This window comes from Gossypium arboreum, chromosome 13, assembly GCF_025698485.1.
Source record: "Gossypium arboreum isolate Shixiya-1 chromosome 13, ASM2569848v2, whole genome shotgun sequence".
NCBI lineage: Eukaryota > Viridiplantae > Streptophyta > Magnoliopsida > Malvales > Malvaceae > Gossypium > Gossypium arboreum.
In genome coordinates, this window is record NC_069082.1 from 117866188 (window position 1) to 117927135 (window position 60948).

The 60948-nt window shown below is 33.4% G+C and overlaps 1 protein-coding gene, 3 long non-coding RNA genes and 1 other non-coding gene across 10 annotated transcripts; 4 read left to right on the plus strand and 1 right to left on the minus strand.

The window, feature by feature from the left end:
• Positions 1-16118: 16118 nt before the first annotated feature.
• LOC108464390 (uncharacterized) lies at positions 16119-22688 on the plus strand. 3 transcript variants are annotated; one of them, XM_017764669.2, is made up of 10 exons: positions 16119-16621; positions 17279-17666; positions 18213-18419; positions 18695-18916; positions 19742-19811; positions 19899-20123; positions 20787-20878; positions 21011-21193; positions 21264-21400; positions 22257-22688. In XM_017764669.2, the coding sequence occupies exons 1-10, from the start codon at positions 16488-16490 to the stop codon at positions 22480-22482; spliced, it is 1884 nt and encodes a 627-aa protein (XP_017620158.1). In that variant the 5' UTR covers positions 16119-16487; the 3' UTR covers positions 22483-22688. The 3 variants fall into 3 exon arrangements, 2 of the variants coding, with proteins under 2 accessions (XP_017620158.1, XP_017620159.1); XM_017764670.2 differs by having other exon boundaries at positions 19742-19808; XR_008277313.1 differs by having other exon boundaries at positions 16120-16621; positions 21287-21400; positions 22257-22392.
• Positions 22689-32374: 9686 nt separating this feature from the next.
• LOC128286749 (uncharacterized) lies at positions 32375-35136 on the plus strand. 2 transcript variants are annotated; one of them, XR_008277437.1, is made up of 4 exons: positions 32375-32798; positions 32924-32996; positions 33131-33190; positions 34553-35136. It is a non-coding gene; the product is annotated as an uncharacterized LOC128286749 (long non-coding RNA). The 2 variants fall into 2 exon arrangements; XR_008277436.1 differs by having other exon boundaries at positions 32924-33190.
• A 14998-nt stretch (positions 35137-50134) lies between these two features.
• LOC108461467 (uncharacterized) lies at positions 50135-53749 on the plus strand. 3 transcript variants are annotated; one of them, XR_008277180.1, is made up of 6 exons: positions 50135-50547; positions 51147-51224; positions 51395-52555; positions 52707-52735; positions 53323-53415; positions 53570-53749. It is a non-coding gene; the product is annotated as an uncharacterized LOC108461467 (long non-coding RNA). The 3 variants fall into 3 exon arrangements; XR_008277179.1 differs by lacking the exon at positions 52707-52735 and having other exon boundaries at positions 51395-52102; positions 52304-52555; XR_001867761.2 differs by lacking the exon at positions 52707-52735.
• Positions 53750-57731: 3982 nt separating this feature from the next.
• LOC128286489 (uncharacterized) lies at positions 57732-59214 on the plus strand. Its single transcript, XR_008277071.1, has 2 exons — positions 57732-57904; positions 58276-59214. It is a non-coding gene; the product is annotated as an uncharacterized LOC128286489 (long non-coding RNA).
• Positions 59215-60616: 1402 nt separating this feature from the next.
• On the minus strand, positions 60617-60723 carry LOC128287037 (small nucleolar RNA R71). The gene has a single exon (XR_008277737.1). It is a non-coding gene; the product is annotated as a small nucleolar RNA R71 (small nucleolar RNA).
• Between the last annotated feature and the right edge of the window lie 225 nt (positions 60724-60948).

Genomic DNA, 60948 nt, shown 5'->3' on the forward strand with positions numbered 1-60948 from the left:
ATGAGTATATATATTTATTGGCTAGGCATCTTGAATTCCTCTTTCGGTGCTCAAATGATAAAACCAATTTATTTGCTAAATTAAGCTCAAGAGCAAAGGGGAGCTAAATCCGATAAGGGGAAGGAAAAAGTCGTTGAATAGCTGTCGAAATCGTTCGACCACGTCCGAGGTAAGTTTTTGAGTATCGAAACTTAGATTTTGATTCGATTGAATGAAGTAATAAGCAATCGAAATTGTGCCCTTGTATGTGGCCATTGAGCCGAAATGATATTCTTGATTAAGTAAATTGTGCATAAACGTTTGTTATGAAATTGAAACAAAGATGTGTATGAATGTGCGAATTGTGATATCCGGGCTAAGCTCGAAGACAATTGTGCGAGTTGTGATATCCGGGCTAAGCCCGAAGGCAATTGTGCGAGTTATGATATCCGGGCTAAGCCCGAAGGCAATTGTGCGAGTTATGATATCCGGGCTAAGCCCGAAGGCAATTGTGCGAGTTGTGATATCCGGGTTAAGTCCCGAAGGCATTTGTGCGGGTTACCATAACCGGGCTATGTCCCGAAGGCGTTTGAACGAGTAGCTATATCCGGATAAACTCCGAAGGTATGTGATTCGAGAACTTTGAACTTGCTGTAAAAATTTTCAGTTAATACGCTTGTGAAATTCCCAACAACAAGGTACGTTTCGTGTGTGCTTTGCACACTATGAGTAAGTGTATGTGCGTATTCGCTCCGATGATAAATGAGTTATCGGCCTTGACTAAGCCGTTATTAGTGTATGAATATAAGAGTTGGGATTGTGAAGTAAGCATGTCTTTGAGAAATTATGCATATGAATTATTGTTTAGCTACTTGAATGCTATGCTTTGGTTGGGTGTATATTATGGCTCGAAACTTACTAAGCATAAATTGCTTACTCCGTTTCTTTGTTTCTCTGTTTATAAATTTTGCTCGTTAGCAATCGGATTCGGGATCATAGAAGTTGAAGTCAACCACACTATCAAAGCCCTTTTTGGTACTCCTTTAGTTGAGTTTTGGATATGGCATGTATAGGACTACCTCGGTTGTTTTAAGTACTTTGTGATGTATATGTGTGCGGCCATGCGAAAATGGTTCGTAAAAGTGGAGTATGGAATTTGACCATATGTGGTTTGTAATTATATTTGGTTTCATGATGTGATTATGGTTTGGAATGAGAGAGTTGGTCACATGATCAGCCATTGGAATGGCTAAATATGATCATATGTGGACCTAAGTATGACTAGACTATAGTTGGTCCATGGGAACTACAATATAGGTAAAGCCTACCTTAAAAACAGAGGCTTCCAGCTGCAGTGATGTGATGTGAAAAATCACCAAAATTTTTAGGAATGGTGTTAAATAGTGAATAAATTATGTGATTGAACCTTGACGAGTCTATTTTCATATGAAAGTAACGAAACGATCATATGAATAGTATACCGAGAGATATTAAAGTTCTCGTGAGATAGGGCCAGAACGGTTTCTGGGTCCCCTATCGCGACTTTGAAAATTTACTATAAATTATCCAGAAAGAATTAAAAGTCATGCCTTATATGTGCAGATTCCATTTTGAGTCTAGTTTCATTAGAAACAAACGGCACCAGTATTAAAGCCCTGTACAGAGAGATATTCAAGTTGTAACGCACGAAGTTCAGTGTAGTCGACCCCTGTAACATGGGTGACTTTAACTAATAAACTGTACTAATTGGCCCGACCAAAAATTCTAGAAATAAATCCATGGATGGATATATGAGTCTAAATTCAGGGAAAATTTACGGAATCAGTTTCCAAGTTTTGAAACTCGAGATATGATTTTTAAGACGACAGTGACGCAGTTTTCCAGCCTGTCTGGAAATGCCAAATTGGTCGGTACTTTAAGAGGAATTGTCTCGTTAACCCCTCGTGTCCGACACCGACGATGGTCTCGGGTTCGGGGTGTTACAGTCCTTTTCCTGGTAGGGCTCCTTTTCCAACAGTTAGTCGTAGTCCCATTCTTGTAGTCTCAGATAACCTGGGCATTGGAATCTTATTTCCTTCGGTGATGAACGTCGCGTTCACAAACTCCAAAGATCGAAAAGAGCACTCGATTGCTTCATCATTTGCCTCCAGATATGGGGCGTCACTGGTTATTGCCGCGATGATGTCCTCTTCAGCATTGATCATTACTAACCGACCTTCGGTCACTAATTTCAACTTTTGATCCAGCGATGAAGGGACTGCCCCTACTGAGTGTATCCATGGTCTTTCCAATAGGCAATTATACGAAGGCTTAATGTCCATGACCAAGAAATCTACCTCGTATGTGCTCAGCCCGATTAAGAGGGGTACTTTAATTCTCCCCATTACCTTCCTTTCTGTGCCATCAAATGCTCTCACTACACTTTGGCATGTCTTCATATGGGAACTATCCACTGGCAACCTACTCGGCAGAGATAGGGTAGGACATTCGATCTGCACTCCATTATCAATCAATACCCCCGGTAATGTGTACCCTTTACAGCGAGTCGTGATGTGCAAAGCTTTAGCTGATCCTCGGCCTCCTGGCGGTACCTCATCATCATTGAAGAATATGAAGTTGTCGGCACTTATATTGTTGACTAAGCGGTCCAGTTTGTTTACAGAGATATCGTTAGCAACATAAGTTTCATTCAGCACATTCATCAATGCGCTGCGATGGGTTTCGGAGCTTAAAAGTAAGGCCAGTACCGATATACGCATTGGCTATTTCTGCAATTGTTCTACGACACTATATTTGCTGTGCTTTAGAAATTTTAAGAATTCCTTGGCTTCTTTTTCAGTCACTGATTCATTAACAGTTGGTTCAGGCCCCGCCGATTTCTCTTTATTTTGCTCAATTGCTAACGATTTTTCTTTAACCTGCTCGAATTTTGTATTTGGGGTATAACGCCTTCCGCTGCGCGTATAAAAACCCTCGTCTTGAACTTCCTCTGATGCATTAATCGGGGTCTCCTCTTCCGGGAATGTCACATTGCAGCTATAGTTCCACGGTACCCTTTTGCTACCCTTGTAAGGGAAAGCAACGGGCTTCTAGATTACGACCTTTGGCGTAACTTGTGCCCCGGCTTCATTCATTCTCAGACGTGATATGATAACCACTAGGTGGTTGACTTTGTAAACATCCTTCATCGACCCCTCTTCAGAGGCACACACATCTGTTTCTTCCGAGCACTGACATATTCGAAGAATTCCAGCTCCTTATTATCCATCAATCCTTGTAACAAAGCCCTGAATTCACTACATTTCTGAATCTCGTGATTCTCTTTGCCAAGGAACTCGCAATAATTCTTTACTTCTCGAGGTCTGACCCTTGAATTCTGTGCTATCAACCCTCTTTCCACCATTTTCTTCCATACTTCTTTCAACGGGGTATTCACTTCTGCAATATTCATCTTAATTTCTTTCCCCGAACTCTCGATTATCGCATTTATTCCCTTATCCCCATGGTTAGGTAATAGATTCTCTGTATTTGATGTATTATCAAATTTCACAATCCCCATGTTGATGAGTCTTTCAACCAATTTCTTGAAAGTGGTGCAGTTTTCTATCGAGTGTCCTGTGGCTCCCGCATGGTATTCGCATTGGGCATTTGCGTCATACCATTTGGGGTACGGAGGCTGCATTAGCTTTAGATAGAAGGGAGACACGACATGTGCATCAAATAAACTTTGGTATAACTCCTTGTACGTCATTGGAATGGGCGTAAATTGGAGTTTCTCCCTATTCTATTTTATGTTGGGCTCTTGTCTGGGTGGGCCCTACTGTCCAGTAGTTGTCGACCTTGGTTGGCTTACGGTGATCGATTTCGAATATGAGCTCACATTATTCACCTCGTGCTCTTTCTTTCTCGGCACTGACCTCTTAGCATTTTCCCCAGCCTCTATTTTCCCACATCTTATGGCATTTTCTATCATTTTCCGCACATTACTATGTCCGAAAAACTCTTGGTTGCGCTTACCCAAAGATGTGGTTAATAAAAGGTGCCTTGTGGTATTGATGAAGAGCATAGTGGTTTCCTTTCCAACAGAGGGGTTGGACTTGTGTGGCCACTCTCTCCATCGCCGGGCATCGCCTAAAACTTTCATTATGTTTTTTCTCCATATTATGTAAAGTGATTCTATCAGGGGCTATGTCTGCCACATGACCGTACTACTTTATGAAGGCTTGTGCTAAATCTTCCATGAACTGATCTGGGCGCGACTCAGTTGGTTATACCATCTAAAAGCGGCCCCAACCAGACTTTCTTGGAAGCAGTGAATTAATAGTTGGTCATTATTGACATGGCCTGCCATTCGTCTGCAGAACATAGTGATGTGAGCTTCGGGACAGCTAGTCCCGTTATATTTCTCAAATTCTGAAGTTTTGAACTTGGGAGGGAGTACCAGGTCTGGAACCAAACTTAATTCCTTAGCATCGATTCCGCCACGATAGTCGGTGCTTTCCATTTCTTTAAATTTTTCTTCCAACCATCTACACTTTTCTTCAAGCTCTCTAGGGAGTTCTACCCTTATCTTTTCAGCTTCTGTTACTTCATCGAGATTGAGGACCACAGGGTTGGTTAAGTCGTCCCTCGAATTAGATCCCGAGCTGGCTTGATAATTCATCGGTGCCGAAACACCGGCCTGAAATGGTTGGGGCCTAATTGTGACCGATGGCCTTCTTGGGTACATGTCAGGTTGTGTCTGAACGTCCGCTGGGGCAAAACCTGAAGGGTAGGTAGGATCTTCATTATCATCTTCTGCATTGATCAAAGGGCTTTTCCCTTTTTCTAATCCGCCAGCCAATAGACGAGTTAATTGGTCCATCATACTTTTCTAGGACTCCAGCATCTGGTCCCTCATATCTTGCTGGATTTTGGCAAGCTGTTCTTGCATACGTGTTTGTAATTGATCCTGCATCTCTTTTTGCATTTGTTGCAATATCTCTAACCTTTGATCCATTGCTCTTGTTTTTCCCTTGTACCGTAACAATGTTCCAGGGTAATTGCCATGATTTTTTAGGGTTTCTTGTGAGTTTTAGTGCGTATGATGCAATGCTGATTCATGAATGCAATGAATGCGATGAATGCAAAAAAGCGTCGATTCCAATTCGATTTCATTAGAGTAACTTTTCTAGAAAACAAGTTTCTTTACATAAAATAGATTACATATAAGGCTTGGCCCTGATACTTAAGGCTTTGACCTGCCTAAGAAGCCAAGCTAGCTCTCGGCCTCGGTCCGATTCTGACTCCTATTTTAAACTCAGCACATCGGCTTGTACTGCTGATGTTTGCAAGTGATCAGCTACTTCTCGCACTTGAGTCAAAGCTTCGCCCATGACGTAGTCCCTGCTCCTGACTTGGTCTTGAGATTGGTGAAGTTGCTCCTTCCATCGCTCGTTATTTACTTCAAGGAGTTCAATCTAAAGTTCACGATTTTGCAGTACTGTTTTGAGTTTTTCTATATTCTCTTTCAATTCTTCGATTCTACTCTGACTAGCTTGCAACTCGATTACAGAGTTACGCGAGCGATACTGATACAATGACCTCTCTAACTCTGATACCCAAATTCTTAACCCCTTTTTTTCATTCTGGCCTTCTACCAAACTTCTTTTCAGAGCACCTTCTCGAGCTTGAGCATCGCGGAATTTTTCTTCCCACTGGTTGGCTTTGCTTTGCTCTTCTTTAACTTCCTGTCGCCACTGTTCGAATGTTTTTCCTAACCAGCGGTTCTCATTGATCTACGCAGCTTCTTATAGTCCGTTTTCAAATTGTCCAAGTCCTCTTCAGCCTTTTTTTTTCCTTTTCTGAGTCTTTCAGCTTCTAGTTTCTGGACATCGACATCTAACTCTAGTTGCATCTTTTCTTCTTCCAACTGTTCGATCCTTTTTTCTAGCTCTAGACTCTTCCTCTCAAAATCTTGCCTGATGATTTCTAGCTCAGATGGGATTACTTTCAAGTGTTCTTCTATCGACTGAGGATTCCCTTGATCTGATGTAAGGATGTTGTCATTAATCCTCTGATTCCACCATCGGTTGTACTCAGGAGTAGTCATGGGATTGGCAGCAAAATTTTTCATTCTACGAGTCTGGTTCCAGGCATTTGATATCTTGCGAACCTTCTTTTTGTAATTATTCCCTATGAACACGAACTCGCACTGGGCTAACCCGTATGTTGGTGGTGTAAACTGTCTGGATCTCGGATCTGTCGAATGTAAGCAGAGGAGCATACCCGACGGCCCCCATACTCCTAACAAGGGAACCCAATCAAGTCTCCAGATCGGTATAATATTTCATCAGGAACCATCCACGGGGCTCTCCATTCAACATCTTCTTCTTGCAAATTTTGGAGAACCGTCATCCAATTTTCTTCTGTCACATCGTCTCGCCTCGGTGTAGCCATTAACTCTTTCAGTGGAGAGTAATTTTCAGAAAAGATACGATACGAAACCTTTTCCACTTTTCAAAAATGGCTGTGGAACCTAGATAGCAAGAGTTGTGCACATCCAATAAATCTCCCTTCACCTACTCTTCTACAAGCATTCAATGATCTGAAAGTTTCGGCCAAGATTGCGGGTACAGGTGTGGTTCCTTTACCAAGCCTGTCAAAAAGGTCGGCAACAGCCTCGTCTACATGCCCCAAAGCTTTAGGGAAGATGACCAGTCTATAAATGCTTAAGGCGAAGATATCTACCCTTTTCTTCACGTCGGGGTGCGCTAAGATTAGATCCCTCAGGTTTCTCCAAGGAATGCATTTACAATCTCCTTTTTGTTTGATCGGGGTTGTCACCCACTGTTCGCTCATCCCTGTGATGTTCATCAACTTTTTTGAAAACGTTGGGACGTTAGCAGGTCTGGAATAAATTCTGTCAACCTAAATCTTTGGGCAATGGAGCAAGGTCGTGTATTCTTCTATAGTAGGTACCAAATCTACTTTCCCGAAAGTGAAGCAACTGTAAGCAAAATTCCAATATTGGGCAAGGGCTCGAAATAGGTGTTCATCTACTTTAACATCGAGCAGATAAGGTAAATCACCGTAATGACAATAGAATAGCTGTTTGACCTCGTCATCCCACTGACCCTAAATTTCTTTCATCTCTTGGAGATTATTCTGAGTTACGCTGATCCGAGTAAAATTCCATAACTCTGACACATACCCCTCGGTAAGAATGTCACCTTTCTCTTGTTGTGTTGTCTCAGCCCATATCCGAACAGCCGCGTTGTCTATTACTTTATCAAAAAACCCCTTTTCCATGATAAGCTATCTATTTAGGAACCGAATACGAATCAATACCTTTTATGATGAAAATGCTATGCAGATACAGTCAAAGTAAAACAAAGCAAGTCAGTAATTTATACGCAGTTCAAAGCAAACAAATAATAATAAATATAGCACTTGCTCAGGTAACCACTAGGGTTCCGAAGTGGCTCTACCTAGGGTGGGTTCCTAAGGCTTGCTATATGGGGTTTGGTTCTAGAGTAAGGGTACCTGAACCAGCAGATTCCTCGATCTTCACCTATTATAGGCTCATACTGCATCGAAGTTCAAGCAGGGAATACATTTCCCTATGGCTGCACGGAGATGAAAATCTCACGAAGACATAGGTACGGATGTATCCCGAAAGCGATCCACTATCCTACACGGAGGCGAAAACCTCACGAAGGAGTAGTTTCTCACTCCCACTTAAAGGGGTGTGACCACAACTGTCATGCAATGCAATATGCAAAACCATTTAAAGACTCAAACCAACGCAGCAAGTATTGTATCATAAATCACAAAAAATAGCTGATGAAATGCAATGAAAGGATCGAATTTCAAAACCAAATTTTCAATTTTCGATAAAAAGACAAAAGTTAATCAACTTGTAGCTTGACTCTCTTATTCTTCCCCAGCGGAGTCGCCAAGCTGTTGTAACCATTTTTTTGAAAACGGGAATCGACTTGAATTTTAAAAAACGAAAATGAAAAATGGAGAGTCGCCACCAATCTTTTTTGATGAGGTGTGATCGGATCACCTTAAATTAATCATTTTAATAAAAGTTAAGATTTACTAAAATGATAATTTTTTGGTCTACGAAAATCAGAAAATAAGTTCGGGAATCGGTTACGCACGAGGAAGGATTAGCACCCTCGATACGCCCAAAATTGGTACCTAGTCGATTAATTAGTGTCTTAGTGTCGAAGATTGAAAACTTGGAAGACTTTTGAAATACGATCCCTCTTTGTAAAGAAAATGCTCAAATATTAAAAACCTTCTCGTCTCAAAATATGAAATGTCACATCTAGTGAGTTAGGACACAACATCTTGAATTTTCGAGAGCGAGCTTGCCTTTTATATAAAATTTGCGTATTTTAATTTGTTAGAAGGGTATTCGATTATTTAGAGTAAACGAGAAAAATCGAAACCCAGTAAGTTAGGGTACGTTTTCCCGAATTCTCAAACACCGAATATTGTCTTTATTTCAAAACAAATTCTTATTTCGAGATGACAAAATGTCACACCCGGTAAGTTAGGGCACAACACTTCGCATCTTCGAGAATAAGCATTTTTCAAAACTCGTATAGTGATTTAAAAGAGTATTCCGTTATTTAGGTTAAATGAGAAAAATCGAAACCCAGTAAGTTAGGGCACGATTATCTCGGATTACCGGATACGGAATATCGGGCACGATTATCTCGGATTACCGGATACGGAATATCACTTTTATGAAAGAATTATTTTTGAGGCATTGAGTAAAAACATAATGTAATTTATAGTAATACATAAAAGCAGATTATGATATTAATGATAACGTGTAATAATGAGTGATAATAACGAGTAATTATGAAAAGATGACATAGAAGCAAGGTTAATAATACGTAAATATAAACAAATGCGTGTGAGAAAAATGAAATAATCGAATACATAAGTAAATTAACGAATAAATAAATATAAAGATGGCGAAATAAAATGATAATGATAGCGGTAATAATAATATAAAAGCGCATACATATACGTATCAAGGTACCTACGTAATAATAGAAGTAATAAAAAATATATATATACATAGCAATAATAGTACGATATTAAAATACACATATGCATGGTATATATAAAATGTATAAGTAATATAATAAAATTACATGGTATGTATATGTTAATAATAATAAGGATGATACAAATAATGAATGATTTGAGGTTTGAAAGGATTTACAAAGATATAGATAAATAGATGATGAAACGATAATAATGTGAGTAATGAAATACATAAAAATAAGTATGCATAAAAATGTGTATATTTATATATATTATTAGTTAGTATAAAAGCAATGGCGTATAGATAATTATATATAAAATGTTAAAAAGTAATGATACAATAGTGATGATAATGGAAGGTGTAATAATAATAGTAACAATACAGAGATAATGATAAAAATAAAGAAACATTATATGAATATATATTGAAATTAAATATATGATAATATTGAATGTGTATACATAATGTGTACATGAAATGGGATAAATACATGTAACTAGTAATACTAACGATATATACATAATATATGTAAAGGAATATACGACACACATGTATAGAAATGATAATGATGCAAAGAGAAAAGAAAAATAATTAATAATATCATATAATATATATTAAAAAATGATAATAAAAAGTATATAATAATATTAAAAGAATATACATAATATATATATAATATACAAAACAAAATATACGATAATATATTAAAATATATACATAATGTACATAAAATATAATATATACGTATTTATATAATACTTACAAGGAACAAATATATGTAGTAATGCTAATATATGTAGTACAATGTATATACATCAAATGAATACATATATATATATATATATATAACATACAAATACATTAATAAAAACAATAATATTAAACTATTAATAATACTATGTAACGTATATATATTATATATAAGTATTAAGTAAGGATAATAAAATATAAAATAAATAAAGTAACAATGACAAATTAAATGACTAAATGAAAATAATGAACTAATAATAATAAGATAAACAAGTAAATAAAGATAAGAAAGGAGGATTAAAACCAAACTGATTAGGGGTTAAATTGGAGCAAAATTGAAATCAGAGGTGCAAAATTATAATTAAATAAAAAACGGGGGGTAAATACAAAAACACGCATGAGTTTTGAGGACCAAACGAAAATAAAACCAATTTCTAAACATGTGTCCATCACCGGCACATCCGCACATGAGGGACCAAATTGAACTCCAAGCGAATTTACGTGGCCAAATTTAAGAACAAAAGAAAAATAACAAAGGATTAAATTAAAAGGAGGAAAGATACGGAAGGACCACGGGCATAAATAGCCCAATTAGTGAAAACACGCGGATCCCAGGGTAAAACGGGTCGGGTCTTTGGGTCGTGCTTAAAACGACGCCGTTTTGGCGTTCAGGCCTAAGGCACAAAACGATGCCGTTTTATCATGCTATAAAAGTTAAATTTCCTTCAAAAAAATTCATTTTTTTACCCCTTCCAAAAAAAAAAAAAGCTGAGGCCTTCTCTCTTTTTCCTCTCTGCATGTGCCCTAGGTCCCACAAGACTCGCCCCCTCCCTCCGCCCGATCTTGTCATCGCCGGTCACCGTGCACGGTGGCCGAAATTTCGAAAAAAGGTAAAATTTTTTGTATTTTTTTATATATTCGTGTATGCTGTTTTTTAAAATATAAAATAGAGAAAGATATGTATGAATGGGTCCGAAATAAGGAAAAATAAAAAGAAGATGGATAAACCTTCGGCTCGAAATCTTTGGACTGCCTTTTCTATTTTTTCGCTGCGACTTTATGCTTATCTTTGGATCTGTTTTTGTGTTCTGTATTTAAAACCAAAATGTTGTTCTCATTTCACCAATGCCGAATGTTACAATGGTTTTTTGATTTGGCCTTTTATAGGCATTTTTTCTACAACTTGCTTCTTGCTTTCTGTCTTGTCTCGTTAATGCTTGCAGGTACAGCTTTGAGCGGTGGCACAGTGGCGAGGGCAGTGGCTGCAGCAGGCAGGAGGTGGCAGACGGCCAGAGGGTCCTAGGTGAGGCTAAGTGGGATTAGGGTTTTCTTTTTCTGATTTTCTTTGGGTTGGGTTAGTGTTTTGGGCTAAGTTTTGGGCTAAGAGTTTTGGGTTTGTATTGGGTTTTAATTGGATAGTTGGGTTATGTTTATTTGGGCCCAAAATTGGGCTTGTACAATGAGAAAGGATAAATAGTTCAAAAGTGAAATAAGTATTTAGAGAGAAAGCATGAATAATGAAATTTAGTAAGGTTAAATTGTAAATTTGTGAAAGTTAGAGGACTAAAAGTGTAAATTTATTATTTATAATTGTGACATGGATATGTATTGATATGTGGATTTGGAAAATTGAGATACTGGTTAAATTAAAAAAAAAAGAGAAAATATATAGGGATTAAATTGCAATTTCCCTATTTTATGGATGAGAGACTTAAATGCAATTTTTTTTAAAATGATATTTGGAGACACAATGATGTGGTAATTATGGATGAAATGTGGAGGAATTTGATTGGTTGGTGAAATAAGGATTAAATTGAAAGGAAAGAAAAATGTAGAGATTTCTAAAGGAGAGAGAAAGTGGAACAGGAGCAAGTTGGACAACAAAAATAAAAGGGAAAGAAGGAAAGAAAGAAAAAGGGAAAAAAATCCATGAATTTTCTTTGATATTCTACCCTAAAACTATAGCCTAATTTCATATCCTAGAGTGTTATGAGATCATTTTTTACCATGGAAATCAATTAGTTGAAGGAGAAAGTAAAGGTAAGCATAGGAAAGAGAATAGAAAGGTTGAATTCAAGTGAAAAAAATAGGTAAGTACTTAATTGAGTTCAAGCTTGTTTATGTTATTTTAAGTGTTTAAAATTTTAATATAAAAAAAAAGAAAAGATATGATTATGATGAATACTGAATTTAGTTGTGAATATGTAAATAAAGGTATGTTAGTAAAGTAAAAATGATAAAGTGATAATTTATTGATTAGTGAATTTAATGAAATTAAGGATTAAATTATAATAGTGAAAATTTATTTATTTGTCATAAAACTGATAAGTGAGTAGATGTATTATACTTGAAATTACTATAGAGAGGATTAAATTGTAAAGCGTATAAAAGGTGTTATATGAAACCAACAAAGTGTGATTAAAGACTTAAATGAAATGTTATGCGATAGTAATGAAGTTTAAGGTGATATAATAATTACTGAATTTTTATAAATTTAAAAACTAAATTGTAAAATGTTCAAAAGTTATTATGTGTACTAAAATAGTGAAATAATCATTTGAATGAAGTGTTTTATGAAAGCAAAGTATTATATGAAAGTGAATTAAAATGTAAAGTGTAAAGTATTGTAAATATGTGATACGTTAGTGTTCATTTGAATTAATATATGAAGTGAGGATGTAGTGCATGTGGTTATGTAATTCCAAGTGAATAAGTAATGTGATAGAGAGTGATATATGTGATATGCCAAGTATGTTATATAAAGTGAATATGAGAATGTGTAAAAATGAAAATATTATGCATATGTTTATATGATTTAAAATGAAAGTGTTATATGAATAAATGTCTTAATAAGCTTAGAAGATATATGATATGTGATAATGAAATGATTTTGGAGTTGAGAGGGGTTGGGGGTTCAGATGGGAACCAAGCTAGTGTTGCGGGGGTTTGAAGGGGATTGGGAAAGGAGAAATGAGTTATGTAATGTGTTTAATGGAGTTCTGTATATTTGCTGGAATTATATTATCAGAGTTTCGTTAAAGTCTGAGAGTTTTATTTTGGCCTAGAGTTATGGAATTTATTAAAATACTATATGTTCTAACTGATTGGAACTCCTTTAAGATTCACTAAGAACTGCAAAAGTGATATGAGAAAGTAAAAATATTATAGTGATATATGTGTGATAGTAAAATTATAAGTTATAAAGTTAATTTAAATGATTTTATGTTTTGAAAATAAATTAAAAGTTTAAGTATATTAGTGAAAGAAACTATGTGAATAAATGTCATTAAAAAAATATTTAAATTATATATATATATGGTAAGATTAAATTCAATTGAGTACTTAAGTTATTCAAATAGCTTAACGCGTTTGTTTAAACGTGTAGGTGGAAGAAAATACATTGAAGGTATGTGGATTACTTTATAATGATTGTTACTTCAACTTCGATCACATTACTAATCCAACTTACAATACCAATTTTTTTTTGGTATGTATATAAATTTAATTTGGACTTTAGAGATAGCATGTACCTGAGTTTAGTAGTGTATAAATGTATAATAAAAATGTTACAAAATAAGTGTATGACTATAATTTCAAAAGATGATTATGTGCTTAAATGTAACTGATGTTCAGACCTATTATCAGATCTAGTGAGGAGTGTTACGAGCCTAACCTAAAAATGCACAACACTGGAAGTTAGAAAATACCTTACTACCCAACCTATCTTGATCTTCTCCAACGTTGATCTGCCAGGCTTCCTCTTCCCCATCTTTAATACTAAGAGTCTAAGACCCGCCATGTCTTCCTCCATCGTATCCAAGAAACAAGACCTGCAAAAGAAAGAAAAAGCAAAGATCAATAGAAGAAACTAGCCACAAAGGCAGACGAGAAAAGAGAAGAAACGTGCCACGAATGGTTTGATCCCAAGTATTTACTTTAATAAATTGTTTTATTCTCTCATGTTCCTCTCAAAAAACTCAATTATAAAAAATACTTCCTTAACAATGTTTAACTTTCCTTCTTGTTCTTGCTTATGTTTTGATTTGGTCCATTTTCGTTTTGAATTTATAGTTCAAAACAGTAATATATATTCAACCATGACAAGCAGAAGAGCAAAAGATTTTTGTAAGAACCAAAACAACACTTGACCCATTTTTGTTTATGAAATTCCATTGCATTTTCAACTGCACAATATTGAAACCAAACTTGATCCCACTATTCTGATTTTCAGCCCAAAACATACATAAAATGTATTCTAAAAAAACAATGCTAAACATTTGTAACTATAAAATCCAGTCTGGGGCTGACCAAAACATAAGACCTGCAGTTTACCTGCCACCAAAGTTTAGAAGGTAGAAAAACAAGTAAGTTTACCTGCAGTTTCAATTAATCACATGAAAAATAGTTTTTATAATGAAAACTGGGCTTTGGAGAAATTGAACTAGCTGAGCTTAGCGGCTTCAACGAAATCTCCATCTTGTCGAGCTGGATTTGAGTCCTAAGTTTAATGATCATTTCAGTTTCTTGTTTCAATCCATCGCATTCTTTGCTCTTATTTTCGTTTGCTTATCTCTCAAGCATTCATCATTTACTTTAATGTTCCCCATCTGTGCTTTCACCCGTTTGAGTTGGACCCTCATGTAATAATAGCTAGGGTTATGAAAGAGAGAATTTAGTGAAAGAAAGAGAGAAGAAGAAGAGAAGAAAAAGAAAGAAAGAAAGAAAAAATCAAAAAGGAAAAGGAAAATAAAAGAAAATGAATAAAATTGATCGGAAAGAAAAAAAAAAACCATAAGGATTTACAATGCAACTTGGCCTAAAATTTTCGGATGATTGAGTAAGTCAGACTAATGCCATTACACCATTAAAGGATGAAAATGTAAAAAATTGATAGCTTTCGCGATTATAACATAACCTTTTTTTTAAGTTATTGATAACAAAAACATATTTTAAACCATACATAAATAATTAAATTTATATCATTGCATTGTTAATTACAATTAAAGGCTTAGTAATGTTGTTTGAATAAGTCCAGACTTAACTAGTTGGATTGGTTGAACTAAGAGTCGGTCTGGGTACCGGTTCGAAAAGTGACTTTAATGAATTGACAAAAAATTGATTGAATCGGCGGTGGAATCAATTCAACCAAAATTTTTAAAATTTTTGAATTTTTGAATGTTTTTTATCGACCGATTGGTCCGACAAACCAATTGGTCTGACGAACCAGTAGCTTGATCGGTTTGACCACCGATTTGGTTTTAAAAAATATCGGGCTTAGTGATCAAAATGTAAAAACTGATAAAATTAGTAATCATATCGTAACTTTATAAAATTTGATGACGAAGACATACTTTATACATACATAAATAACTAAATTTATAATTTAGCCAAAAAAAATTTCTTAGGTAAACTATACCCGTGGTCACTCTAAAATAGAGTTTGTCCTATTTTAGTCACTCCAAATTTTTGTTCACAATTTAGTCACTTTAAATAAGATAATTGTGCGAATTAGTTACTGTCGTTAAAATTTTCATTTTCTTTTATCGGATTGCTGACATGGCACATTAGCCCATTGAGTGACTGACATGTGATATTTTTTATTGACTTTTGACTAAAGTTTAGGAACCTCTCTATAAAATTTAGGGGGGATTTGGACTAATTATAGGGATGTCCCTAAACTTTAGTCAAAAGTCAACAAACAAAACAACGTGCCAATCACTCAATTTGCTAAATTTCCATAGATAATATAGGCCTGAAAAATGGGCTTAGGCAAAAAAATAATGTCCATTTTCTAAATGGGCCAGGCCTCGGGTAAACTTTTTTGTCCCGAACCCGACTTGATTAGAATTTGCCAAAAAAATTACTGTTGTTTTTTACTATTTTTTCATTGTTTTGCTATCATTTCACTATTATATTACTACTATTTTGTTATTATTATTTGGATATTGTATAACTCTTGTTTTATTATTAAATTTGCTTCTATTTTAGAGCTATTTTATTGTTAAGTTGCACTTTAAATATATTTTTAATTTTTATTTATTTATTGGGAAATATTTATTTTAATATTTTTAGTGTATTTGGTGTATTATATTTTTAAATTTATTTTATATAAAAATAATATAAAAATTTTAATATAGGTAAACCGAGCTCGATTTTTAGTATTTTTATTCAAGATAGATTTCGATAAAATTTTAGGCTCATTTTTCAGATTAAATCAAGCTCGAACCTAAAAAATAGGCCTAAATTTTTTACTTTACTCAGCCCTACCAATGAACAATTTTAATATTCAATATTAGAAATCCATAAAAAAAAATAAAGTGATTAAATTAAAATTTTTAAAGTGATGAAAATACGACGAATGTTATTTTGGAGTCTCCGTGAGCTTTACCAAAATTCTTTTTCTACTAAAAGAAAAAGTGAAATTGATAAATTCACAAAACCTCAGACAGACAGTTACTGCGATGTGCGATCACTAAATATTGAAGGGAAAACCAAAAACCAAAAACCAAAAAACCTCTCCTCTATTCTTTTGATCAAATTCTAGATTCGCCCCTCTTAATTTCACTCGAATTTCCAGGTAACCCTGTACGATTAGATCATCCGAGTAAATAAGACCTCCAATTCGGCCGGAGAGAGTTGGGGTAGCGGCCATGTGAGAAAGCCAACGGAGCACATTCGTAAGTCCAAAGAAAAATAAGAGAAGGAAATGTCGCAGCAGCAGATGAACAACAATACCAGTAGTAGCAATATTCCGGTGAGCGAGAGGTATTGGACTTTAGTTGATAAAGCTGATAAGAAATTTTCGAAGATCAGAGACTTGCCTTACTATGAGCGCAACAGGTATAATATATAATTTTTTTTTTGTGAAACTTTTCTTTACTTTTATCGTCGTTTGGGAATTAGGATTTTGTAGTTTTTAATTTCTTTGATTTTTCTGCAATTTTAAAGGTAAATAATTTTATTGGAGAGAAAAAAAATTATAAAATCTATTTTCGAGAATGGTTTATTTAGGATGTCAAACCAAATTATTGGATTATCCAAACTTATTTTCGTTTTCCTTTATTTTTGGAGGTTCGATTTGGTGGTTAATTTTGCCTTTTCGTTTCTCTTTCCTGAAACAGAAAGCAATAATGCATTTGGGTGCGAAACTGAATTATGATTCAAACAACTAAATTTGAAGTTCTAACTTTTTTCTGATAACAAAATATATATTTTTAATAAATATTGAATAATTATTTTGAATTGATATTGCATTTTGTCATTACTTTTTAATTAATTATGATTTTACTTTTACCACTTGCTTTTGCCTGTTAGGAATTATTTGGGAAGGAAACAGAGAATTGTAGACGATGAGTCTTCAAACAGATAATTGAAGAGAACTTTAGTTAATTGAAATAGTGTGGTTCTTTTATTGTGTAAATGGAACTATAATTTGTGGAACATTAATTGAAAGACAATTTATTAATGAACTTAGCATATTTGGTTTCTACTTCATAGGTACGATACATACTTTTACAAGGTATTCAAAGTCTACACTCAGTTGTGGAAGTTTCAGCAGGAAAATCGGCAGAAGCTAGTTGAAGCAGGGCTTAAGAGATGGGAGATTGGTGAGATTGCATCACGAATTGGTCAGCTTTATTATGGACAATATATGCGAACAAGTGAAGCGAGTTACTTGTCTGAGGCATATATCTTCTACGAGGCGATATTGACAAGGGAGTATTTCAAAGAGGGATCATTTCAGGATTTCAATCTTGCAAATAAACAATTGAGGTTTCTAGCTAGGTTTTTGATGGTGTGTTTGGTTCTAAACCGTAGAGAAATGGTGCATCAATTAGTTAATCAGCTGAAGATGTTGGTTGATGAATGCAAGAGGACTTTCCAGGTCTTTATGACGTAACCATGCATGCTTAATTTTGCAGGGCTACATTTCTACAGCTAATGAAATATAGATGTGCCTTAAATAAGACTGCATTTTGTGAAGATGAAGTTATTTATATGCTTCTTTTCACGTTTTTTTTGGGCTTTTTTTTTTTTTGGGGGGGGGGTGGGAAGGTTGACTTTTGAGTTATGGAAGAAAGAGGTAATCAACATCATTAGTAGCATATCATGGAATAAACAAGTCATAATAGATATTAAGCATGAGGTTTATGTGTGGGTTTGAGTGAAAGATATGTTACCTCTGTTTTTTTCCCTCTTAAAATTAATCCAAAGTTTCACAGAGAATATAGTAATCTTTGATTGTGGAAGTAACTATAATCCAATGTTTTAAAATTTCCATGGTTCCTGTCATTTGGTGATGGTTTCATTCAGATGTTAGATGGTCTTTTAGGAACCTCCAAATCTCCTTTTAATATTCAGATTTGGTTTTTTTTGAATGACAGTGATTACTTATGTCCAGATTAATGATTGTAACCCAGTTTCTCTCCAGGACACTGACTTTAAAGAATGGAAGCTGGTGGTTCAGGAGATAGTAAGATTTTTGAAAGCTGACACCGCTTTTATGAATATCAGGCCTTTAAGGTATAGTCTTGTACTGGACCCTCACCCAGATGTTCTACCTCATGTTGCTGCACCAGTTGCAAGAAAGAATTTGAGATTGCGGGATGCTGTGCTGAGCAGCTACCATCATAACGAGGTTAGGGAAGGTTTTGTTTTTCCTGTCTTCCTCATAAATGGTATGGCGTCTGCTATATGCATGTATGCAGATATATGTATATATAGCTTTAAATGTTGAATTCATTTTGCCACATCCGTATTTAATGAATTAAAAATAGCTTGTAATCTATCTCTTTCTACTGTTTACTCTCAATCAGGTCAAATTAAAAATGTTGAATTCATTTTTCTACTTTTGTCATAATGAATTAAAAATAGTTTGTAATCTATCTTTTTCTCCTGTTTATTCTTGATCAGGTCAAATTTTCAGAGCTCACTCTTGACACCTTTAGGATGCTTCAGTGCTTGGAATGGGAGCCCAGTGGTTCTTTCTACCTGTCAGCTGGTGGTAAAAATGGTCAGAATGGAGCCTTAGGATCTAGTCGCATTAACCACTCCCAAGATATTGCTGATCCTACTTTGCCACCAAACCCGAGAAAAGCTGTATTATATCGTCCATCTCTAACACATTTTATTGCGGTAAGTTTAAAACCTGTGAATAGATATTTTCTTCAGGTTTTAGTTTTGGGGCCATTTAGGTTGCTGTTGGCTTCCATAATGCTGCTTTTAGTAGCCAACGAATCCTAAAGGTTGTGTTTTGAGGAGGTGTAATTATTACAATAAGATGGCAATAGATTAAAATTTTTTTGGGGCCAGGAAAGAATAAAGTTTAATGAAATAAGTATTTTTTGGCGCTAGAAATATGGGAGAGGGAGAGAAGAGCTGGAGTGTTGCAGTCAAGCTTTCCAATGGGTGTACCTTTTAAATGAAAGAAGAGTAAAGGTATTGAGTGATTGATTGGATTAGGATATCATAAACTCATTTCAATTTTTAAGTGAAGCCAAGTTCATAATAAGACCAACTTAGGCTCTTGCATTCTGTATTAGTACAGGAGAAGTATAGGGATGCAAAAGAAAATGCAGTACTTCTAAGCTGCTGGTGAGCATCAATTGTGTTTTATCTCAATAACATATCTAAGTAAGTATTAATTGTAAATTTATGTGAAGATAAAGGAGATTATTACCTTGACAAATTACCATTTCTCTGTCCATTAATGAGATATTTTCCTACCCTTCAGGGAATTAAGAATTACTGGATACTTTGTACATGAGTACATGACTTTTCTTGCATGTCAAGGGATATAGTAAAACCATTTACTTTGACACAAATGACGTAGCTTGTTTATGTAACTCATCTGCCAACGTCAACAATGACTCTGGGGTTTACTAATAAAATTGTGGTTTTATACGTGCTACCTTTCTTGCTCTGTAGTATGTTTTATGTTGTTGTACCTTCTGTGAGCAGGTTCTGGCAACCATCTGTGAGGAGCTCCCTCCTGATGGTGTTCTCTTGGTATATTTGTCAGCTTCAGGTGGTCAGTTTTGGCTCATGCTTGCCATGTTTCTCCCTGTGCATTATCATAATTGCAGCTGCTCATGCCTTTTATAATAAATTGCTTCAGGAACAACTGGACATACTTTGTCTCCCTCAGGTTCTGGGACCTGTTTCAACGCAGCAGAAAATATTACAAGGGACTTTCAATCTCATACAATTCACTCAGATGGAACCTCCACTTCATCTATGAGTTCACCAAGCAATAGCCCAAACCCTTCGGCAAGTCAGAAGAAAGGAGATTGCATCAGTTACCATACTGGTTGCTTGCAGTTTGGTAATTGCGGGAGTGGAGGTATGCACAAAGTTCTGAGCAATTATCAATCTCGTACATATAATCTGCTATTGTGTTCATTGTTTAGCTTATTTGATGGCTTAATCTATACTTATGGGATGAATTGAAGAGATTTCATATATAACCTATCTCCTCGCAAAACTTCTCCATTATGAACTTAAGGTCTATTGGGCATGTCATTTTGTAAAGTCATAACTCATGCAAATGCCAGTCAGTTGATAGCCTTGTTGGGATCTTGTTCAATGATTCTCTACGTTGTTGTTTTTGTTGTAATGGTAGTAGGTTTTAGTACTAGTTAATTTTAGGATTCACTTTCTCACAGTTTTTTTTTATCAAACATGTCTCATCATGTGAAAAAGTAATATGCAACATCTCTGCTGTTTTTAATGCTTTGCAACCAAGAATCATGCCAAGCATATTGTTTGTATGTTTGAAACTTTCTTCCTGGCATAATCTAAATGCTTAAGGAGCTTCCTAAATGGCTGGTCTTTATTTTTCAGATTTTTAATATTTATGTTTGTACTGGGTCTTACTCATTTTCCATTTGAGAATTACGTCAGTCCTTTAATAATTTGATATTTCTTTATTCATAGTCTTAACATTATTACGCCTGTCTTCTAGAATTATGAATGTTTGTCCTAACATCTAATACCTCATTTCTAGGATTGAACTGTATTTACCCCAGCGACTTAATTCCATTCACAAGAAGACCACTTTTTATAATAATTGAAAGTGATGCCAGCGAGGTGTTTAAGGCAAGTGTGTCAAACCATGTCTCGTTTATTGTTGATATTTTTTATTGTGCATAATTTGTAATTGTATCTTCTATTACCTATTTTACTTATCAAACCCATGTCAGAGCTCGTCTTGTGTTAAAACATCTGCAGGCTATTAGTGGAGCTGAGAAAGGAGAGCGAGCTGCATTGCTTCTGTCCCCTAACTGTTCATTTCCAATTGGCAGTAGTGATGCTTCTCGTCACTCAGTTGGTAGCCTACTCACAATTTTTCTAACAGCTCCATTGCAGGCTTTTTGTCTGTTGCTTGGTATTTCAGGCTCTGATATTGAAATGGTAAGGAAGAAATCCTCTACTTCTTTTTCGTTTTATTTGTTTGGTATATTAAGCGCTAGAAAAATTCCAGGACACATATAAACATGCTGAAAGCCTGCTTTCTTCATCGTTAAATGACTGGGGCTGGACATTGGCAACATCGGATAACCTTGATCCTGTCTGGGCACAGATTCTTGGAGATCCGTTCCTACGACGGTTTCTTCTTAGGTAATTTTGTGTTCAATTGTGAGGGTTGAAATGTTTAGGGAAGCATGTGGTAAAAATGTTTCTTGATTTTTATGAAATTCTACCAAACATCTGCATTAAAGTTTTTCAGTCTCTCTTTAACGTGGTGGTTAACGAGTCTCACTTTTTAATGTTTTTGCAACACTTGAGCTTGGTTCTTTCTAGTGTTGAAACTGAACTAGATCAGCCAATTGAAAGTGGTTGGACTGGGAGTGGGCAATTTAATTGGTCTTGTACACTGGATGAGACCGTTCATTGACTAAGCCTGTAGAAAACCAATTTAATCGGGAAAACCAGTTTAATATTATGTTTATTATTATTATTATTTACATTGATGATATTTGAAATTTTAAACCTTTTAGTTTTATGGTAAGTCCAACATCATCAAGTCAAATGTACATTTCTATTAATCATTTAATGTTTATTTAACATTAAATTTTTTAAAATATCTAAAAACTCATTTAAATGAGTTGGACAATTCAACCGGTTGAACTAGAAATTCGGGTCTAACCATTTTGACATCTAGTCTAGTGCTTTTTTACACTGGTTTCTGCTGAACTTAAATGATGTCCCCAAATCTGGATTTATTCTTCCCTTTTTCTTCCAACCCCACCACAGTAGATTGGAGAAAGTGCCACAATGTGTCACCACTCAGTCAGTAGTATACAACTATGTTTGAAACTAGAATCCAAGTAACATAAATGTACATATTTGATGTGAGAATCATGACTGTTGCCCTCTATCTAGAATTTCTTTGCTCATGCGTTGGCAAGTAGGACTTGTAACCAAGACTATTTGACAATTTGCAGTTAAAACTTAGTTTGTATCAAATTTGCAGATTTATCTTTTGTCGGGCAGTATTGACATTGTTTGTGCAAACCTACAACAAGGAGGAGTTCCATCCCGAATGTATGCCAGCACTTCCGGATGCTGTTTCACCAAGGACAAGTGCCTTTCAAACCGCAGTTGTGCAGCTGGCTAAACTGTTCCATGCCACCAAACGGTTTGTTTTCACAGAAGCAATTCCACTTCCTGATGATATAAACAGTGGTACACGGTCTTGAATTTTCTTTCTCAGGAATTGGATACTCCATAACTATATGTGAGTTTTACGACTGTTAGATTTGAAAACCGAGTGTTTGATGATTGAAATGGGCAGTGCATGGTTCATTCTTATGGTCACTGTTTCATGTGTATGTCTGTAAAATTAGAATTGGATATGAAGTTTGTTTGTTTTTGTAATGCAATGATGAAAAGGTTAATTTCCAAAGTTGGCAGGTACTGTTATGATTATTCTTTTTGGAATAAAGGGAGGAATTATTTTGCTCATTAGGATTCAAGGTTAAGGAATTGAGGTTTAGAGTGGTGATCCTCGTATAATACAAACTCAGATTTTTTTCCTCATATCTAACCAAATTCTACTCACTTGAAGAAGAATTTAGGAATATTATTATTAACATTAAATTACCTTATTTAAAAAGAAAACCGAAATATTAAGAAGTAATCTATATTACCTCTATAACTATTGATTTAAAAGTTGATTTTTTGTCAAAACTAATGGCTCAAAAACAGAAAAACTAAGAAGTAATCGACTTAGTTATACATCAATATCCATTTGTACCAACATGTGATAATTTTATACCACGTTTAAAATTACAATATAATTTGATGAAATAGCATAGATTTAGCTTTTATGGTTTCAATTTTTCCAAACATTTATCCCATATTTTGCTACTTATTTATAATACAATTATAATTAATAAATTACCGACACTCCAAACCGTAAAACCAAACATAGTTTTGTCTCTCTCCCCCTCTCTCCCTCTCTCTCTCTCTCTCCCTCTCCTTCTCTCTCTCCCTCCCCCTCTCCCTCTCTCTCTCTCTCTCTCTCTCTCTCTCTCTCTCTCTCTCTCTCTCTCTCTCTCTCTCTCTCTCTCTCTGTGTGTGCAAATATTTTCTCCTTTTGCTGTGTTTTATAATCAATTAGGTAGTTTTAATGGAAAATCATATGATTATGATATTAAGATAAATAAAAAAAAAGAATAAATGTTATGGTAAAAGAGTGAACTAGGTACACACGATCGTACTCCAGCCTGTGTCCTTACCGGTGTAACTCTCTGAGTATTCACACAGCCATGTCATATGCTCGTGTGTCAGGCTGTGTAACTCTCTAAGTTTCCCTACACGCTCTTGTGTCAGGCCGTGTGTTAGGCTGTGTAACTCACTGACTTGCACCCTAAAAAACTCATCAGATAACATACGATCGTGTTGCCAGACCGTGTGTCTCACAGAGCTGAGTCACACGCCTGTGTCTCAAGCCATGTGGACCTAAAATAAACCTTAAATAACAAGTTTTCCAATTTAAGCTTACTTGGACTCTAAGTAACCCATTTACCAGTCAAAAGACCTATTCAAAGTGACATTAAACAAGCTAAAAATATGCTAAATCAACATCCTAAGTGCCTAACCAATGTATCCTCATTGATACCACAAGTATATATAATTATACATCAAAATGAATCATCAACCACAACTTATCAACTCACAAAATTTAACACCTAACCAATATGCCTATCATAGGCACTCCAAACACAACATTCTATTAACACATACCATATATATTTGCATTAAAACATCTTTACCTGATTCACATATATCATATATAAGTTGACTATTTGTACTTAGGATAATATTTAACATTTTACATATCCAAATCAATAGTAATGACATATAAGCCTATTACATGCCATATAATCCAAAATAAACATTCCAAAATCTACCGAAAATGAGTGGATAGTGTGACTTGAGTGCCGATCCGACCGTCCAACCTTCAAAGTATCTACAAGAACAAAAAATAATACAAGTAAGCTCATTGAAGCTTAACGCCCTGAGTAATTATTTCTGTTCTGTAAATACCTGACACAAATATCTATTTGCTTCAGTGGTTAAGTGTTCTGGGTGTGTTTGACAGGTTTTGGGTTCAAGTCTCACCCTTTGTGAATTTGGTTATTTTTGGGATCCAAGCCTTACCAGCTCAGTGGGCTTTTATAAAATTGTCTGTTAATTCATATCAAACTGAGCATGCAGGTTTGAGTGGTAAGGGTGTTGGCGTCTTGGAGGTTCTGTGTTCGAATCCCTGCGCGAGTGTGGGTGTTAATTTTTGCTCTACTGACTGATAGAATTTCAGTCGTATTAAAAGTCTGAGAGAGAGGGGGTTAGCAGGAGAAAAATATGGGATATAGGGGTTATCAGTATTGGTTTCTTTTATTTTTTCTAGAAATTTTCTCTCTTCTTCTAAGAAAAAATTGATGTTAGGCCTCTACTTCTCTTCCGTTTTCTTCTTCCTGTTCTCCTTTTCGGTTATGTTTCCTTTTTGTTGGTCGTCACACCTTTGTTCTTGTTATTTCGGTTTCATTGCACGTTCTGGTAAGTGGGGCTTTGCTATTCTGTAACTTGTGTTTTTTCAAACGTTGATTGGGGTTATACTATTGTTTTGGTAGCAACGAATCGGGAAGATCATGATTCTACTCTTGCAGAATCGTAGTCAATCGTTCGGAGTGTTGGGGTAAGTGATAAGCTTGATTTGCGCGATGGTTGGTTTCGAGTTTTCGGTTTAATTATGTTTTAAGACTAATTTTGAGCATTGTTATGTCGACTCTTAGGTTTTGGAGGGCTCGTGGTTGTTGTAGCGTCTTAAACGAACTGTGTTTTTGAAACACAGAAAAACGAGTTTTGGCGAAAGCCAAAATTGGCCAATGTCGACACTACACGGGCGTGTGCCTGGCCATGTACGAGACACGGCCGTGTGGTCGATGAAAGCATGGCCGTGCACAATACACGACTGTGTGGTGGCTCGAGTGTGGCCGTGTGGGCCACACAGGCTAGGTCAGGTTAGACGTGTGGGCCACACGGGCATGTGGATTTTGGGCCAGGCCGTATAGGCCAATCTGGGCATGTGGGCCACACAGGCATGTGGGCCTATTTTTCTGAAATTTTCCCTTGGGTCACATAGGTCACTTCGATCGACTGTGGGCCTACTGTAAGGTCGGTAAGGGCTAATTAAACTCTGATTTGTATGCTATGATATTCTAATAGACCGATTTGAGTAGGATACTAAATGTATGCCTGGCTATACTAATGTATGTGTATCTAGTATTTGTTTAAAGCATGTTGAGCATGTTTAATCTATTATATTTGTATCTGAATCTCTGTATTGGTTATTGGGGTGAGATTTGCATATGAGGAGGAAGTTCTTTGTTCGGCGTTAATCGCCATTATTCTGGCAGCTTGGCTACATATTATCTGATATGTGTCTTAATGGCATGACGTGGGGTGTCGGGATGGGTGGGTGTTTTTAACCCCACATGGTGTGATGGGATGATCGGAGTTGGTGTGTAGAGGACCGGGGTAGGATTCTGCATATCTGAAACGAAATCTATTATCTGAATTTGAATCTAAAACTGAATCTGTATCTGTATCTGTATCTGACTGTACGTACAATTTTGTATGATTGCATGCTTAATTCAGTTGGGTTACACACTGAGTTTTCGTAAACTCACATCTATTGTCTATTTTTTCAGGTAATCCATAGACTTAGGCGTATCAGTGCGGCAGAGACTCAACGGTGACCACTCGACTGTAAATGGTTTAAAATTAGCAATTTATGGTTCATTTATGTTTTTGGTAATCATTTTGAGAGTTTGTAATTTTTAGGACTCTCTAGACTTTTTTTGGGGGGGGTTTTAAACTATTGATTCTGGTTTGCTGATTTTTTGCATGCTTGGTAAATTATTTTTTGAAATTGGCAGTTTTTACGGAAAAAAAAGAGGTTTTCCTAAAAATAACAAATCGAGTTTCTAAAATATGGCGAATTTATTAAACTTCCGCTTTAATAAGTGTTTTGACAAAATTAATTAATTAAATAATGTTATTAGTTTATTTGTGAACGAACTCGTGGTATTAAACTTGAATGGTTTATCAAGTCAACGCCATTTTCAAAACCCATTCCTTGTGACATCACCAGATTCGATCATAACGTCTAAGCCGGGTTTGGGGTGTTACATAGTAAGTTCGACGTACTAAAACGAAAAATCTTACCAAAGTAAGTACAACAAATAAAATAATAATAATAATACAATCATATGTGTTCCATGTTATCCACAATCTCAACCGGTGAATTGTAAACTTCAATTCAAAACTCAAATACATGAAAAAACCATCAAAATCACTAAACAAGTTAGCTTACTAAGATTTACAATCTAATGAATGACTAACAGTTATGAGTACATCGATCTTCCAACTGAAACACACCTGATACTCATAAGAGCTAATCCATCCGAAACACACCAAAATAGAGAGTATAACATAAGAGTTCGCAACAAATGCTGAACCTTGGTATTCTCGGAAAACATATATATATCATTCCACAACAATCTCCACTCCAATCCCCCATAACACACCGTATCTCGATTTTACTCTATCCTGTATTCATATAGATCAAATAACATATTCCGATCCAAATATTGAAATTCAATAACATCTCTCAAATAACCTTACATCATCTATAATCAAATATATCTATTATATCACATTATATTATCAAACATTTTATATAGATGTTAAATTATAAACTGTACAAACTTACTTGGACTAAATTATAGTAGTTGCAGAAGTTTAGGGACTATTCTGTAATTTTTTATTTTCCACAAGTATCAATTGAGTCTTGATCTAAAATGTAAAATTTCTCAATTATTAGCTTACATTTCACACTCCAATTCATTTTACATTTTATAACCTTTTATTTTTTAAATTTATACAATTACCCCTAACTTTTACAACTTTTTCAATTTAGTCCCTTAACCCAAAAATCATCAAATTAACCATTTTTCTCTGGTCAACCTTACAGCCAAATATACTGGACCCTTAAACAGTCGCTACTAAACATCAAATTCACTATCAAATCCTAAAATTTTGACATTTTCACAATTTAATCCCTAAATCAAAATTTAACAAAAATCACTTTACAAAATCACCAAATAACACAATCAAAGCTTCAAATACATAGTTATTATAAAAAAAACATTCAAGATTCATCAATAACAACTTTTAAGATTTTTAACAGATTCAAAAACGAAGGTACGAGCTAGCTGGACCTAGTTGTAATGATATTAAAAATATAAAATTACAAGAAACGGGTAAAGAAATCACTCACATGCAAGGATTTATGTTTTTACGAATTTGAAGCTCCAAAAATGGTGAACTTCTCTTTGATTTTCAGTGGAAGAACATAAAAGATGATAGCCAATTTCTTTTTTTTTTTGTTTTATTATTCTTTAGTTAATTAACTAAATTATAAATTTACCTTTAACTATAACCTTATAAATAAAATTTAAAAGCCTATTATTTTCAATCAATAACATTATAGCCTATTATTTTCAATCAATAACATTATGGACTAACTATTGCTTAAGTCCCTTTTCATTTAATAGTTAGGTTATCAAATTAATAGAATTTAAGATTTACTAAATTTTACACATTTTTCAATATAGATCTTTTTCTTAATTAATTATTTAAACGATAAAATTTTTAACTAAATTTTAATATGATCCTAATGACTCTATAAATATTTTAAAAATAATATTTACGAATTGGCATGATGAAAATTTGTCATCTCGAAACCACTATTCCGTCACCACTAAAAATCGATGTTACAACATAAAAATAACTAAACCAGTGATTAACAAAACCGAAAGCTATATGGAGTTTATGACATCAGGAATAACAAAATTACAATATATATATATATATATATATATATATATATATATATATATACGAATTAGCAGTTGTAGTTTATGTTTACTTAATAGACTTGGCTTCGCTTCTCGACTTGCCCATTTATCTCCATGAAAAATTGTGAAAAACTTGGACTTACTAGTGATAATAAGAGAGAATTGAGTATACAATTTGTAGCAGGGTAAGCAGAGCAAGAAAACCGCAGCAACAAATGATAATTAGGACCAGGGAAAGTTAAAATTCTTTTTTATATTGATTTTGGACGGGTTGAGTTGGGTAATGGTTGAGTTTTTTCCAGGTTCGAGCTACATGAAAATAGTCCAAAAATCATAAAAATTGGTTCAATCAAATTTTTTTATCAATTTTTTGAATTTACAATTGACAGTTTAATAATAATTCAAAATTGTCATGATTCAAACAACTTAACCACTACCTCCAAATTGATGTGTTGATCAATTTCCAATCCGATCCAATTTTAAAAGCATTCAACCTCGATGATTTACATTACAGACCTCTATGGTTATATGAAGCACAGTTATGTCTCCTGGTTTTTCATGGAAAAACCGAAATACATATTCTATGCACTGAGACAGGATAAAAATCTAAAGAAAAAATTAGACACGACTAAAACACTCGTGAATACAAAATTTTGATGATGACCGAAAACATTAGGACAAGCATAAGTCTCAATCTGAAATCTAAATTTATGCTTTTTCGTCTTGGATGAGGAAGTTGGAAGTGCTAAAATGACTATTATATAAAAAGGTCTTTTAAGGTCTTATATTATATAAAAAGCTCTTTTAAGGTCTTATATTATACATATAAATTTTTTGTCATTATATTTTTGGGTAAGCTATATTGCAAGTCACTCAATTAGTAATTTTGTTTTTGTTTTGGTCATTTTAAAATTGTTTTTTCTTTTTCAATTTAGTCACTTTATTAATATAATTGTTCGAATTGGTCACTACTGTTAAAAATTCTGTTAATCGATTTTACAAATTTCTATTGTGGCTCATTAGCCAATTGAATGATGACACATGTCACATTTTTTTAACTTTTGACTAAAGCTTAGGGATCTTATCATTTAGGTCAAATGTATGCATTCTTTGCCTTAGCCAATTTGAATTCGTTTTCCCTAAATCTTGGAAAAAATGAAGAATGAAATTACATATAAAACTTTTTCCCAGGAAAAATAATATATACACCAATGAAATTCAGAACCTACGACCAAATCAATTGCTCGTATAACATTTTAAATAGCTATGTTACTTTTACTATTCATTTTTCTTGAAGTACCTATGTCCAATGCATAACCAGATATAGGTACAAGAATATGATTGTAACACCCCTAATCCCTCTCCGTCGTCAGATTTAGGGTCACAGACATTACTAACAAATCAGAACATTTAATTATTACATCATAAGCATTTGTGTAAGTTAACAATTAACATTATATTATAACCAACATCAACTAAAGGACCTCCTAGGTACATGCCATTACAAAATAAAATATCACAACACTTGAACTTAGGATTATTGTTGGATGCTGAGTCGACGATAAGCTGAAAGTACCTAACCTGCGCACGGAAAACAAAACCGTACGCGGGGTATAACTCAATGGTATTTTTATAATCTGAACAATTTAAACTTGATATGAATAGTTAAGATATAGAGATGCAATAAGTAATATTATAAAACATAGGTATCAAATCGATAATGCCAACTTACTCATTCTTTATTCACATTCAATAGAGTTCACAAATTTTAATACATGGCAATAGTATTTCATATGTCATTTGAGAAACCAATTCATTCAATGACATATTTCATCTCTACTTCCAATTCATGATTTCATTTCTCATAATTCAATCTATATTCATAACAATCTACCATTTCATATTTCATTTCACATCCCATTTCCATTTCTCAGCCATGTCATTTCAATATCGAACACATCGATTTTATCGTTTATTTTCCCTATTAATATGACTCGGACTCGGATGGATACACGAATCCAAAAAACACACTAGTTTAGCACCTAGTGCCTCATCAGATAAATCCGAAGTAATAACTGCGCCTATCGCTATATAAGTTGACATCTAGTGTTTCATCGGTTAGATCGAAGCAAATTGGCACCTAGTGCCTCATCGACTCGAGGTCGAAGAAATCCCTAAACTCTTCCTATCCTATGGCACGCCATCTATATCCGATTCAGCCCAGAATAGTTAATGGGTTTCATTTCACTTTTTAATACAACAAATGTCTCAATTTCATATATATACACATTATCACATATAGTCAATTCAATATTCACATAATCAATACATTTCATAATATACAAAATCAATCCATTTCAAATCAACTATGAATTCAATTCAATCTCAAAGTATAAAAGTACTCACCTCAAATGCTTACCATACATAACAATGCAATATGTAATAGTTTACAACTTAATTCAGATTATAGAAACACAAACTGTATATTCCAAGCTACATGACGTTGACTTTGCCTTTCCTTTTCTTACTCGAGGATTCTGGAACGATGTTTGTTACGGAATAAAATAATTACAATTAATTAATAACATACCACTCGATTCACAAGAATTTAAATTTTTCTACTATATTTTGCTTAATCCTCAATTTAGTCCTTAAATCGAGACTAAATTTAATATTCATATTTAACCTCAAATTTTATACTAATTTCAGTTTAAGCTAAATTTAACTTCCTATTTTCAATTCTACCCCTTAATTTAGAATTTTTCACAATTTAGTTCCTACTGCTCAAAATCAATAATTAACTTCACTATTTAGTCATTTTTCACTTCTAACTTTAAAATCTATCAAATTAAGCCCTAATACTTAAACTACTCAACAATGACAACATCTAAAATCTTAAACAATTCTAAAAATTATAGCATGAGTCGGGTAGTTTTAAGTACTGAGATTCTAAAAACGTAAAAATTACAAAAAGAAAAGAGAAACTAAATTAGACTAACCAAATTGGATTTGAACCCTTAGGTCACTTAGTCGTGCGTTGTTTCTCTTCTTTTCTTTCCTTTTTTTAATTTGCATGCATACTCACTTTCCACTTTCATTTTTATTTCATTAATTTGTTTTCATTTTATTTATTATTATATAATATACATACATACTTTTCATGTTACTTATTTATTATTACATGTTATCATATATATATAACACATATCACTATGCAGTCCACTTTAAAATAGAAAGGTCTAATTTCTACTTTAGGCCCTTCAATTTATTTCAATCTATAATTCAACTTTTAACACTTACGCAGTTTGATTCCTACACCTTAATAGTTCTTAATTCATGCAATTTACCTATCCAATAAAATTAATTTGCTACTAAATTAACTTCGTAAATGTTTATCGATTTATAGAAACGGTGTCCCAGAAATATACTTTTCAACACCTTTAACTATCGGGTCATTACAATATATGATACTTGAAGAAATTAACCATAACATATACCTAAGTCTGAGTAACATTGCTAAGCAGACTCACCATATTTTTAAACAAACACACACAATACTATTAGAGAGATTAAGCAACAACTTACTACTAGGATTCAAGCAACTTAATGAATTCCTTTATTCCCTCAAGTCACAACCAACCATTATAAAAGAATTAAACTCTTACCTTATTTTTAGGGTAAATGATGTAAAAGGCCATTCTTTAAAAATATTTGACTGTTAAGGTTGGTTTCTGTAATATTCATTGAAAAAACGCGTCCAATAAAGTGTGCTTTCAATTTTGGTCAGATGATTAAATGTTAGTGTTTTAATCCATGAGTCTCGGGTTCTATTCCTCTCCTACTCACATTTTTATTTCATGTTGCTCTAAGATTTTTTCATTTTAATTAATATTTCTAAACATATTAGCTCTTTTGTTAGATGGTTAGATAATTATGATTACATCCTTGAGTCTTGGGTTTGATTCTTCTCCTACTCACATTTGTATTTTTAATTTTGATGTTTGCCACATCCTGATTTTCTAATTGATAAGGTGGTAAAATTATAACAAGAATGAGTTGTTAGCCTAGTGGTAAAGAGTCAGCGAAATTATCTTTTAGACCTGAATTTTTTGTTTATTGAATTTTTTCCTAGAAAACCTAGATGTCGCCCCTACCTAGTAACCCTAGTTATAAATACTACTTTTTCTCCTCTATGTCAGTTTTTTTTTATTCTACTTCATCCTTTTGTCATCCCCCTCTAGTGCTCCCCTCTATTCTCTCTTTTTTTTTCCTTTCTCCTCCTCCATTGTGCCGCAGGCTTTACTGCCCACCATTATGCTGCCTATTGTTCATTTTATCCTCTCATTTGTTTACTTATTTTTCCTACTCATTTTTCTATTTTTATTTAAGTCAAACCTTGCTACCATTTTTGCTCTTCATTTCCGCACCTTGTCTATTTTTCTAGATTGTCAGTTTTCTTATTGCTCACTACTCGCTCTTTTTCTTCACTGGTTATTGTCGCCACTTTGGCCGAATCCTACTTGGCCTTCATTGATGTGCAATCGTTGACTGCTATCATCATTTCATCACAAATCTGAATCGAGTGATGAGTAAGTGGAGGTTTAATAAGATCTTGTCACATTTCCTATTTTCTTTATTTCCTACTTTGGCTGAATATTATTAGTTCATTACGCAAAGACTCTACGCTAACTTTAGTGTGTTATTTTGATTGAAGGACATTATTTTAATGCCTCAGATTAGTAGTAGAAAAAAAGGGTGTACCGCATCTCTTGTTTAACTGTAATAGAGTAAGTATCACTATTGGAAATCAAAACCTATCAGCTATTGTAAATCTCTATTATGGCCGAACCCTATAGGGTTGTTTTAAGTTGGTCCTAACTTGTGTTTATTCATGATATGTACAAATCTAATCGAGTTCTAGTTGGATCTGAGTTTTAAAAGCTGCGGTTTAAAGTTAGTGCTTCAGATTTACGTGTAACAGGTATGGGTCTTACTATTAGGTGTTTTATTGTCTATTGAATTAATATTTTGTGCATATTAAATCATTATACATGTTGATTTGTGTATGGCTGAATGGTCATGAGCGGGATTAAAAGTTGTTGATTAAGGTAAGTTCTAATGGTTAAGGTTAGTTGTCTAAAGACTCTATTGTGATTAAATGAATATGCGTGGAAACCACTAATTGTATGCTCTCTGAATGGTATGACATAATATTATTTATTGAATGCATGTTTAAAGCATTCCAATGTATATCACTGTGTTTATTGGATGCATCCAAAGCATGCTATTGAGATCGTAAAACAGAAAGCATGTTAAGCATGCCATTGACATTATTACTGTTATCGATTTGCATGATTGATATGCCATATTGCATCACATAGGTTTTATTGGATGATGGAGGAGTTCCCTAAAAGTACTGACAGTTAAATTCACAACATTGGATAGTCAGTATACTGCACCCTAGAGTATTATGGAGTACTGGCAAATATTTACACATAATCTTGACAGGAAGAATAGTTGACTTACCTCCTTTGATATCACACGTCTAAGTTCAATATGTTACAAAGCATACAAGCATTAAAGGTCTTCAAATATAGGAATCCATCAATAAATTCTACAAGTAATTTTATTATCCTAGCAGAATATAGAGAGTTGTATATGGGATTGTTTAGTTGTGATGTCAATTCATGGATAAGACTACCTAGATCACATAGGGCTTTTCGGCTTGTAACGTTCTGAGGCTTAAGACATGTATGGAATTCAAGAATAGTAAGCACCAAATGGTTTCAATCACGACAATAGTTTCGCACATCATATTGTCCCCTAGTTTCCCTCTTAATGACCCTTTCCTGCTCACCATCTTCTTTCTCCTTCTTTCACATTCTTTATTTCTCATTATAGGAATTATCAGCATCATATAATAACTACGCCAGTCTCACAAGTTTTCATGCACTAATGAACAATTTTTTCTATTGTTGTGACTTTGTGACTTTTCTTTCTTCTTCACGGCACCTCACTCACAAATGCTTTTATTTTTCACGTGTTTTTTCAACTCGATTATATTTTTTTTTCATTTTGCACTTTTAAGCTAACCTATAATCACCATACTACACTGATCTTTTCTATCACTCTATTTTTACAAAACCACCGTAATGTATCTACTTAACTCTCAACATTGATGGTTACTTGTCTATAATCATGCAATTGAGGACCAAATAAAAGGGCGATAAACCGTAATTTATACATATTTTTACCCCATGCTTAACACATTTTATGGATGATTTCTCCTTAGAATTGGTGAATTCGATGCTCCTAATGCCTTAATTTCATGTTTTATACTTAGGCGAGCATAGGAGAGCGAAAGGAACGAGAAACGGACCAAAAACAGAGAAAATGGGCCAACTTATGAAATCAATACGGCCTGGACTTCCTCACACGGGCAGACCACACGGCCGTGTCAATTTGGAAGAATCGAAGCACGACTCACACGGGTATAACACACGCCTGTGCCATTCTAATAGACTCGAGCACAGCCTGAAGTAATCACACATGGGTATGTCCCTACTGAGCTCAAGTTTAGTCCAACTAGGAAAAGGCTAATTTTGAGGGTTCTTAGGCATTCCAAAGCCTATAAATACACCCTAGAGGAGGAGGAAAAAGGGATACAGAGGAGAAGGCAGAGAAATGCTCAAGGAAAGCCGATTGATCCATCTCAGAAGCCGGTTTCATCATCAAGACTAAAGATCTCCCCTCAATTTCCCTTCAGGAGTTTTGGGTTTTCTTTATGTTTTGTATTGATTATTCTTTTGAGATGTTTTACTTTTTAGCTGTGAACTAAATCCCTTAAATATCTTAGGGGAATAAAACGTAAGACGAATCTTATTATTATTTTCTGAATTGTATTATAAATATTTGACTTGTTCTTAATTGTGTGTTCTTAATTCTTGTTTTGATATTCTAGGTTATTGAATCAAGTTAAGCTCTTATTCAGAGGAGCAATAGACCCAGTCTAAGAGTACAATTGTCATAATTAAGCGGAGTTGATTGCGCGCCTAGAGATAGGGTGACAAGATTTTGCCGAATTAGGGTGAAACCTAATAAGGGGACCCATAGATCGAGTAAATGCAACCCTAGGGAGTTAATTAGAAAGAGATTTCAATTATTCAACCTAGGGTTAGACGTTGTTAGTCACGAGAGAGATAATAATATAACTTAGGAATTTCTACGAATCAAGTCAAATGAATAAATCATAAAGCATCATTTCCCCATTTTCCTACAACTGTTTAAGGGTCTAAAGGTCTCGGCTAGGATAGTCGGAACAGGGTTGATTCCTTGTTTTAATTTTTCAAAGAAATCCACCACCGCAACTTATATGTGTCCGAAGACTTTCGGGAATATGATCAAATCGTAAATGGCCAAAGTAAATAGATTTACTCTTTTCAACATGTCGGGATGGTTCAGAACCAAATCTCGTAGGGAAAACCATGGGATGCAAATGGTTTCATTCTTCTTCTTTATCTGTTTTTCGGCCCATGCGTCAGTCATGTCTGTCAATCTCACTAACTTTTTCTTGAAGGTCATCGGCTTAGGCTCCTTCACATATACTTTATAGAATTGCGCATTTTCAACGCGAAACAAAGCAACGTACTCTTCTATAGTTAGAGTCATATCTTCTCAATTGAAGGTAAAACATTGGTAAGCCGGATCCCAAAATCTGACCATGGCTTGGATCAATCGTTTGTCTACGTTGACAGCAATCAAATTGGCTATGTCTCCATATCTCTCGGTGAAGATACCCCTAGTGTCCGAGTCCCACTGATTCCAAACCCGAACCAAATCTTCAAGGTTATTTTGGAGAACATTCACAGTTACGTGCTCGGGCAGATTGGCAATACATCCCTCCACTAGACTATCCCCTTTTTCTTTTTGAGTTTTTAGAAACCAGTCTCGAACCACGGCATTCTTCTCGATTGTTTGTATAATTAACTCTTCCATTAGAAACCCATTTTTTGGCAACCAAATCTCTAGTCAACACCTTCCTAATATGATGCCTATAATGCATGATGTAAAATAAGAATAAAAACAAACAAACTTGGTTAGTAACCACAACAATTATAAATTGAGAAACAAAGTAAGCTACCCGATTCTTTTTCTTTGCATAAACAATGTAAATGTAAAGAAAATGAAAGACAAGAGGCATTTCTCCCGTGTACTTATTTTGGTGACCATTAATGGACGGAGGTTCGGCATGGCTCTAGTTAGGTGGCTCGTATGGTTCACTATATGCAGTTTCGGTTCTAGATAGGTACTCGAATTGTCCATACTGTCATCTACTAAGATTAGTACGAAACCTCGGTCGTAGCCCATCATAGGCTCACGAGTTCAATTCGAGGGATTGCATTTACTTATGCCTATGCGGAGGGACAAGTTAACTCACGAAAGCATAAGTCATATGTAACCCGAAAGTAGTCACTAGCCTGTGCGGAGGGACGAGTTAACTCACGAAAGCATAGTGTTTACTTTCACTTAAACGGACGGAGCCCGGGTATAAAGCTCATGTTATGCAAGAATTCACGTGCACGGTGTGTGGGGAGAAACTCACAAATCTTTACGTTTTATTTAAAAACTAAACCAAAACTAAAACAATAAGAATTTAAAGCTTTAAAACAACCGGACAAAACAAGTTAGAAGAATATATACAATACGATGCAAATGCATGATTTTTCAAAAACACAATTTTAGGATCACGACTAAATATTAATTTGAACAAGGAATTTTGAAAATTTTGACAACACACGTTTAATTCGACTCGACTCTCAAAAATGCGGTTCCCTAGCGGAGTCGCCAGCTGTAGCGACGTAAAAATTTTTAGCTTGGTCGCTAGTTGTGGTGATCTATTGAAAACTTGAAAACTGAAATTTGATTTTAAAATAAACAGGGAGTCGCCACTGATCCTTTTTCTTAGGTGTGATCGGACACCTATTAGATTCCTTTTTTAAAACAAAAAGAAGGCCGAGTTTAGGTCTACGTTAAAAGTCAGAGAAGAATTAGGGTTCGGGAGTCGGTTACGCGCGAGAAAGGTATTAGCACCCTCGCAACGCCCAAAATTGGTATCTTATAAACACGTGTTGTCTTGATTTTCAAAAATACGAGTTCAATGTAAGATTTAATCGTGATCCGATTGAAACACGAGAATTTTCAATTTTTTGATTTTTGAGAAGGATATACCGTTTTAACACGAGTCAATTGATATTCACCCAACATAGCGATGAAATCGATGACTTAAATGTTAAATCGGTACGTTGCCTCGCTTATTGAAAATTAATTAGAAAAAGATTTTCGTTTAAACGTAAAGCAAATTGACATAAAATAAAGATAAATAAATGACAGATCTAGAAGTGCATTGAAACAAATATAAGTGTGACAATAATATTATAAACAATAAAGATATAATGTAATACTAAGATTAAATATGAGATGGAAACAATGAATGTATATACGTAATAATGACATTAAGAATATGTACATAAAATAGGAATAATATGGGTACATAATATATATATACATACATAACATATTTAAAATGAACATATACAATACACATATATGACAGACCTATGCTAATAATAATAGCAAAAATAGTAACAATAAAAGATATATGTACACCAAATAACATATAATAATATTGAAATAAAATAGTAAGTGGAGATAATAAGTATAATAATGAATATAATGATTTATGAAAATAAAACTATATATATAGAATATGTGTACAAGAATAAAATACATGTGCAAATATTAATGATAAATGTAGTAGGAATAAAACAAATGTAATAATAATATATATACAATATGATAAAAAATAAACATATACATATAATAGAATTTTTAAAAATATATATATACATGGGATAATATGGAAATATGTACATAGGGTAATATATACAAAATTTAACTAATAATATTGAAAATACATGTTCATAATATATATAAAACGTATATATAATATAATATTAAAATATTTACATAATATATACACATATAATTACAATGTTAAAAACATATTAATATTATTAATAATAATAATATTACATAAAGATATACTTATATATATATATATTAAAGATATATGCATATATGATATAATACATGAATAATACAATAATTAATATATATATATAATATGTATAATAAAATAATAATATACATAATATATAAAATATATACGTATATAACAAAACATATATAAATATTGGTAATAATAACGATAATAATAATATTGAAATATAAAAGTAAGTATAGCATTAAAAATATTAAAATAAAATAAATAAATAAACTAAATACAAATACATATATGTATACGCATATAACAAGAGTACATACTAACATATATAATAATAATAATAATAATAATAATAATAATAATAATAATATCAATAATATAAAAATAACAAGAATATTTAATAAAAATGAAAATAAACGAAAAAAGGATTAAAATTAAACTAAAACAAAGTTGTGGGGCCGATTTGAAAAGAAAATAAGAAGGAGAGGACCAGATTGCAATATGCGTGCAACATGGGAGGACCAAACAAAGAATATCCCAATCATTAAAACGCAGCGCTTGGTACGGGGCTAAATTGAAAACCTCAGAGAATTAGGTGGCCAAATTGCAAAATCGTAGGAACTTAATTGCGAACTCTCAGAAAAGCGGAAGGGCCAAATGCGCAAATTGCCCTTCTGCTAAAAAACACACGGATCCTGACCTGGAGCGGGTCGGGTCGACCGGACCCGGGGACCCAAACGGCGCCGTTTTTATTTAATGGGGGGGACCAAAACGCACCGTTTTGGTCCCTTATAAAAGTTAAAAAAAAATTTTAAAAATCATTTGTTACAGCAGAAGAGAAAAAAAAAGAAAAAAGAGAGGGGAGAAAGGAGAGAGGGGAGAAAGAAGGGAGGGAATCCGGCCAGGGGGCCGGTCACCGGTCCGTCACCGGACCTTCGCCGGCGCCGGCCACCGTACACAGTGGCGAAAAAGGTAAAATTTCAAATTTTTTCTTTTTTTTTCGCTTGTTTATCTTATTATTTTATTGTATTTTAATATGTATAGGTGATTAAAATAGGTTTTAAAACGAAATAGAAATATAAAAAAAAAATCACCTTTTGGTCTTTTTAGCTTCTGATTTGTTGATCACCTTTTGGTCTTTTTAGCTTCTGATTTGTTGATCTTTGATATTTCGTTTGCTTTGAACGTTGTTATTGAATCTAAATGCTCAATGGACTGCTATTTTGATTCTGGATTTTGATGATTTTTCTTATTTCTTTTGTGTTTTTGAAATTGTCGAATGCTTCTTTTTCTGATTTTAAAATCCGAACCCCTTACAATTTTTTCATTCGGGTATTTATAACCCTTCTACATTTATTTTTTAATATTACTACTTCTATTGTATTCTATTTGCAGGAGATGGGCACAAACAGTGGAGGTGACCGGTGGTGCAGGGAGTGGTGCTGTCAGAGGGTAAGTAGCCGGTTAATCAAGGGCAAGGGGGTGCAGAGGGTAGGTGGGTAAGTTCGTCGCAAGTGGGAAGGGGATAGGTGGCTAGGGTTTGGTGGGATTTGGGCTTCTGGGATTGGGTCTGCTGTGTTGGGTCTTGGGTAGTTGGGTTAAGGTTTGGGTAGGGTTAGTTGTATTTGGGTTTGGTTTAATGTAAATGGGGTTTGGGTTCTACTGTGTGGGTTTAGTGTAATGGGTCTGGTGGGTTTTTGTTGTAAACGGCCCCTTGTATAATGGTAGGCTAAAATTGGCCTGTAACATTAATAAATGACTATGTTTCTATTGCCTCAGATTTTCAATCTTTTATGTTATGTTGGATTCGTAGAAACATTAATAAAATTGTTTATGTCTTGATAAGGAAAACTTTGTTGAGAGCAAATTACACGGATTGTACTGTCTATTCTTTTATTATTGCTAATATTGTTAATGCTGAGAAATTGCCTGTTTTGGATGATAAAGTGGGGAGTTAGGATTATTGGGTAAGTCTAACGACTTTAGTTTACGTGCTCTCTTTTTTATTCTTATTTTTATTTTTCAATATGACTTTTTCTAAATAAAAAAAAATCTAGCAACCTAGCATAGAAAAGAAAACAATTGATTTTTCATATTAATTACTATTTTTACGAATATGTTTTCTATATGTTTAATAAAAAAGCAAAATTCCAAACATATACTAAACATATATCAGACTTGGATACACAGAATAACATAGAATGTTAGTTGGTCCCCATTTTCCACCAATATATAAGGCTTGCAAAGGCTATTTTAATTAAAATAAATGGCGTAGTCAACTTTTGAAACCATTTTTTTTGAAAAATCGGGTCGACTATTATTTTAAAAAAAACGAAAATGAAGTCGTCACCAATCCTTTTTATTTGGGTGTGATCAGATCACCTAGAAATTTGCTCGTTTTAAATAAAATATTTCGATTTATTAAAACAAATTATTTTGGTCTACGAAAATTGAGAAGACGAGTTTGGGAGTCGGTTATGTGCGAGGAAGGGTTAGCACCCTCGTCACGCCCAAAATTGGTACCTAATCGATTAATTAACGTCTTAATGTCGAAAGTTGAAAAGATTTTAAAATAAATTTTAAAATACGATCCCTCTTTATGAATGCTAATTGTAAAACGCTTGAATTACGTTGAAACGAGAATCAAAGGCTTACTGGTTCTGAGATAATACAGTGCCACATCCCGTAAGTTAGGATGCGACGTTTAAATCTTCGTGAACAAGCTTGCCTTTAATCTTTATCGAAAATTTGTGTATTTTGAAATCTAAAAGGATATTTGGCTTTTTAGGTTTAACAAGAAAATCGAAACCCCATAAGTTAGGGTACGATTTCTTAAATCCCCAAAACGCGAAATATTGCCTTGTCTTGAAATTTTATTTTTTGAATGATAATAAGTATAGCACTTGATGATGAATGTTCATTTTGTTTCGAGCAAGGCAAATACATTGCAACACAAATTAGTTGCAATGTTAATGAATGTCACAATATGAAACTGCCAATAAATAAGTTCAAGTACATGTAATAGCAGTATTCACAATGTATATTATTTTTCATACCAATCAATAATCAAAGACAAATGAAGTAAAATAATATAAAAGAGACTTGAAGCACATAGGATAAAAGTTCAAAATAGATATCAAATGAAATAATTAAGATTCAAAACATATAATACCAAAGAATGGTTCAAAATAAATGACATGTGAAAAAGATTTAACATAAACAAAATATAAACAATTTGAAATAAAATAATATATAAAGTAAATTTCAAATAAATAATATGTTAAATAAATTAAAATAAATAATATACAAAATAAAATAAAAGGACCCTTTAGCAGAATATATAAAAGCTTAAAATAAACTATGTGTAAAAGAGAAATTTAAAACAAATAATGTACAAAAACAAAAATCCAAAATAAATAATATACATATAAAAGTTTAAAATAAATGGCTTATGAAATTTTAAAATTAATAATAACAAAAGGTTCACAATAAATAATAAAAGAATTTTAAAAGTTTACATATAAAATAGTGTAACTAGATAACATATGAAAAGAAATTTAAAATGAATAATACATATATAATAGTTTAAAATGAATAACGTATAAAAATATTTTAAAATAAGTAATATGTATAATAGTTAAAATGAATAATATATGTAAAATATTTAAAATCAGTAATATCTTAAAGTACATAAGGCGTAAAAAGGATTAAAATAGCTAATAATAAAATGGTTCAATATAAATAATGTAAGATAAACAAACTTAAAATAAATAATAAGGAAACAGTTCCTAAAAAGTTGAGATAATAAATAAATAAATAAATTAAATGGGCTAGGACTAGGTTGAAATTGAATAAAAATTTGAAGACATGAATCGTAAATAAATAAAGAAACTACAAAGGTCAAAATAAAGCACGCTTAAACTAATGGGGACCAATTTGGAAAATAGCCCAACATTTGGACACGCTTCCTTTCCCTGTGGGCTCAGCGTGCCTAGGACTAAATTGAATTGTACATGTAACACCCCCTAACTCCAAACTGTCGCCGGAATGGGGTTACGAGGTATTACCGGACATATTAGACAACTTACGAATAATTTACAATTAATGTATCTTTCATAGTATAATTTAATAATTAAGTTCCTATATTGGACTCTCGAATCCCAAAACACGTATTAAAAGTAGAACGGGACTTGTTCAAGTATTCTGGAAAATTTTTTGAATTTTAATTTTAATTTTTTTTATAAAAATTTCGACAGTATTTCTGCTTATTTTTACCTAAAATTCCCTGCAATTTCAAACATAAGAAAAACAACCAATACCAATTTCTTTCAAATTCACTTAACTAATATTTATATCATTAACATAATTTGAACTTAAATAACTATCATAGCATCATTCAAAATTGATTAAAAACTTCATTCATTTAACAACTTAATGTTCATGTGTCAAAATATCATATACCTTTCTTACCATTTCATTTAAGCATCTAAACCTTATAATTCATCATTCACAACCAAAATAATATATATATTCTAATGATCACACAACACCTATGTACATGCCACCTTTTTCCAAAAGAAAAATACATTACCAAGTTTGTGTTGGAGTTAGGAATGTTCTGGATGCTGAGCCAAGACAATTAACTTCTACTAACCTACGCACGGAAACAACCGTATGCTGAGTATGGATATACTCAGTGGTATTACCATAATTCAAAATATATCATCAATAATAAAACATAAATATTAAAATACATAACAATTAATTTCTTAAATACTAATTCATACTTTATTTTTATTTTTATTTTCATCATTTCATAATAACAATTCAATTTAATTATTCGTCAATCAATGTATTTTTCACAAACTTGAATTTAAACCACTTATGAACATTTAGCTCATACTTTTCTCTTTCTATCACAATTCCAATTTCTATTCATAATTCAATTTCTTTTTCTCATTTCAATGCCTTTAATTCACATTTCAATTTTTCATTCTATTAACGTAACTCGGACTTTGGCGGATACAAGGATCCAGCCAAACACACCAATATGGCACCCAGTGCCTCATCAAATACTTCGAAGTAATAGTTGACACCCAGTGTCTCATCGGCCTAGCCGAAGTAAAGTTGGTACCCAGTACCTCATCGAATCTATCCGAAGAAATATAGTGACACCCAGTGTCTCATCGACTCGAGGTCGAAGCATCCCTGAACACTTCTAATCCTATGACATGCCAACTATATCCGACTCAGCCCGACTAGTTAATAGGGTATTCGATTCTCATATAAATCTCAATTCAATTTAATTTCATACAATTTAATACTAATATTAATTAAATTCAAATTATAGTAATACTAACACGTATTTCTCATTCAATTCAATTTTCTAAATTCAATTCAATAAAATTACTTACCTCAATATTTTCTTACTATAAAATAAATAAATTTAAAATTAATACTTAATAATAAATAACTTGAATTATAGTAATACAAACCTGAATTTCGCGATTACTCCTCGATAACTTTCTCCTTTCCTTTTTGTGCTAATGTCTCGGTTCTTTGTTAGCTACAAAATAATAATAATTACACTATTAATTACAACATTAATTAAAAATAATAACTGAATTTCTATCAAATTTATATCATAATTTCAATTAAATCCTAATTAACTCATTTACTTTTCTAACTCAATTCATATTTTATTTCTATTCAATTTCCTTCCATATTCTACTTAACTATCTAATGTTCATAACAAAACCCTAATTTAAAACTTCTTTCAATTTATTCCTACAACACAAAACTTATAGTCTTGTTTACAATTTAATCCTTTAATCAATTCTAGCTTAAAATTCATTCAATTAAAATACTAATTCCATAATTTGTCCAACATGAACCCTACTTGAAAACATATGAACTCTTAAACTATCAACTTAATTTCATCAAAATCTTGTTTTAAAGCTTCTAAAACATCAAAATTAAATAGAAAGGACTTAAATAACTTAGCAATCAAAGCTTTAAACCTTAAACTTTTAGTTTTTCCTTTTTCTTTTCTTTCCCCTTTTCTTCCTGCTCTGTTTCGAATGTCTCTGTTCTTTCTTTTCTTTGTTTCTTTTTATTTCATTCTTTTATTCTTTTATTTACTTTGTTTATTTAATTAACATATATTATAATATATTTATGTTAAATATCTATTAAGTATTTAATTATATACGCACAAGTGTACACCATCAATACCATACATTTGTCACCATTTATTTTATTTTATTATTTTTACACAAAAATTTAATAATTTAATTAACAAATATCTTTTACTTTAATATTAAGTAAATTAATTATTTTATTACAAGTGTACATATATCTATTTATTACAAATGTACCAATATTTTTATTACAATTGTCATTATTCAATTTGTTTGTCAAACAAAAATCTCATAAATTAATTATTTAATTAATAAATATCTTTAACTTAATTTAAAAATAATAATAATAATAATTTAATATAAAACCATACTAATAATTAATAATAATAATAAAATCTTAGATTTTTTTAACACCACCTCATGTTTTGTAAATGGTTTAATTACCATTTTAATCCTTTTATTTTCTATTACTTTAGAATTAAACTTTTACCCTTATTTAATTTAGTTCTTTTTACTAATTTCTATAAATTAAGCTAAATTCACTTAATTAAAACCTAATTAGACACGCTACTAAACTCATAGATATTTCTAATAATTATTTTCGAACTTATTTCGCTAACACGGAAGCCTTATAACTCACTTTTCCAGTACCCGTGAATTTTGGGTCATTACAGTACACAGATATGTGGCCGAAATTAAAAAAAAAACAAAAAAGGTAAGTAATGGGCTAAATTGCAGCGCGCTGTAAAGGTAAAGGGACCAAAGGGATAAATATCCCAAAAGGGAAAAACACGCAGATCCCCCTTGGAGCGGGTCGGGTCGCGCGCGGGTGTACCAGAAACGACGCCGTTTCAGCGTTAATGTCCTAGATGCAAAACGACACCGTTTTGCCTTATTATTTTAAGTTAAAAATTTTATTTTTTTCATCTGCTTCCTTTTCTTTTCTTTTAAAAAAATCAGAACACCCTCTTTTCCCCATTTCTCTTTTCGGCTAGGGTTTTGAAACCCATCATCGCCACTGTCATCATAGCGCCACCATGGGCGGTGGTTGGGGAGGTGCGAGACGGGCTTTCTAGCCATTGTTTAGGACACTCACAAAAGCCATGCCTTCTCAACCCAAAAAGCGCGAAAGAAAAGAGTCTCTCCCTTCCCCATTCGATCCGATCCCGACGACGGAGAGGAGACCTCCGGCGACGTAGCCATGGATGATTCCGGTGAGATCCTCTTCTCTTTTCTTTTGTTTAGTTATGCCCACTTTTAAAATAGATTTGTAAATAAAACATAATAATAAAAAGAAACTAAAAAAATAAAACGAAAAATGAAGAAAAGAAAATCGAAATCAACCTTTCTGCTTTTGATTGTTTCAAATCGTGTGGCTAATACATTTTTGGTTTTTTTCTGTTTTATAGCTGAGAATATTACAAATACATTATCTATTTTGCGTGTTTACAGGTCAGGGAGGAGGTCAACGAGGGCAAAAACATGACACTTTGGTGTAAGGTTGATAGAGGAAATGACCCTCGGGCGATGTATGCACCGATGGAGCACATGGAGGGGGTACGGTGCACTCGAGGCACACGAAAGGGGGAAATGGCTCCTAGGGTTTCTTTTGATTGAATGAGTTTAGGTTTTGAGCTATTCTTTGGGCTAAGCTTTTTTAGTTTTAGGCCTACAAAATATGGGCTTTATATTTGGGTTGTAAATTTGGGTCTGGTATGTTTTACATTCGGCCTCTTTTTGTAATTGGACTCAAACTCTTAACTTGTTATGGTTTTATTTTTATTTTTGGGTTATTGGTTTAGCCCCGGGAAAAATAGGCGCATTACAACTGCCTCTCTTTGCTCATTGTCGTGCAACGGGAATAGAGAGAAGTTCATAAAAGAGATAATTTTGCCTGAACCTGCTGAGTTTCGACTTCTTGGTGCTCATTTTTCTCCAAATAGCCTCATTCTAACCCATTGTAACTTCAGTGAGATAAGATTTGCAATATTTGATCTGACCTACTACAACTTCAGAGGTATAGGACTTGTAACTCATAGCTTTGACCTGTTCCACTGCAACTTCAGGGAAATAAGATCCACTATCTTCAGTCTATTTCACTACTACTTCAGGAAGATAAGGTTTGCTATGATCTGCTCTACTGTAACTTCATAGAGATAAGATCTGTAATTTATAGCTTCAATCTATTCCACTGCAACTTCAGGGAAATAAGATTTGTTATCTTCAGTCGGCCCCACTGCAACTTCAGGGAGATAAAGTTTGCTATGATCTACTCTACTGCAACTTCAGAGAGATAAGATATGTTATTATAGCTTCAATCTGTTCCCCCTACAACTTCAGTGAAATAAGATCTGCTATCTTCAGTCTGCTCCATTGCAACTTCAAGGAGATAAGACTTGTCATATTTGATCTACTCCACTACAACTTTAAGGAGACAAGATCTTCAACTTCAATATGCTCCACTACTACTTCAGAGAGATAAGGTTTAGTGGATTCAATCTGCTCCACTACAACTTCAAGGAGATAAGATTCATCATTACCACTTCAATCCATCCCACTGCAACTTTAGGAGTATGGGATTTATGGATTCATCGATCTTGTTACTGTCCTCTGGGGAACATGACCTTTAAAATTGATTTCATGGGCTGATGTTTATGCCAAATGATTAGGATGTCACGATCAGAACGAATCAAATGCTCCTAACTAGATGTGTATATATGATATTTGCATGAATGCAGAATGTCATGAGAATGATCCCCTTTTTTAATATTTGGGTTGTCGTTGTTTGTTGTTCATCAAGATTGCATCGCTGACGTAATACCCTGTTTTCTTGTTCAGCTAGTATTCTTGACAGAGAACCTAAAGAAATAGTCACAATTTAAACTATTCTTTTCTCAAATAATCCCAATCCTTGACTTCGGATAGTTTTCACCAACGGTCCCACTTTAGGTCCCCGTACTATTTTAAAGAACTTTTCAGAGTAATATGCAAAAATCCTTTTGTTTGAATATTACTAGTCCATTAATCGTTATTTCAATGAAAAATGCTTGAAAAAGATTATGACAATGGACAAGGCGGAATTTTATTAAGAGCAAAGCTCAAAATGATAGCAAATTTGCTAAGGTACAAAATGAGGATAAATTAATCAAGATAACGCATTTAGCGAAAATATAAAATGAATAAGATGAAAATAGGTGCCCCAGATATCACAGCATGAGCTTCTCCGCACAAAACCTCTCGAGAACCTTTTAAACTTGCTATGTGTCTAGAAGATCTAGAAGTATTTTGTCGATGCCCCAAGATGTAACGTCCCTCCTTCTTGTTAATTCAAAGAAGACAAGACTACCGCATACCCCATCTTTGGTCAAAATTTGAATTGCCTATTCCTGGGTTTTTGACTCAAAACCTCTTTGGTCTCAAAGCGTGCTTTTGCGGGTTTTTGCCTTAGCCTCTCCTTTTTTTTTTTAGGTAAAATACCTCTTGACCGAATCTGAATTCACAGGATTAGGCAGGCTTTTGCCATTCATTTCGGTCAAGATCAGATCTCCTCCAAATAAGGCCTTCTTCACCACATAAGGCCCCTCCCAATTTAGCATCCATTTTCCTCTAAAGTCTTTTTGTATTGGGAAGATCTTTTTCAAAACAAGGTCTCCTTCATTGAATTCTCTAAGTCGAACCTTCTTGTTATAAGCCCGCATCATTCGCCTTTGGTACATTTGACCATGGCAAATAGCTTTCAACCTCTTTTCTTCAATTAAGTTTAGCTGATCGTATCGAGACTGGATCCATTCTGCTTCATCTAACTTTAGTTTTGACAGTACTCATAGAGAGGGAATTTCAACCTCAATAGGCAGAATCGCCTCTATTCCATAAACCAAATAGAAAAGTGTTGCCCCGGTAGATGTTCTAACTGACGTTCGGTAGGCGTAGAGGGCGAATGGTAATTTCTTACACTACAGGAAAATAGGGCTTTAGCGGCATTTTTAGTGGCGTTTTATCAAAAAACGCCGCAAAAATTGTAAAACACATAGCAATAGCGGCGTTTTACCAAAAACGCCACTAAAAACAGAGCAATAGCTGCGTTTTAGTAAAAAACGCCGCTAAAAACCAGAGCATTAGCGGCGCTTTTGAAAAAATGCCGCTAAAAACCAGAGCATTAGCGGCGCTTTTGGAAAAACGCCGCTAAAAGTCATATAACCCCTAAACCCAAAAAAATCATAAACACTAATCTATAACCCCTAAAATAATAATTATTAAAATTTATAGTTATACAATATATTAAATATTTTCTTATATAATCGTAAAAGAGATGGTATTGAATTTAAAATATCGAATTAATTATTATTATAGTTTATGGTTTAGGGTTTAAGGTTTATGAGTTAACTATGGTTTAAGATATATGGTTTAGGGTTTAAGGTTTAGGAGTTAACTAGTATTTGAAGGTTTATGATGAATTATGGGTTTAGGGATTATGATTTAGTGTTTAGGGGTTAGGGTTGGAGTTTAATGTGTAAGGGTTTGGGATTAAGATTAAGGGTTTAGAGTTTAGTGTTTATGGGATAGGGGTTAAGAGGTTTAGGTTTTAGATTAATTAATATTTTTAATTTATATATTAAATGATTTCTTATATAATTGTAAAAGAGATAATCTTAATTTGAATATATTAAACTTATGATTATAGTTTAAATTATTTAAGAGATAATAGATAAACTTTCAAAGTGTACAAAACAATTGAGAAGTGGACAAATGTACACATTCAAGTGAACATGAAACAATAGAGGAAAACAAAATTGAAGTGCAAAAAAAATGAATATATAGAAATACCATTGTAAGATTATTACAGTGAAACAAGGAATGAATTATGTGCAATATTTTTGTATATTTTAGGACCGTCATTATTTTTTATAAGATATATTTTTTATTCTAATAATATCTTAAAACACAAATCTTGTATTATGTATAATTTATTGCACCTATCCTTTACACTTATTAAATTTTAAAATTTATACAACAATTCTAAAATTTTAGCTTTAGCGATTTAATATTCATAATATTGTAGCTCAAATTATGTATGTGCCCGTATATCAATTGTGAATTCTTCTATACTATTGTACTAATAATATATATTAATGTATTATGTGCTGTATATTAATGTTAATGTATTACTGTAATATGTAGCTCAAATTGTCAATCCGTCTATATTATTGTACTAATAATATATATTAATGTAATATTGAAGAGTTAATTGATTAAAAATAATAAATGCAAGTACAAAAAAGAGCAAGGTACGGAGGGGTACAAAAAAGATCCAAAATTGGTGATAACGAGATTTGAACCCAGGTACTAAAGTAAAGAGTAAGCAAACTTAACCAACTAAGCTAAATTTACTCATTACTATATTATAGGAGTATTATTATTATCTTAATTATATTACGTTACGCTCTAATGATTTATCGGACCTATTCCATACACGTGTCAAATTAAAAAAATAATACAATAATTCTGTAAAAAAAAATCCGGTGTTTACTTCAAATAAGTAAGGAAAATAATGATTTGAATGTTTTAAAATTGAATTTTAAACCGAAAATATCAAAATTTAGAGGCAAAAAAGAATCTTTTTCGACAAAAAGTGCGGCAAACCGCCTTCGGCTGTTTGTCAGCGCGTAGGTCTCGAAAAGTTATTCGAAATAAAAAAAATCGTCTCAATCGGACAACCGAGCGAAAAGTTATGGCCTTTCAAAGTTTTCGAAGCTAAAATACATAAACTGTTGATGAATTACTAATTCAAAACTCATCGTTTCAATTGTTCCCACCACGCACCGTTTCAATTGATTTTACAGATCCCGCCTCTAATCCTCCCAAAATTTGACATTCCTCCAACTCTACACAATGATTCAAAATGTTTTCCTTTTTCTTTTATTTTTCATTCTTTTCTGTTTGTCAATTTCCTTTGTAGGATTTTATGTTACGTTATTTCTGCTATTTCATTCCTTTAAGCTGTTTCTATATGAGATTTTCTTAAGATTCATAAGTGTTTCTATACGTAAAGTCAGTGGCTTGCCCTTTTCCCAAGTTTTCCCCCAAAATAAAACTCTTGCTCTATTGCTCTTGCTCCACCGTCCGAAAGCGCTTGAGGTTAGTCTTTCTTCTTCTTTTTTAAATTTATTTGTTTGCTTCGTCAATGTTCTTGTTTCGGTCTGTAATGATGCTCGAATCTCTTTTGAAATTTAAGCAACCGTCCACTGAAAGAAGGCTCCATTACATGATCGGGAACTTAAGGGTTCCTGCTTTAGGTTTTTTCTATCGTTTAATTTTAGGATAATTGATGAGTATGTTTAAGGGATGAGAGAAAACAATTTGAAAGAAACAAGGAAGATCAATATCTATTTAATATATTTAACTCTAAGCTGTCTGACTAAGAATGTTTTATGGTCTTTTTTCTTCTTAATTTTAGTTTCCCATGATCTCTGATTTTAATTTTTCAGGAAAGAAAGTAATGTTCTTTTTTTATTCCATTGTTCATAGATTTAGGGTTGGAAGCTAGATCTTACTGTAGGCCTCTTTGTTCTGTCTTTTTGGTTACTGATTCTCATTTTCTTACAGCCACCTCTGCCTTCTAGCAGTCTTTATGTTCTACAACTATTGTCCTTTCTTTGATGAACTTGATCATAGGTTCCATTTTTCTTCTTTGCCTTCGATGGTCTGGATGGCCTGTTATATCCCTACTCATGCAGGTTTTATACATGGTGTTCTTGCTGAAGCTGTTCAATGATAATTTTTGGAGGGTTGGTTTTTAATTTATCTATGTGAAGGTATGCAATTGCTTTGTGGTAGAGAGCTAATGCTATTAAATTTCTATTGATAATTTTGAAATTTGTTTAGTGTTGATTGATAGAAATATGAATGAATGCATTTCTCTGCTGCTATCTGCAATACTTTGTAACTTTCCTTTTTATATACTCTGCTTGGTTTTCATATGCAGGAGCACTGAGCATTTATATACTCTACTTGTGAAACCTTGATGGAGATATTGATTTGAAAGGATATATGATATATTCCAGTAGAAATGTTTGTAGAAAATTATAATATTTTGGGACACTGTATTAATGCTGAATTTATAAATAGAAGATAACAATAGAAGCAATAGATATATATATATATATAAAGGGGCTTTGAACATGTGGAGATGAGAGGCAGCTAAGAGAGCATGGTGTTATCATTTCTCTCCTTAGACCTTTGCTGAAAGTCTTGGGATTGAAGGCAGGGATCTTAATCATGGCTTTGAGGAAGTATTAATCATCTGCCTGTAATTGCAGTGAGTGCAATAAAGCTTTATTTATATATATATAAATAAAAGTGAGGGGGAGTGAGTTTCTTTTAAGCAAAATCTTGTATTGAGGGATAGCTGCAAAAAAAGTTTGGATGAAAAGAAGAATAAATAATTAAAGTCAAGAGAGAGGGTGGGGGATTGTTGAAGTTCCTCTCTCTCTCTTTCTTTATTTCTTTTAAAGATGGAAACTTGAAATAGTAAAGAGGAAAAAAAAACTGAGAAAAGTTGCTTAGATAAAAGCAAAGGAGGTGGTGTGTGTATATGTGGGTGTCACCAGCTTCTTGGGTCTTCTTCTTCTTTACTTATCTCACCTTGTTATGGAGTTTCAAGCACTCATTCTTGGACCCCAACTACTGCTTTGTAAGTTAAACCTTTCTCTTTCTCTCTCTGGTTAAGCTTTCTACATATATGTTTGTCTCTTCATACTTCACAGGCCATTATGAATTTACTTTAACTCCGAAATCTATCGCCCTTTTTTCTTTTTTTTTCTGATTTGATGTGCATCAATCACAATTATGTTGTTTTAAATTTTACTTATTTATCATTTGTTTGTTTTTTCAGGAGAATATTTTCTTTTTATTGCATTGTTTTTGGATTCCTAAAACTTGTCGGTTCACCAAGTACAGTGTATCAAATACTGCTCTCTCTCACTAATTGCTTCCCTTCCATTGTGTTAAAAGTATATAAATGCTCAGTGCTCCTAGTCATCAAAATATGGAGGAAAATTTGGCAAGATATATCAGCAATATCTTACAAGATAACCAGCAGAACTCTGAGGTTCTAGTACAGGATGTTCAATATATTCGTGCACAGGTATAACTCTTTCTGATTGATTCTATTTTTTTTTTTTGTTTGTGATACCTTGTAATTCAATTAAAGATATAGTTAACTTCCACTTTGTTACTTTGCATCTTTCTTGAATTTGGCACTTATCATTTTTCTTTTCTGTCCCATGGCTGTTTAGTTGCTGCCAAGTTTGAAAGATGCCCAGAGGTATGAGAAATTTAAGAATGAGATATGTAGGATTGCTCGTCATAGGTTAGCAAGTTAACGTAAGAGATGACCCCATGCGTTGGATCTAAAACTTATGTAGTATATTCCATTTATGAGCTTGATATCGTTTCATGTGTATGAACTAGATAATGGCAGCTGTCATCAAGTACATCTAAAGGATTGTGTTTTTCATCTGATTTATTTCTTTCCTTAACTTCACTTTTATTGGACATAGCATCGAAACTGCATCCCAATGCTAATCGATTAAGGTAGCACCCTTTATAACTTTCTGTCACGTGTAAAAATTTAAAAGACGTTCCTGTAATGTAGATAACGAAAATTAGGGTAGCAAACGACTAGGCGCTTAACTGATATTGAATAAAACCACATAAGTCATATGCTGTTGGACACTTGGCAACAACTTCTATTTGTACTATTATGCTGATATTAAATTTTCAGCTGCATCTTTGTCGTTGTTCCCGTGCAGTTAAATGGTATTTATTGCATATTAGTATATGTACGTAAGCAGCAAATATAGCTTAAAATCATCTTGATCTCATTTCGGTTATTTTGGAATTTGATTTCAGGTTAAAATAGTGAAATGCACTGTGAATGACATACCGGTTGACATCTCTTTCAATCGAACGGCTGGTCTATCTGCACTTTGCTTTCTGGAGAAGGTATCATCTAATCCTATCCAACATTGATATGTTTAGAATCCATTTCCATTCCAAACATTGTGGATGTGGTAATCATAATTCATATAAATCACTTGATGCAAAAAATGATTCAAAAGTATAATTCTAAATGGTACATTGTTTCATTTTGATCAAGGCCTGGTGCTATTACGAGAGCCGGATCCTTGGTGCACACCATGGCTTGATTTCTACATATGCATTAGAAACAATGATTTTATATATCATTAATGTCTTTCATTCATCCTTATTTTGTTCTATTTTTATTTTGTTAGATTTCTGGTGTAGTATGATAAGTGCGGTATTTTGTTTGGCGGGATGTATTTATATCATAGATTATTCTTTTCTCAATATTTTGATAATGAATTTTAATTTTTTATATTTTTCAGACTTTTACAATATTTTATAATATTTTATTTTTTTTAATTTTTATGACCTTTAGCGGCGTTTTTTTTCAAATAAACGCCGCAAAATTTAACGGCGCCATCTATAAAGGCGTTTTTTGCGGCGCTTGCAAAAACACCGCGAGTAATTTTAATGGCGCTTAAAAGCGCCGCTAAAAGCCTAAAAAAACGCGGCTAAAAGTCAATTTTGCTGTAGTGTTATGCTAATCTTTATAAGTCTCAATCATTTTTCCCACGATCTTCTTGATGTTCTTATTAGCCGCTTCCACCACACCATTCATTTTTGGGCGATATGGTGACGAGTTATGGTGTTCGATCTTGAATTGACTACAGACCTCAGCTATCATGCTGTTATTCAAGTTTAATGCATTATCTAATATGATCCTCTCAGGCATCCCATATCGACATATGATCTCTTTCTTTAAGAATTTGCTGACTGCCAATTTTGTGACGTTGGCGTAAGAAGTGGCCTCTACCTACTTAGTGAAGTAATCGATGACATGAACAGGTGAAGGAGGTAAATGAATTTTATCTCCATAAATTTGGCATTTATGGCACTTTTTGGCATAGTTGATGCAATCCCCTTCCATAGTAGACCAATAATATCTGAATCTCATGATTTGTCTGGCTATTGTGAAACCATTAGCATATGTTCCGCAAACACCCTCATGGACCTCTTCCAAGATTTGCTTCACCTCAACAGCATCCACACACCTTAGCAACACCTGATCCTTCCTTCTTTTATATAGGATCTCTCCATCTAATACATAATCATTGGCTATCCTTCTCAATGTCCTTTTATCACTTTCTGTTGCTTGGTCTGGGTATTCATAATTCCTCACATATTGCAATATATCCTGATACCAAGGGTGATCGTCCTTTTCTTCTTCTTCTCCGATGTTGTAACAATGAGTCAGAGTCTCATAGATATTCATCTGGATAGGCTTCGCATCCTTTTGCTTATTCACTTTGATCATAGAAGCTAAAGTTGCCAAGGCATCAGCCATCTGGTTTTCGTCTCGTTGGAGGTAGGAAAAAGTGATACCGTTAAACTCCTCAATTAACTCTAGAACTAGCCTTCGGTAATTGATCAACTTAGGGTCTCTTGTTTCCCATTTGTCTTTGAGCTGATAAATCACTAACCATATACTTCTAGCACCTTGATTTTGCATTCAATGGTCGCACGGATACCCATGATACATGCTTTGTACTCCGCCATGTTATTTGTACAATCAAAATCCAATTTACTAGTAAAGGGATAATGATCTCCGTTTGGGGATACCAGAACTGCCTCGATTCCGTTACCCACAGCATTTGAGGCTCCGTTAAAATTCAGTCTCCAAGGATGACCTTCTTGAGAGTCTTCTTCAGTGGTTGCAACATACATTAGATCTTCATTTGGGAAATCGAAGCTCAAAGGCTCATAATCTTCTAGAGCTCTACTGGCCAAAAAATCTGCTATTGTACTCCCTTTTATAGCCTTCTGGTTCACATAGACTATGTCAAACTCAGAAAGCAAAATTTGTCAACGAGCCATTCTTCCGTTCAAAGCATTTGACTCCATCATGTACTTCAAAGGGTCTAGTTTTGAGATAAGCCAAGTTGTGTGGTACAGCATGTACTGTCTCATGATAAACCGTAATTTATACATATTTCTATCCCATGTGTAGTGACGTAAGATTTTTGCTTTGGTCGTTAGTTGAGGCGATTTATTGAAAATTTGAAAACTGACTTTTGATTTTATTAAAAAAGGAGTCGCCACCGATCTTTTTTCCTAGGTGTGATCGGACACCTAACAAATCCTCTTTCTTTTTTTTTCTTTTTAAAAGAAAATTTATTTTTTAAACAAAAAGAAGGCCAAGTTTAGGTCTACGTCAAAAGCAAATGAAAAATAGGGTTCGGGAGTCAGTTACGCACGAGGAAGGTATTAGCACCCTCGCGACGCCCAAAATTGGTATCTTTATTAAACATGTGTTGTCTTGATTTCAAAAATACTAATTTAATTTGACATTTAATCGTGATCCGATTGAAAAATGAGAATTTTTTAGTTTTCGATTTTTTAGAAGGATGTCCCATTTTTAACGCGAGCCGACAAATATCACCTAACATAGTGATGAAATCAATGACTTAATGTTAAATCGGTTCATTGCCTTATTTATTGAAATTAGTAAAAAAACATGAACAAAAGAGTCTTTAAAGTAGTGAATAACAAAATGATATAAAATGGACAGGAGACAAGAGTTAGAAATACATCGAAGCACATAATAAATACGATAATAATATTAAAAACAATAACAATGCATGCGAAATTAAACGAAATAATAGTATCAAACACGAAATAAAAAACAATGAATATATATATACATAATAATGATATTAAGAATATGTACGTAATATATATAAATAGTAATAGTGTTAGAAATATACTATATATAGTATTTGAAATATATACATAAAATAAAAATATATATAACTAGTAATGTTAAAGTATATACATAATAATATATATATAAAAAATAAATATTGAAAATGTATGTACATAACATATATGAAAAATATATACATTATATAATATGTAAAAATATAATATAGTATTCAAATATATACATGATATATAAAATACAATATTAAAAAGAATATACACGTAATATATAAAAATGCATATATAATATAACATTAAAATATTTACATAATATATACATATTGGAAATAATAATGTTAAAAAACCTATTAACAATATTACGTAAATATATACCTATATATATATTAAAGATATATACATATATAATAAAACATATATTAAGATTAATAATAATAATAAGGATAATATAAAAATATATACATGAAATAGTATAAAAATATATAACTAATAATATTAAAAATAAAAAATAAAAAATATACATGATATATATATCAACATATACGAAATATATATATATTAGAAATGATAATAATATGAAAAAAACTATTAATACAATATATAAATACGTACATGTATATACACATAAATATTAAGTGAAAATCAATACTAGTACTAATAATATTATTAATAAATATAATAATAATAATAATATGTTAATAACAGCAAGAATATATAAAATAATAATATGGTAAAATAATAATAATAATGTATTAATAAGAATGATAATAATAAAATAAGATTATAATAATAGTATCATAAAAATAGACATGAAAGAAATAGTAATAATAATAATAATAATATAAATAATAATATATGTATGCAAATAACGATGGTAAAAATATATATATGTATATAATAATAATAATAAATAGTAATAATGTTAATGATAAAAGTAAAGATAGTAATAATAGTAATGGTAAGGTAAAAAAATAATCATGTAAATAACAATGATAATAATAACAATAATGAATAAATAAATAATAATAACTGTGACAATAATAATTTATTTAGATGGTATAGTAGAATAATTATAGCAATAATAATATATTAGTTTAGTTAGTTTAATATATATAATATTAAAAATAACAAAAGGGAGTAAATTAGATTATAATGAAGGTTCAGGGCCAATTTGTAAATAAACAAAGAAGAAAGGGACTGATTTAAAATCTCAAAAAACATAGAGGGCCTAGAATGGGAAATAACCCCCACCCTCTAAAACGCGTGTTAAAAAAGGGGGACTAGATTGAAATCCGAAGTAATCTGTTGGGCCAAAATTGGGAATTAAAAGGAATTTAATTGCAAATTAAAGTAAAAATGGAAGGACCGTGCGCATAAATATCCCAGAAACCAAAAAAACACGCGGATCCTTGGAGCGGGTCGGGTCAAGGTGCGGATCCCAGGCGAAACGACGCCATTTTGGCGTCTGAACTTCAGGCCCAAAACAACGCCGTTTTATGTTTCTATAAAAGCTGAGTTTTTTTTTTTAACTTCATTTCTCTTCTTTTTTAAAAAAAAAACACTTCTAGCCTCTCTTCCTCTTTGCAGAGGTCTCTATGCTGGCAAGGGCTCCGGCCAAAGATCCGGTCACCGTCTGTCGTGGGCTCCGCTGCGCCGGCCACCATACACAGTGGCCGAAAATCGAAAAAAGGTAAAAAGTTTATATTTTTTCTCCTTTTTTATATATATATTTTTAAAGGTTTTTCTCTTTATATTTATATTCTATATGTATATAGAACGTATAAAGGAATAGACTTGAAAAAAAATATAAAAATAAAAGGCTAAGATCACCTTAGGCCTTCGATATCTTTGGTTGCTTGATTCTTATGCTACGATTTTGCTAGAATCGCTATCTGGTATCACTGAAATTACTGTTTTATGTTTTAATCTATTGGTATTCATAAAAGAAAAGAAAAATCCCCTTTACAATAGTTTCCATTCGGCTTTTATAGCCTATTTGTTACACTGTCTATTTCCCTTTCTTTTTTTTTATTGCTGTTGCGTGTTTTGCTTGCTGTGCAGGTGGTGGTTGAACGGTGGAGCAGAGACTGGTATGGGGGTTGACAGAGATGATGGGACAGAGGCGGCGGTTAGGGTTTTTTCCTGATTTGTTTTGTGTTTTTTTCTTTTGGGCTAGTTGGGTTAGGGTTTAAGTTTGGGTTATTGTTGTTTGGGCTGTTAGTTTTGGTGGGTATTGGGTTCAATTTAGTTTGGGTTAAATTGAGTTATTGGGCCACTCGGGTTTGATTGTAAACGGGCCAAAATTGGCCTACAACACCATGCTTAGCACATTTTATGGATGATTTTTCCTTAGATTTGGTGAATTCGATACTCCTAATGCATTAATTTCATGTTTTATACTTAGGTGAGCATAGGAGAATGAAAAGAACGAGAAACGGGCCAAAAATAGAGAAATGGGCCAACATACGAAATCAACACGGCCTGGACTTCCTCACACGGGCAGACCACACGACCGTGTCAATATGGCAGAATCGAAGCACTACTCACAAGGGTAGACCACACGCACGTGCCTATTTAATAGGCTTGACCACAGCCTGAAGTAATCGGACACAAGCGTGTCACACGGGCGTGTCCCTGTCGAGCCCAAGCAGAGTCCTATTCAGAAAAGGCCACTTTTGAGGGCTCTTAGGCATTCCAAAGCCTATAAATACACCCTAGAAGAGGAGAAGAGGGGGACACAGAGGAGGAATCAGGGAACTGCTTAAGGGAGCCGATTGATCCATCTCAGAAGCCGGATTCATCATCAAGACTGAAGATCTCCCCTCAATTTCCCTTCAAGAGTTTTAGGTTTTTCTTTTTGTTTTGTATTCATTATTCTTTTGAGATGTTTACCTTTTTAGTTATGAACTAAAACCCCTAAATACCTAAAGGGAATGAAACCTAAGACAGATCTTGTTATTATTATCTGAATTGTATGATAAATATTTGACTTGTTCTTAATTATGTGTTCTTAATTCTTGTTTTGATATTCTAGGATATTGATTCAAGTTAAGCTCTTATCCAAAGGAGAATAGACCATGTCTAAGAGTACATTTGTCATAATTAAGCAGAGTTGGTTGCGCGCCTAGAGATAGGTGACAAGATTTTGCCGGATTAGGGTGAAACCTAATAAGGGGATCCATAGATCAAGTTAATACAACCCTAGGGCGTTAATTAGAAAGAGATTTCAATTATTCAATCTAGGGTTAGACGTTGTTAGTCTCGAGAGAGATAATAATATAACTTAGGGATCTCTACGGAACAAGTTGAATGAATAAATCATCCGATTCAAAGTCAAATAACAAGTGAAGTCTAGGTGGATTTTTCCTTAGGTATTGTCTTAAACAATCAAATTTTCCAAAAATTATTTTCCCCAAATTTCTTTTCTGTGATTTTTTAGTTTAATTAATTAGTTAGATAAACAAAAACCCTTTTATTTTTTAGGCTAGATAATAAAAAGAAAGTTAATACTAGTACTTTTAGTTCCTTTGGGTTCGATAATCCGGTCTTGCTAAAGCTATACTACTATTCGATAGGTACACTTGCCTTTATCATGATAATAGTTAGTTTCAAGAACGATTCATTATAAATATTTAAAACCTGTCACGAATATCACGTATCAAGTTTTTGGCGCTGTTTAAATTTTATTACTTTAGCCATTTACTTTTAGGAACACTCGATTTTTATTACTTTAGCCATTTACTTTTGCTGCAATTTAAATTTTATTCTAATTTTTATTACTAATTCTTTTTTCCCTTTTTCTGGCAAGTTCTTATAGTTTATGACTAGAAGAAACCCATCAGGACCATTACTTTTTGATAGTGAGATCAATCGTACAGTTCGCAGAAACCAAAAAGAAATAAGTCGAAGCTTAAGATACACAGAGAACGAGCAAGAGGACCATATTCAAACCACAACTAAGCAAATGGATGAAAATTAGGAAAACTTGATACCTCCTGCGATTGCTGTTAATCCAGTAAATCAGAATCCTGCTCCGCGCACTATGTATGATTATGCTAAACCTTCTTTAACAGGAACTGAATCAAGCATAGTTAGATCTGCTATTGCCGCAAATAATTTTGAATTGAAACCTAACATAATTCAAATGATACAACAATTTGTTCAGTTTAATGGTTTGCAGGATGAGGATGCAAATGCTCATTTGGCAAATTTTCTGGAATTCTACGATACATTTAAAATCAATGGCGTTTCTGATGATGTCATACGTCTTCGGTTGTTTCCCTTTTCGTTGAGGAACAAAGCTAAACAGTGGTTGAACTTGTTACCACGAGGGTCAATTACTACTTGGGAACAAATGACCAAAAAGTTTTTACTAAAATATTTTTTGCCGACTAAAATGACTAATTTACGTAATGATATCTCTTTTTTTGTGTAGATGGATTTAGAAACACTCTACGATGCATGGGAAAGATACAAAGACCTTTTGCGAAGATGCCCTCACCATGGGTTACCACTCTGGCAACAGGTTCAAACCTTTCATAATGGCCCGAATCCTTCAACTTGACAAATGGTTAACGCAGCTGCTGGTGGAACTATCAATAATAAAACACCTGAAGATGCCTATGAATTTATAGAAGAGATGTCACTAAATAACTATCAGTGGCAAGTCATGAGGATAAAGCCAACGAAAATAGCCGGTGTTTATAACATCGATTCGGTCACCATGCTCTCTAA

Coding starts and splice junctions, on each gene's coding strand:
- LOC108464390 (XM_017764669.2), top strand. CDS start 16,488: ATGTCGCAGCAGCAGATGAACAACAATACCAGTAGTAGCAATATTCCG. Junction 18,420..18,694: donor GCAGCTACCATCATAACGAG/GTTAGGGAAGGT, acceptor ATTCTTGATCAG/GTCAAATTTTCAGAGCTCAC. Junction 18,917..19,741: donor CTCTAACACATTTTATTGCG/GTAAGTTTAAAA, acceptor TTCTGTGAGCAG/GTTCTGGCAACCATCTGTGA.